This window comes from Rhipicephalus sanguineus, chromosome 1 (genome assembly GCF_013339695.2).
Source record: "Rhipicephalus sanguineus isolate Rsan-2018 chromosome 1, BIME_Rsan_1.4, whole genome shotgun sequence".
NCBI lineage: Eukaryota > Metazoa > Arthropoda > Arachnida > Ixodida > Ixodidae > Rhipicephalus > Rhipicephalus sanguineus.
The window spans coordinates 264,220,931-264,293,019 of NC_051176.1; the positions used below are offsets into that span (position 1 = coordinate 264,220,931).

The 72,089-nt window shown below is 43.5% G+C and overlaps 1 protein-coding gene across 1 annotated transcript; it reads left to right on the forward strand.

Moving 5' to 3' along the window:
- The first annotated feature begins 7,872 nt into the window (after positions 1–7,872).
- On the forward strand, positions 7,873–52,944 carry LOC119378875 (probable phospholipid-transporting ATPase IIA). The gene is made up of 26 exons (XM_049411646.1): positions 7,873–8,042; positions 8,225–8,275; positions 8,752–8,810; positions 14,378–14,533; positions 15,355–15,477; positions 17,533–17,674; positions 23,368–23,535; positions 24,915–25,061; positions 25,187–25,267; positions 25,509–25,658; positions 27,614–27,703; positions 28,077–28,147; positions 28,236–28,401; positions 29,456–29,761; positions 29,864–30,025; positions 32,136–32,228; positions 32,333–32,416; positions 37,296–37,466; positions 39,720–39,908; positions 44,326–44,470; positions 46,232–46,385; positions 46,545–46,676; positions 49,479–49,587; positions 49,712–49,769; positions 50,059–50,262; positions 52,438–52,944. The coding sequence occupies exons 3-26, from the start codon at positions 8,761–8,763 to the stop codon at positions 52,569–52,571; spliced, it is 3,285 nt and encodes a 1,094-aa protein (XP_049267603.1). The 5' UTR covers positions 7,873–8,042; positions 8,225–8,275; positions 8,752–8,760; the 3' UTR covers positions 52,572–52,944.
- The last annotated feature ends 19,145 nt before the right edge of the window (positions 52,945–72,089 follow it).

A 72,089-nucleotide genomic window follows, 5' to 3' on the forward strand; every position in this document is an offset into this window, starting at 1 on the left:
GTGTACGGTCCTGGTCCCACTGCAGAGAAATATTTCTGTCAAGTCACGTCTGACACTTCGGTACTTAAATTGTCCCCTAAACAGAACAGAAAATGGAATGACACGGAAATAGCATAACTGAGTTGCCTTGCGCAGTCATAACTTGTGGCGAAAAGATATACAAAGACACCAGTGTACTTGCGAAGTAGCTTATGCCTGTCAAATTTGCGCTTTGGCAAGTTCAGTGTCGGAAGTGCGTCAGGCCTCAATCTCTTCCGCGAAAACCCTTAAAAAAACAGAGCGAGCGAGAAAAATACATTCATCAAGATCAGCAGTGGCGATAAATTCGCTCGCGCATTTTCATCGCTTACGTGGCGAGCAGGGCCGGATTAAATGTGCGGAGGGCCCGGTTCAAAAAAATAAGGGGGGCCCCTCGCCCCGCCCCCTTTCTTTCCCACTTTGTCATCTGGTCATGCTTGAGACTTGACGCTTTTTAGATTTAGCTGCAAAGAACACAAGCCATATTTATTCTAAGCCTCTCCGGAGTGTGTAATATCACCTGGGCGTTTTCTTTCTTGCGGAGCACGTGGAGAGATTGTCATCGTAATAATTAACTGTATCAGGAGACGAAGACACATCGACAGCATTAATATTTGTCTGGTTCCTTGGATCATACTGAAAGAAGACTAAAGTCTGCGAGAAGTTAAGACGAAAAGAAGGAATGCATACGACACTTAGAAGTGCAGTCCAAGCGCCGTGTGTGTTTCTTCCATTCGTCTTAACCTATAGCGTTGTTTACCCTTATTTCAAGAGAGGACATCTTCCCTCGAAAATCAGGGAGCGCCTTTGTGAAAAATAGCTTCCTCTATCTGCTTCAGCTTCACTGATTCGGTAGCGCACGCTTTGGTTGCCTGCGTGCGAGCTCTGCCGAAGTTGACAGGTGGGCCTTTTTCAGAAACTGTTCGCACGTACTTACAGTAAATACGCTACCAATCGTCTAGCTACTTTTGATTTCATACAATAACACACATTTAAGCTCTTATAAGGCAGCATTTCGATATAGTGCTTTTATGCATATTGTATATGCCTACTGATCACAACAAGTAATACAGATGGTTTAAAATTAAAATATCTTCAATACGGGAAGGGGGTGGGCCAAATCTTTCGGAAAAGGTGGCGCCTATAAAAAATGAGATCCGTGTAGAACTTTCACAAAAACGTTTTTATTAAGACTCGAAAAACGACCACACATATTTTCATTTATGCACAAATCGGTCGCTTTTAAACATGTAATAGGGTTACATTTTTGCAGGCAATATTCACTTTCATAGGGCTATAGGAGAAGGAAACACATTCATTGCACACATCTTTTCTGCGTTTAAACTGCGGAATATCTTGATATTTTTACGAAATATTTCTTCTTAAACACAGTGTACAAAATTGGTGAACTCTTTCGCAGAAATGCAACCTTGAAATGGGGCGTGTATACCTATTAACATGTTCTCTGTTTTCATTATTCTTTTAAGTAGAGAAAGAAGGTATGTACGTTTCTACAAGCGTTTTCGTGTCTTTTGCTGAGACAGTTTGTTGATCAGCTCTTCAACATTTACCCTCCTAAGAACCTCCGTCTCTACGCTCAGCAGTGACAAATCACTGAGGCGGCTGTCGGTCATCGTTGATCGAAGCCTGTTTTTGATCAATTTCAGTTTGCTGAATGATCGTTCACCAGTGCAATTTGTGACCATTAAGCAAAAAAAAAATCTAAGAGCCACATCAACATCAGGGAAAGAACCTTCAAGCTTTTCACGAATTAGAAGTTCAAAAGTATTAAAAGAAGTTCAAAAGTGATGGTCAGTTGAAGACCCCCACCACAACGCTCAAGCAATTGCGGTGAGGGTCTGCTGGCGGCCAGATAGTGGATATATGTTGTAGATATTTCCTGCGCACAACCTTTACCAAGTCATGGTCTCTTAAGTTTCCCTATATAACCACCAAGCAGGAATTAAGACAGAACGGCAATGCCAGGAGCGAAGAATCGAACCATTACTCCTTCGGAGTCCTGGCATAATCAAGAAGTTCGGTACCATACAAATATTTCATGGTACGTTGTTTACACTATAATGAAAGCATACTATAGCATACCTATGCGTCAGCTTCATACCGGTTATTTTCATTCAGCGCATTAAACGATATTTCAAACAGGAACCACTCTCTATGCGCCTTCGCATTGCGTGTTGGACCGTAGCTGCTAAAATCCTCGTCAGGCTGATCTGTGTATCCATCCGCTGGATCAGCTCCTTCCCTCTACACGATGCATGGTCTTGGGCGAGTAAAAGGTTTTTACCACAGACTGCAGAACTGTGAGCTGACTTCAAGATTATGCACGTTATGCAACGAACAACCTCTTAGAAGCATGTATATTGATTATTGAAATAGACAATCTGTTTCTATCAGGGGAATCCAGCAGGAGGGTTAAACTTTTTCGAACAAAACAACGAAGTCGGCCTTTTTTTCTGGCCCTTGGGGGGCCCCCTAAAACCGGAGGGCCCGGTTCATTTGAACCCTTTGAACCCTGGATAATCCGCCCCTGGTGGCGAGTGAGGGCTCACAAAACGATACTCTTTACTATGCACCAGATCATGCATACACACTTGCCGCGTTTCGGTGCACGTGCTTGCCCTGCGGAACACTGAGAACTGTTCTCGCGGCCGTGTAAACACAATGGAACATGCGCGAACTACAAAAGGGATCGGGGACTCTCGTTTAAACAGACTCATAGCCAAGCGCGAACAAACTTTGCATTCACAGCGCAGACGGTACATGAATGACAGAGTAAATTCCATGAATTAATTTTCTTCTTTCTCGATTGATTCTCGCTTAAGTTTCCTGCGGAAGTGTAGGAAAATCAAAGCACAGGGAAGCTTCCCCGAGCGTTCGCTTACTGCGACCGTCTTCACGCTTGTAGTGCACAGCAGCAACAAGCATATAAATGCACACATTAGCGAAGTTATCGCTGACTACTCACCATTCTTTCTCGTCTGCGAATGCGAATGCACCGTCGTCGAAGTGCTTACTGCACACCATCGCGTACTTGGAAGGCGTCTTGCCGTTACGAAGCCTAACGAGCCACAGTCGGCGACGTTCCGCGTCGGTGGGATAGAAATGGAAGCTTATCCCTGGCTCTGTGCAGTATGTGCGGCATTGTGGCACCGAACAGAACCTCACCATCGATAACGAAGAGTTTTCTGCGGGTACGGAACACAAAATCACGATGTGAAAACAGAAGCCCCGTGTACTTCTACACACACCACACGAAACCAGTATCCACACTAGCGGGGTGACGGTGCTGCCACCTATAGGCCGATCTCGCCGCGAATACTCCTTTAAAGCAGTACTGACACGATTTTGAGACATCGTAAAAGGGACGGTTTTCGTTTCCTTGGTATGCAGTGTTAACGCTCTCCACACACCCGAGTCAGACATAAGATATTTTACTTTGATTTTAAAGTTTTCGTCGCTGAGTATTAGCGAGCCAGCCCCACCGCAATGGACATTATCCCGACGAGTCAACACAGTTAACACAGTTCCCCCGTGTTTACGAACTCTGCGTCCTGCATGCAGCCTAAATCGCAGAAATCCCTGTCGGGGTCACTGGACGATAATTCACTCATCGTTTACGTGCACCACGAGCAGATGACGAATCTCGGCGCCAACTTATCTTCACCGTGGAGCGAGGGCTATGGAGGCGGGGCTTCCACACATTCGTTAGAGTGTACTAGAAGGGTGTTGCTCCTCAAGTAGTACGGCAGCTTGCGGCTGATTTCGGTTTTGCTCCGCTCGAATCGTCAACGCGTTTAGCAGGGGCGTAGCCAAGGGGGGGGGGGGGGGGTTGGGGGGGGTTCAACCCCCCCCTAAATTTTTCAGTTTTGCTTGCGTATATATACACGCACACATACAAACGCACGCACGAACATACATAAAGTATGGTTGAACCCCCCCCCCCCCGAAAAAAATTTCTGGCTACGCCCCTGGCGTTTAGAAGAAAATTATATACACGAAAAATGTGAATGGGAGATACATTTAGACTGTTCAATGTGCATTTTATTGTCATATTATGGGCATTTTTTTCTTGGAGAACTAAACAGCGCTTTTGCGGCCGCACACTGACCCCCTACTACAGTGTAGTAGAAGACACATTCTTGTGAAGTGAACAATAACTGTGTTTAATTACGACTTCCCGCAGCTGTTTGAGTCTTATCATAAATAAAGCCGCACTTATTTCAGCAAGGCAAATGAGGAAATTATGAGTAAACTTAAGTACTATTTTTTAGCGCTGTAGCAGGCATGCGCTTCGGTTCTCTACCTTCCACAGTGCTGTCAAGAAAAGTTGTCGTCGCGAGTTCTGTCTCCCCGTGACGTCACACTGTGATGACACGTCACTGAGAAGCCGCCCCCTCGATATCGAAACCGAAAGTGGTTTTTTAAGGTAGCGGCATTAAAAATATATTCGATGCATTCCCGGGCACCACGATACCCTTTTTAAGGTTCTCGACACCAGTGTTTTTAACTAGAGCGACAATCCGAAAATATTTAAAATTCGTGTCAGTACTCCTTTAAAAATTGCAACAATGCATTCGTCACCTTTAGTAGCAATGGAAGGTAGTGTCGGCATTACAAAGTTCTTTGTTGTTTGTTGCGACAAGATGTCTATCATAAAGGTCACTTGTAGCACATCCTCGAGTGATCGTCTCTGCAATATGTCGCGCAGTTACAAAAAGTATGCTTAAGGGTGTTCTGACGAACTCGGTCGTCAGAGACACCGTTGTCGGCAAGGTTTCATGAAAATCTAATACCCCCCCCCCTTTTTTTTTGCTCACACTAAGAGTCTGCTAACAGGTTCAAATACACTTTGTTTTTTCATGTACACTGTAAACCACTTTGCACCCTTAAGGGGGTTTCAAGGAAGCAAAACACCTTTTGCCTAACCAAAATTTGCAAAACTTAGGGTGTAAGGGTGCTTTCCTTCCCCAAAACAGCCTTTAGGGGGTAATGCTCTAACTAAACACCCTTTAGGAGTTAAGGGTGTTATGTGTTATCGAAACACCCATGGCCCATCCACAGCGTGCCAGATGATAACTGGGACTCGCTGATTAAAATGTCGTTGGAGCCTCGGCGAGTTTAGATCAAAAGATATGCCTCTTTTAGGGCTATCTACAAGCGTACCATAAATTTACGCGTATTCTCTTAATGTTTAATGTTCATTTATACGGAACAGAAATATCTCCACCGGGACTGAACGGCGGCGTAAGGTACTGGCTATATATACCAGATGGTCAGTGTAAGGCTGTGCATCACGAGCGATCCGTCCATGTGGTATTTTACAATACGCTTTGTTGTGTGTGCGGTGTGGCGCGTGCGCGCACCTTCTATGCTGATGTCATCTATAATTGCATATTCCCTGACTGGTAGATTTTTTTTTTTCACATTTTTCAGTGATAAGGGTGTTTAGGCCATTGGAAACACCCTATGGTATGGGTGTTTTGATACGTGAAAACACCCTTTTCCTAGGGTGTAAGGGTGTTAGTTATAGACACGGCAAAACCCCCTTAAGGGTGTAAAGTGGTTTACTGTGTACAATACCTCTAGAATACCCTTTCCGGTAGCGACAGTAAATTACTTTTCTTGAATATGTAATTTTTTACCTGTACCTTTTTTTCTAGTATTTGACTTAAATTCTCTTAGCAATATGTTAATTGTTTCAAGTTAGTTGTTGGTGTTTATCCTGCTTATACTAATTACTGTCCCCACTACTGCAGTCGTATACTTAGGACTGCCGTATGAATGAATGAATGAATGAATGAATGAATGAATGAATGAATGAATGAATGAATGAATGAATTTCCATACGAAGGGCGAACAACTTCGCGAGGGCTACTGTCAGCCATGATCAACAAACAAGGATTGCCAGGCGCCAGAAAGGTCCAGATATGATTCGAGCGAAGAATATGTTGCAGCAGCTGGTGCAACCTATGTCATGTTGAATAGCTGGCGGCTTCTAACTGATATTGCATTTTGCATATTGCATATTGCGGTGGAACACGTCGTCCTTTATACATCAGCCATCAAACCTTCCAGCGTTATCGCTGGCGCTCGCGTAAGCTCTCGAATAAACTTGACTATTCGCGTTCGACGCGTAATCTTAGCGGAATGATCTCAAACAATTGTGAAGCTTCTCAAACATTACGGTGCTGTCTGCGTCAAACGTTGCTGATAGTCTTTGTGGATGAAACCCGAATAAGTCAAAACAAAGCAATAAACACGCCTGGCAATAATATCGCTACTAATATTACGATGGTACTACCGATTGCACTATCGATAATTTGTCGTTAGTAGCACTATCGATAGTTTGTTTACACCATCGATAGTTTCAAAAAATACTATCGATACTATCGATAGTCAATTTACCGATAGTTCTGCATCACTCAGGGGCGTAGCCAGAAATTTTTTTCGGGGGGGTTCAACCATACATTATGTATGTTCGTGCGTGCATTTGTATGTGTGCGTGCATATATGCCCAAGCAAAATTGAAAAATTTCGGGGGGGGGGGGTTTGAACCCCCCCCAACCCCCCCTTGGCTACGCCCCTGGCATCACTAGTATATACACGTGTAATACTGAAACATTTCGGCGGGGGGGGGGGGGGGGGGGGGAGGGCAGAGGGGATGCTGAAACAATTTCGTTTAATTACCATGCCTTCCATGCTTTCTTTGACTTAATTGTCTGCTGGCTTCATTTGGTTGTCACTAGCAATACATGGAATCACTCGGTTCCCCTGATTATTCTCGCTCTTTGTACAGCAGAGGCCCTGATTTCAAGATGGCAGCCAGGGGCGTAGGCAGAAATGTTTTTCGGGGGTGGCACCACCTTGATCTAAAGTGGGGGCTTGGCAGGCAGATGTGGTCGAGTGTCATTTTGTGCTCTGTGTGCCATGGCAAAAAAAAAAAAAAAAAAAAAATCGGGGGGGGGGGGGGCACGGGCCCGGTGTACCCCCCCCCCTGGCTACGCCAGTGATGGCAGCATTGATAGCTTGAGGTAGCATTCGAGGCTTTATTGCTAAATTACCTACTACATATCCCCTGTAGCTAAAATATGCTTCACATCCATGACCATCAGTGGGGCCTGCTTGAAAACAGCACACGCGCACGCGCAGCATCATGCGGGTGCAAAGAACTACTATTATTACTTATAATAATAATAATAATAATAATAATAATAATAATAATAATAATAATAATAATAATAATAATAATAATAATAATAATAATAATAATAATAATAATAATAATAATAGGTTGATACGGGTCTGCGTTTCCATCAACAAACTTACCCAGTTCCTCCAGCGCAGCGCGATGAATCCAAAGGAGCACTGATTTTGGGGCTAGTTGGTTTTCATAACCGATCACTTAAGCGCGCGCAAACAAGGACAAAGGGAGGTGACAACACAAGCGCTTTGTGTCGTCACCTCCCTTTGTCCTTGTTTGCGCGCGCTTAAGGGATTGGAATCCAAAGAACCCAGGCTGAGGCTTTAAGAGGAACATTTAAAAGCTCATAAATGGTTAAAATTAAACTGTATACCTCAAATACAGCGTTTGTTACAGCGCCAATGTTGCTTTAAATCAATAAATCGCCTAAACTTCAATTTCAAAACGCGCGCCAGTTGTAGTTTCGTTTCTTCAAGGCATGCTTCAAGGAACTAGATATTTCCTCAATATACGAAAAATATACCTAAACATGTTAAAAAAATACACAATACTAAATATAAGTAAGCTCTTGTTGTGGCAACTAGTCAGCGGGGGCATTTTGTTTCATTTTTAAACTTTTACCGTTGATCAACAAAAATGGCGACCTTGATTGAGGCTTTGACTTCGGTTTACATATGGAGCCAATAGGAACATATTTCGCTGTAGCTTGTGCGGCGGTTGTCGCTGATGACGCCGTTTTGTATTTGTTCTGCGCGTGATCGCCATAAATATCTGCATCAGTTTTGATGCATATGTGGTAAAGGTAAGTGCGATCGCGTGCTGAAATCGCTGCAATTTTGTTGTGTTCGTTGCTTGTTGTCCTGATGCAGTTGTGCTCCTGATAGTACTGTACTTGTGTCGTGATGCTTGTGTCGTTGGATTAGTCAGGTACAACTCGACGCAAAACTTTTGCAGCCACGCTAAACAGTTATTTCCGTGTTTCAGGATGTCTGCATTCTAAGGCGTTAAACGTAGTTTTATTGGAACCATGCTCAGGTAAGAGCCAAATGGCAAGTTATGTTGTGTTGGTGGGTGGTTTGTCTGCAAACGAAAACTTGGCGTTAATCGTGTCACTGCATGGGCTTGGCTGCTTCTTGTAATGGTGCGATCGTTGTCCAATACTCTGCAGTACTAACTGCGGGCGGGTGTCATTATGTCGCGCAATAAGCTGTAGTTTGTGGTTTAGGAAGGGTGTGGCATGCATGACGACACAGGCGTGAAATACCATTTAACATGATTGTACGTGCCTTTTAAAGGGCAGAATACATTCCCCGCACGCATGTTGCTTAGCCTGGACATGTTAACATACTGCCGCTACGTAGTGGGACACTTGACGACACAAAGCTTTTGTTTCTAATGATTAACCTATGTGGAAGCTGAGGTTGTAACAATTTCATTTTGCCAATTGCTTCACTTACTGGTGAAGTTTTGTGCTAGCTGACTGTTATTCTTCCATTCTGCTTTTGTTGCAGAAACTTGCAATGCAACGGAGAAAAATTCAATATTTCGCACTTCTAAGAAAAAATGAGCGGTAACGTCTATGTGCTGTACGATTTCCGCAATCTGTATGACGTCTTGTTGCTTGCACCCTATTTCGCCTCTCCACAAATTGCTTTTTGACCGTGCAGCCCTGCAAATCTGTCCTTGTCTGGCCATGTAATTTCCACGTGTGTTTTGTTTATTGTTCTTCGCGTTTCTTTTCTTAAAAGGGGGAAGTTTCCATGTGTGTGTGATGCTTTGCTAGGTGTATTTACACCCACTGCTCCTTCCTGTTCTGAAAGGCTGTGCAACTGCACGGCAGGGGACATCCCTTGGAAATATGTTGATATATGCTAACGATCAGTCAAGCTAGCACTTCGTCTTTGAGAATCTTTAATGATTGTGGGAGAAGCACTTCCTGTGCTGCTAGGAAGCAAGTTGTGCTCATGAGTACCACAGTGCACTAAAAGCAAATACATTGTGGCCTGCCTTGATGACTTAGGGGCTATGGTGTTATGCTCTGGAGAATAAGGTCATGCTGAACAAATCCTGGCTGTGAAGGTTACATTTCAAGGATGGCAAAATGAAAAAATACCCATGCAAAATTGTTCCAGAAGCTGGATCAATTAATGATTGAAAAAAGATTAACTCTGACTTAACGTAAACAATATTAACGAAATTGTGCTGACGCTTCTCCACCTGTGCAGGTGACATCTTCAGTATAAGCTGGCACAAATGAGGGTCCGTACCGGATGTGTACAAGGACGTATGTGAATAGTGGACTGGTCAACCACCCCTCACTTGTGCCAGCATATACTGAAGATGCCATCTGCGTAAGGGGTGAAACGTCTTTACAATTTTGTTAATCATTTTTATGTTAGGTCAGAGTTAACCGTTCTTCAATTAAAAATACCCAGGTGCTGTGCATTCGGTGCACATAAAGAGAGACCCAAGGGGTGAGAGCTTATCTGGAATGGGCACGCCTCATAATGTGATAACACTTGTGGCGCATGAAGCCTCCAGAAAAATTATGTACTATCGACTTCAAATGAAACGCGAACAGCGGAGCGCATGGATCAAGCATTAGAAAAGGTACAGTGAGCGCAGTACTGTCATCACCATTGACAGGTGTGCACATCCGGTTTGGCAGCACTGCGCGATCCCTCTACTGTCCGATATTTTCGCGTCTGATCTATTTCTGATGTTCGAAACCAAGTAAAAATAAAAGAAATAAATTAATATAGAAGTGAAACAACCGCAAGGGATCGGCACGCCAACACCGGCCACCATTATCACTATATTACCATATCAGAACAAAACACTAGTGAAAATATTTTATATATAGGGGGATCACGCAGTGCTGCCAAACCGGATGTGCGCGCCTGTCAGTGGTGATGACTGGATGGCGCGCACTATAGCTTTGCTAGTGCTTGATCCACGCGCTCCGCTGTTCACGTTTCATTTGACGTAGATAGTACTTCATTGTACGTATATTTATTAGGTGGAATTTTTTTATGATTTGAACTGCAATTTCATTCTTCTGTATCTGTTACCAGCCTATTTATTTCATCCATGTTGCATAGCTTTAAAAAAAGGGGGAACTGTTCTTTCCAACTTCTATAATGACATCAGCAAATTTATAAATAGTGAGCCCAGTCATACAGGCAACTCTCAATAAATGTTTTGTTTACACTATCATTATACAGTGTGTCCCAAATATCAAGCAGCACGATTAAAAAAAAAGGAACGTTGTTACACAAAGCACACCTAGTGCATATTGTTTTCTATATACTGTAGTAGCCGCTACTAATTTTTTCGTTAATGAGGTTTAGTTAATTCGTCCTAATTATGTTTCTAACTCGACAAATACTCAACTAATCATTAAAACGTCAATGAGGCATATGTAGGCATGTTGAAATGATATCTAACTGCGCTATCTTCAGCAACATACTAATTAGGGCTCAGTTTTTTTGGCAAAGAAAGCACGTGAAATATGAAAAATAACACATGACTACGCTCCCACCCACAAAAGGTGGGAGCATAGTTTTAACTTGCTATCTCACAGTGATCCTGTTTAAGGGTGCCGCTTGCTGATACGTGCTGCAGTCTAGTCACGTGTCATTTTTCAGATTTCATGAGCTTTCTTTATTAGCCAAAAAAAAGCGAGCATGCAATTAGTACGTTGTTGAAAATAGTGCAGTTAGATGTCATTTGAGCATGCCTACATATGCCTCATTGACATTTTAATGATTAGGTGAGTATTTGTCGAGTAAGAAACATAATTGGGTCTAATTAACTAAACCTCATCAACAAAAAATTAGTAGTGGCTGCTATAGTATACTGCAAACAATATGTACTAGATGAGCTTCGCGTAACGATGTTCCTCTTTTTTTAAATCGTGCTGTGTGATATTCGGGGCACCCTGTATGATGTTACCAAACAAGGAAACACTTCCAATAATTTAGTATGAAAACTTGCTGCTGCTTGCTTCTGTACAATTCACAGTTAATAGACGACGATTACTGTTGTGTGACGAAGTGTGTTCTAAACGATGCAAACAATTTTTGGAGTGTATCCTGTGACTGTTGCTAACTTGGTAACACACTTTAACTTGAGTTAACACCAGTCAAGAGAATGCGTTGTCTCTCATAAATCGTCTTGCACTCATATTATCTTGCTCAATATGCTGGTGCATGTACGGTACTGCATGTATCATAATTTAAACACATTTCTATTACGGTAATATTCTTTAATATTAGTACTGTGCATGCATTGTTAGCTGAAATTTTTTGTCTTTGCTGTAATGCTTGTGCCTGACTGCTTAGACAGTTTTCTGAATAGGTAGTCTGACATGTTATTGTGTAAATGAAAAAAGAAAGAAAAAAGAGGTTGTGGGGGATGTTTTTTAATGCTATCTCAACTCGTTTCTTGTTGCATCTCATATAATCTTGTCTTTTCAAGCCAGTGGTATAGACTTTGTTAAACTGTTTGGAAGCAATAAACAAATGCTGTCGTAATTTGATTGCCAAAGCACATTTGCTCTGATTGCATTACCCACAATTGAAGTTTTTTCATTCGATTTTGCATTAGGAATGCTGATCGTAACTATTCCAGTGAAAATGTTCCTGTCATATTTGTGTTGTGGCTAGTGAAATTAACAGCTTGAGCAGTTTTAAGATATCTGCAGCATCGGTAAAAGCAATCCAAAGCCAATTGCCTAAATAATTCATCTTCCCTATGTTAAAGTTTTGAACGCATTTTATGAAACACCCTGCATTAGAAATGTACCACAACACTATCTGCATGTGTGTTGTTAAAACTTGCAGTCATATATAACACGTTATTGTGATCCAATCCCATAATCTAAATAATGGATTTGCAGAAAACTTCAAAAATGCATTAACGGCATATGAGAGGCTGCTTCCTGCTACATATTTCAATACCCTTCTTCCAAGAGTAGTTAGTACGAGTGAGAAATTATTGAGGCTACTAGGCATTAGAACTGATATAAACAGTGCTTTTCCAGGATTTCTAAGTGTACTTTAATCTTGCCGAGATGCTAATGGATTGCTTGCAAGTCAATTTCTGAACTTAAAAAATATTTGAAATTTACCGTGAATTGATGTTGCATATTGGTCTTAAAGTCTGCCTCAGGTGAGAGGCTGACACTGCCGCCATTGCAACTTTACAACTTTCTAGATAGGATCATGTGACAATGCCTCTGCATAATCAAAATGTAAGAAAGTGGGACACAAATCTGTTACAAAACTACATTATTGCTGCATTTTTCTTGCCTGACATTATTTACAGATTATGTACTTGGAGGATTGTATGACTATAAATGAAATTCACTATTATTGTTGGACATATGCGACCAAGCATGTTTCACAAATACTGACAGGTCAATATAGTGCCTTAATTTTTGCTATTCTAACTGATCAGTAACCCTATACTGCCTAATGAACAAACTCTTCGACGAGGAATATATTGTACAAATCAAGAGCTGATGTTTTCGGTGTTCACCAGGCAACATGAAGGGAACACTCGTACTTTAAGCCTTATCACATATGTTGCAGCTAGTGGTAGTTGTAATATGCACAGGTCAGTAAGAATGATTGAAACTAGGTCAAAATGGTTCTTCTCTTGTGTTTTTATATGACAGATTTTTTCAGTGTAGCCGCTTTATTATCGAGAGCCCAGTTAGAATCGCCAGCATAAAACAACGGTGCAGCTGTAGATTGTTGCTTTGGCTTACAAATGTAACATAAGTGGTGTTTGTGGTGCCTGTCAAAATATATGATAAGTTGAAGGCACTAAGTACAATGAGTTCACTATTTTAATGTACTGTATTTGGCGGCAACCTCTCCTGGCAAGAAAGATCAGAGTTTTCAGGAACCTATGAGCCTTCATTTCAATGTAAAGCATGCTGAAAAGTCTATCACAAGTTACTCGCAGAAAATTTAAAAGTACAGCTAATATAGCAAGCTGCAATGGGCTCGTAACAGATAGACACTGCATTGGTCACTTTTGAAACCTCTCATGAAGCATTCGCTGCAGACGCTCTACCAATGCCTTAACAAAATGACATTGCCTCTTGTGCGGAAATGATTCATAACTATTTCATGTAGCAGTACTGACTACATGCCTTTCACAAAAGATGCCATTTTATACGGAGTATGCTGTTTTGACAGCAGCAGTTGGAGCTGTCCGTGCATGACACGACAAATGAATTGCAGGGAAAATATTTTACTGCTTGTGACAGGTAATCAGGCAGTGAGCCACATAACTGTTTGTGCGAAATTTTACAAGCACCTGAAAATATTTGTTCTTTCAGGATCAAATCAGCTGCATCTGGAACAAAAACAGCTCTAAACCTTCTGCCGTGTGCTCCAATATACGTTTGATGCAGGGGCATTGCTTCAGAGAAATGGCGCTACCAATATTACCTTGATGCTAATAAGCTGTGCGGAACAGAGTGAACCTTCCGGATGCTTTCCATATTTTTCAAACTTATATCTGTGCCAGTGTGCTTATTTAAAACAAATGAAGATACAATCGAGAGCTTTTTCTTTGATACACATGCACACGCACTCACATAGAAATTGGGATATTTGCTGAATTAAGCTTTTTAAAAAGTTTCTCTATCGAGATACATGACATGCATACACAGGCGGCTAATTTATCTGTGCTTACCTAAATGCAAATGTATTTTTGATCATAGCTGAGTGTTACAGCTCCAAGTTGCAAGTCTTAATCTCATCATTTGTGCAAATTTTTTTCAGAACTTTTGTTATTTTAGTATTCTTTTTGCTAACTTTATGGACGTGTCATCTCAAATTTTGACACAAATATAGGACTGAAGTGTTAAATGATAAAGTTGAGAACTAAATCTGAGAGAATTCACATTTAATTGATGCATTTTGTGCTGAAAGGTGAGCTTTATTAATACACTCTATTGTCACCATTACCATGCTGATGTAGCTCGCAAAAGTCAATTTAACATTATAAAAAATATTTAGGTTGTATGTATAGCCATAGCAGGGTCTCTCACTTACATCATGTCACTGTGTGTTGAGTTGCATACTGCTGTGTGGTAATTGAAATTTGATCTCAATTTAGATCACATGAAGGATCTGGTTCACGCTTAAGTCTAAGTAGTGACGACGGGTTTGATGTTGGAGAAGGCGACAGTCTTTTGGAGAAACGTTCCACCAGTCGACATTGCAAGAAGACTACCATGAATTGCTGCAGTTGCCTGACTTCAGCATTCCAGAGGTAAAAAAACAAACAATCGAAAACCATAAATTATACTTACCAATCAGAACATTGCTTTATTATATTCTACAAAAGCAAGTAATAATTGTGTATTTGGCTCCTGGGAACTTTGTGTACCCGACTGCCTAAACTTAATAAATTATGCTTGTGTTACGCATGGAAATTCAATGGGTATAAGGGCTGCTGCACAGTGCTGACTATGTTCATACCTGCAGTGTGTAGTGTTCATGTAGCACCAAGGACTGTTTTTGTAATTTTCTTTGCTGCAGGAGGTCGAGAGCATAGTCGTACTCTTTAAGTGTTAAGTATATTTGAGTGATGTGTACGCTTCCACCAATGAGAGAGGAGAGTACAAAGTCTGTATAAAGGTGCATGCGAGTACTTTTATGGCATGCGGCAAAGGTTCAGTGTGGAAGTATGCCTATAGTGCGTAAGGCAATAAGACAGCTATTTTCTTTAAATCTTGTTAAAATTGCTTAGTAAAGCAAATTGATTAGAATGCAGTTTTTGTTGTTAAATGTGCATATGGCCATGTTCATTTGCATCAAATTTCAATGAGACCAAGAAATAGTTTGATAAATCAAACTACTTCTTGGTCCCCTCTTGAGACGCCATTGAACTATGCAAAGTGGCATGCAGTTTGCCCATCTGAATGGGACATTTTGTCCGTGCAATGCTTTTAATTCTATTTCTTGCACATAAGGCTGCTACTATAGAGTATGTAAGGCATAATTATTGCTGAAGGGCTGGAGTGTCTTATAGTCGTGTTTAAATTAAAAATATTTTTACTAATAGCCATTACTTTGCTTGAAAATGTGCAGCTGTTGTAGAAGGCTCAGCATGGGTTGCTGTGGTGCTCATGAGTACCAGCCAAGAACTGTATTTCTTGGAAGGCCACCATCAGAAAAGTTCCCACCTAACAAAATATGCAACCAAAGTACAACATCTTCACATTTTTCCTTTGGTAAGTATTTTGCTACAATATTTTTTTTTTAAAGCTGAAAGTGGAGGTGGTGAGGAAGAAGTTAATATTTATGCAGTCTACAACAAAAGCAGTAATGCCAATGCTTGGCCAATGCACTTCTGTACTCTTTTTCGATACAGAAAGACTGCCTGCCCCCCACTCCTCCTTTTTCAATTTATTACAATCCACTTCCCTCCCCCCAACTATTGAGCATGATATTTCTGAAATAAGGTAGCACATTTGGCGAGTTGGAATATACTCATGATGGCCAGTGCAAACAGAATACACAGGGTACAAGAACAGGTAACGCGGCACAGGCGTCTTTTCTTGTACTGTGTTGCTTCCACTGGCCATCATGACATTACTAATCGTGCAAGAGCACCCTAGCATGTCAGTTGGGCTTTTGTTGACTGGAAAGTGTTGAAACTGTTCACTTTCATGAAGTGGTGCAGTCAAATGCCCCAAGAATGAAAAGCCCAGGACCCCTCATAAAACCTTCACTACACAGATCACTTAAAATCATATGTGTTGAACCATTCACTAGAGAGGAGGCTAAGGATGTTAAGCAAAATGTGGTCGAAGGGCTATGAAATGATTTGAAAGAACACAAAATGCTGCAGATCCCACGTACCGCGAGAATTGATGTAATGCAAAGCATGTGGCATGAAGGTGACTGTGGCGTAATTTTTTTACATTGAGCAAAACATTACGAAATGATACTCAAGATATGTCGCACATGTGTTATATAACCAGTTGTTTATAGGTGTGTAACGATGCCAACAGCAACATGGGTATTACCAACACCAGACACGGTAAGCTGATATGCAGTGCTTATACTTGTCCATTATGACTGAAAACGCACGCACGTTTCACGAACCCATTGCATGTGTGGAAGGGGTTCTTGACGGTTCTCGGGTAGATGGCGGTGAGTGCATTGTCTTTGTTGTTGTGATTGATGTGCGCAATGCAGACCTCGCCGATTCCGCTTCTTGTCTGTATGTGTTCGGTGTCTGGTGGCCGGCGAAGTGGGATCCAGCCTACGTTGAAGTTGTGCATTGCTGTGTTCTTATATGGTGGCCCATGCCGCCACACCTGCAATGAAGCCGCTTGCTGTGGATGATGTATTGGAATCCCATGATTGCAGTGGGCTCATCGCTGCAGGTTTCAGAAAGTTCTAACATGCCAATTTCTGTGAGCAGAGCGTCTTTCTCGAGGTCGTGCACGTATGCGTGCACAGACTGTACGTTGAGAGTGGCGAGCGTGAGGTGATTGTTGTGGTTGTGGCACCAAATGAAGGTGGTAGCCCTGTCCGAGACAATGCCCAGAGGCCTTTTTGAGCGGTGACATGTCAGAACCTAAAGTCACCTTTTGCGTATATGAGGTATAGGCTGTCGAGGCTGGTAGCCCTGGAAAGTGCTACATAGACCAACGTCTGTGGATGGCGTTTATTGCATCCGTAGACTACCTGGGTGTATGTGGCCCTTTGTGACTTATATATAGTTACAGCATTTGCTTGCGCAAGGGGAACCTGTGTCCTCTTACACGAGGTTTTTTCTGCCTTATATCGTTGTTGTGATGGTTCGCAGTCCCACAGGCACTCATTTCAATTCTATTGATGGATGGGCGGCAGTGACACGCTTTGTCCTAGCTGGGACGATAATGCTTGCCGTGGATGTTGAAAATTCAAGATACAGCCACACAAGGCTGCTGTGTTCGTCACACTTGATGTACCAGAAGGTGCCCATGTTTCCATTAACGTGACTTTCGCTTGCATCGATGTTTGCCGTGATCATGTACGGCTTGCCGATGCTCAGGCGAATTGAGGCCAGCAAGCCACTCATGTTGCTTGCGTTCGTCTTGGCCACCTTGGTCAGGGCATCCCTCTGTACCTGCTCGTTCTTATAGCCAGTTATGTTATCGCATGCGGGATGACATAACACGTTGTCCGCAGCGTTGAGGCAACATGCGTTATAGCGGTCGATGTCCACATTGCTGTAGTATAGCCGTATGATACGAGCTGTTCGTTTATTTTAACATTGCCTTCCTTCTCTCCTCTTTTTCAGGTCTTATTTAATCAATTCAAGTTCTTTTTGAATCTTTATTTCTTGGTTGTGTGTTTGTCCCAATTCATACCCGACATAAGAATTGGATATCTCTACACCTACTGGGGCCCCCTTGTGAGTTTGTGTTTCTTTGTATTTGAATTGTGTACTATTGTTTATCGTAAGGTAATTACTTTGACCAACTACAATGATGGGTGTATGTGCCATAAGGCACTAGTACTATTTTTATGGGGAACTGCACAAAAAAACAAGGACTAATAAAAAGACAACGAATGGGATTGACTAGCAACTGAAATTTTTATTTCAGAGCATACATATAAAACAAAAAGAAATGCGCATGTCTGTGCTGTACTCCTTAATATATGTACCAACTAGCCCAAGCTTGTGCTTTGTTGTACCAGTACTTGGCTTTATGGGGGCAGCATAGTACAGTACTCTTGGCTGGTATAACGTAGATTCCTGTTGCTTGATTCTAGTATTCCTTTCATATCATCTACCATTCATGTCTGGCCAGCCTCATTGTTGTGCACATAGTGCCCCTCAGATGACTGACGAGTGTGAAGTAATATCTTTGATATGCAATCATTGCATTATACCAACCCAAGGTAGTAATCTGTAACCTCATGTTTCTTTCTGTACTATCACTTTTTCTTGATACCAGCACAGTAGCTGAAACTGGGCCATTAAACTTGTTAGTAGCAGCCATGGCAAGAACCGTTCAACATAAATGGGTTCAATAAATTGCTGCAGCATAGTTAACAAGATAAATTTGCACTGGTATTTTCAGTCTCAGAAATTGTAGTCAGAGGTGCGTTCAAAAGGAGGGGGTTGGCCTGGATGGGGAGGGGAAGTTTATCAGGGAAATATGTATAGTGATCTATCTCTTATGTAGCTACAGGGATGTGCAGATCCACAAAGATTGCTGGAAAATGCGAAGGTAATTTTCAACAGTGACACTGCATTGTGAATTTATTAGCACGAATAGTGACTAAAATGGACCATTTCAGCTTAGTACTAAGGCCATGGCATCGCACTACTTACATCATAGCCAAGAGTTTGACACTAGCCACGGCGATGTCATATCAATGAGAGTGAAATGGAAAAATGATTGTTGGGGTACATGTTAACCCCAGGTTATCAGAATTAACCTGGAGTCCTGGTAATATGGATAGAAAATAGATGTCCTACGCGATATGACTTATCAGGCAGTGTGTAAATTATATTGACATCAATGAGTGGCTTACAATGAATTTACGAGGCAGGGCATTTTGAATTAGGCAGCCTGTTATTTCTAGGATAGTGTGCATATAGTACAAATTTTGATGTGTCATGGATTCTTATACATGTTGTAACTTTAAAGAGATGCCAAAGTGAAGCAGTAAATCAATCGATACTGATAAATTATTGTGCTTTCTGAGTATATTTGTCTAGTCACCAATACGCACCCCTAGAAGTGCCTGAGACAGTAATTCATGAATATGAAACATCTATGAACTGGGTTTTGCCATCTATGCAGAAGTGAGCTAAACTAAAATTTTATGGTAGGTTTTGTTTTCATAGTAATGAGACTGATTCAAAAACTGCTGAAATTCAAGAACTTATGAACTGTGATTCAGACAAGTTAAATGTTGATTATAAAGGTTCTGCCTTCAAGGGACAGTGACGAAAAGGCCATATTGCCTGAGAAATATTAATTGTAATTAAAATTATTAATTAGTTCAGGTCTTAATTTTTGTACGAGTCCTCAGGTCATTAGAAAGTTCAATATTGTCGATAAATAGTGTTTCACCTTAAGGGGAGATGCTACTCGAAGACACTTTTTCTTTAATATTCATCCTAGAGCAATGAAACTTGAGCTGCTTATAGAACTTTTTATGCTGATTTCAAATACATAATTAGTTTTCTTGCAAGTTGCATACTTTTAGTTCGGCAACATGACAAAGTGAAAAACTTAAGCCTTTTGCCCCCCCTCTTTTCAGACCTAAACTTCAATAATTTTTTACAATTGATAGTTCATAATGTTTCAAATAAAGTGTGCAATGCAAATAACTAATTAGGAAGTCCATACAAAATATGTACTAGACGTGAAAAATTTTAACGTGGGAAGTTCATATTTCTCCTACCCTAGTAAAAGTTTACATAACTTTTTTTTATTATATAATAAGAATATTGAAACTTAAACAAGATAATTGCATTTAACGTACTTTGCAAAAAATTTGGGACAAATTTCATGCAGATCTGAGCACCAGAAGTACCCGAAAAAGGAGGGGCACATTGACAAAAATGGCAAAATTTGCGTTTTGAGAAAAACGAGTTTTAAAGTCAAAATTGCATGTTTATTTATCAAAGATGTCATTGAATGCGACTAAATTTGTACACAAGAAAGAGCAATCCTCCTTGTAGTGGCCACTGGCATTAAAATGCGCCAGCACCATAGGTTTGGCCCTCACAGCTCTTTCGAGCTGACTCCTCGACAAGAGATTTTTTTCTTCAGCTCACGCCGACGAGCCCTTGCTTCTCCTGTTAGTTTTTGAGACATTTTTTTCTGGCGTGTGCTGTCCCGTGATGTGCCAAGAGCAACCAGATCATGAGGCGGGAGCACGCCAAGCTCTTCCAGAACACGTTCAAAACTGGAGTGCCCTTGATTAAACCAACATGTTCAGTGCTGTCATATCAGCAATCAACGAAGACTCGTCGTCCTGTGATTTTTCTTCGTCTTCGAAGAGTCCGATCTTTTTCTGGGAGGCACTCACATATTCGAATGCCGCGGCAAACTCGTCGGACGCATCGGCGTCACTGCCACTACGCCTTGCGGCAGCAGACGCTCTTTTCGTGGTTTGAGTGTTCGGCTTTGATTTGCGCTGGCGTCCTCGAAATTTGTGCACTGCGTGAAACTTCACAGGCCGGTGACCGCGCTTCCTACGGCTTTCTTCATCCATAACGGATAAGCACTCGAGAAAAGCGTTGTTCAGCTGCGCTGCTCAACGAGACACGGATCCTGCAAGTAGGCTTCACAGCACACACAGGCGCGCAGCGGCCAATGGCGGCTCCCGATCCGTACCACGTGATTTAAAGCCAGTCGCGGCGCTCGAAAAAGGCAGCAAAAGCGTGCGTCTCTTTATTATTTCTTGCGCTGCAGCAGCGCGGGAAACCGTCGTTATTTGAACAGTGAGGCTCGGCTCTTCGCCTCACGCGGTCAACAATGGCGAGCGGTGGTGCATTATCGGCGGCAAGGTGCTCGAAGATGACACACTTTCGGCCTTTTGACAGCCATCTTGTGCTCTTTAGACGCAATTTTAAAGCGTTTCCAGTTGAGTCTCGGCATTGATTTTTTTTTTCAGAACAGTAGAGGTACTAATCTTAACAAAACAGGTGAAAACAAAAAATCGATAATTTTTTAGAAAACTCGCGTTTTTCGACCCGCATCTCCCCTTAAAGGGACACTAAAGGCAAATAACAATTTATGTCAGAGTGAAAGCCCAATGTATGACAACTTCTAAAATGGCAATATTATCAACAGCAGTGCCCTACTTACCGAGAAATTAAGCTAAATGTATCACATGATGAGCGCCACGAGTGGGACATTTTCGAAGTGATCCCGATGACGTAGGGAAGTCGGCCTACAATAAATCACTAGTAATCAAACTAGCAGCAGTAAAAAAAGAACATTCCGAGCATCAAAAGACGTAATAAAATGCTGTTTGTCCGTTTCCGCTTGATTCATGGAAAACAAAACCTCCGTGGCGTTGCCATGGGGAACGGCGCGCGTGGTTAAAAGGTTCCGTTTTCGCCGAACTGTGCCTCGCCCGTCTCAGTGGTAGTTTCGGGATCGCGTACTGCCGTGCGTGTTTTGCGCGCTCGTGAAAGTCGCTCTGACAGAAAGTTCGACAAAATGCCGCATGCGTGTGATATTGCCGGATGCCCGAATGGTGCACAACGCCAGTGCTGCAGCAAAGAAACCGGTGTGTCTTTTCACTGGGTGCCGCGGAATGAACCCTTACGCTCGAAGTGGCTTAGTGTCATGCCATTGCGTCAGTGTGCTAAACAGTCAAAACCTCTGCGTGTGTGCTCGCTGCACTTTCGTACTGAGGATTACGAGACCAACCGCAACTTGGTGACGGCTTTGAATGTGCCCATCCGAGCAAGTCTTTGCCGCAGCGCCGTTGTTGCTACTGTGGGTCCCGCTACTTCCGCTCGGCTGCCACTAGTGTCGGCGGCCGCGCAGTAAAAGCGGGCAACGTTGGGCACGGCAGCAGTGACGTAGGAGAGTCGTATTTTCAGGCGGGAGATTTGAAGCGCGCTAACGCAATGCGGACCACAAAAAACGTGATTTTATTTCAAAATAAGCACTTCCTTGGCACAAAAGCAGCACTACGAGGTTTCTGGACCGCTATTTCAACAATCAACGTCGACTTAATATTTGCCTTTAGTGTCCCTTTAAAGCTTGCTAGCATGTTACTTAGAAATTAAATTTGTTGCACATTGGAAATACAACACTCCAATTGTTGTTGCTTTGATTCACCTTTCTCTCTTCTGATTGAGTTCTAAATGAAAATAGTTTTAATAGTTCATACTGGCTATAAGGGGTTGCATTTTTATGTTATGTTGCTATTTGGTATATTGGACGACACTGGTCAGAGCCTTATTTTCCTATATATGTCCTTTAATGGCCACTTAACAATTGTTCTGATTTGTTATAAATGTCTCGAACTCCTTTCAGAAAAGATATTTTTTGCCTTTTTATGTTTTGTGTTAATAATGCCAGGAAACTTTAAGTGTTGCCTTAACCAACAGCAACTGGCGTATATAATTTTAAGCTTTAAAACGTTAGCTGTGGTAGCTTTGGGGCTAAGGTATTACGCTGCTAAGCTCAGGAACACGCATTTATTTCCCGGCAATAGCCAGGAAATTAAGAAGTTTAAGAAGATTAAGAAGTTTGTAGGTATAACATGGCAGCAGAAAGCACAGGACCGGGTTGATTGGCGGAACATGGGAGAGGCCTTTGCCCTGCAGTGGGCGTAGACAGGCTGATGATGATGATGATGAATAGCGGCCACGTTTTGATGAGGGCAAAATACATAAACACCAGTGTATTCGATTTATGTGCTCGTTAAAGAACCCGATATGGTTGGAGTTAATCCAAAACACTATGGGCTTCTTGATAGTCGTGTTGTGGTTTTGCAGATAAAACTCCAGAATTTAACTAATTTAAGGTTTACAACGTCTTTGAACAGTTTTGGATGTGTGGAGTCTGTTAATTTACTAATGAAATCATGACTAATTGAACCATACTTACTGTGCTCTCTCTGCTGTGTGCACAACACCTAATTACAGATTTACTCAAAAGGATCACTTGCCATTCCCTACAGTTATGCAAGATTCCTGTAATTCCAGGGCTGCTGTGGTCATTTGTGCCAAAGAATAGCTGGTTAGGCAGACAAACTGGATTTCTTTATTGGCCACAGCCAATCATGATAAGCTCATAAACGAAAAAACTGATTTACATCAAATGTCGCATTGTGTACACGCAGGCAAACATGATCAGCACTTGATGACTGTGAGCATTTGCTGTCGCAATACTGCATGTCAAAAGGCAGCTGGTAGGTTCTTGATAGACCTGGTTTAACAGGCGAATGTTGATTTTCGCTTGTTCTTTCTTAACTGAGACATGCTTGAAGGTTATTTTAGAGCGGCTCTGGGATACTTATTTAAATGGGCAAAGTTCTCTGTGCATAGCCTGTGTTGTGCAGTTTATGCTGTGCAATTACAAGGTATGCTGTATCATGTTACATTTTTTTTCTGTATAGGGATTTGTGCTAACTGTCACACTGATACGAGAGTTTATTGATGACTGCCGAAGATATGCACGGGACAGGGAAGTCAACTCTCAAAAGTTTCAGAAATTAACAGCCAATGGAGTCACTTGCATCCCTAGCTCAGACATTCGTGTCTCTGACCTCATCATAATAGAAAAGGTAAATTTATTCTTTCCATTGCATTACTTCCTGCAGAGAAAAGCATTGAAGAATTATTTCTTTCAATTTTTTTTATATGTGTGTACTACTGGTTGATCCTTCAAGTCATTTGATTTTACTGCAACGCAAGTGGCGTGTTGCAAAGTCATTTGTGTGTGTGTGTGTGTGTGTGTGTGTGTGTGTGTGTGTGTGTGTGTGTGTGTGTGTGTGTGTGTGTGTGTGTGTGTGTGTGTGTCTACACATGCCACATACACACTGACTTATTAGCTGTTACGTCCAAATGTACCAGTAAGACTTAATATTGTAAAATCTATTACTGTAGTTGTATGCAAAGAAGTATGCCAAACCTGGGTTGCTGCCATTTGGCACTAATTGTTGCATTGTTTACAAAGTAAAAGACCAAAGTTGCTGGCTTTGCTGAAGTGAGCAGAGCAAGTTGTCTAAAAACTGACCCAATCAGTGAACAAAATCTGACCACCTCCCCCCCCCCCCTTCCCGTCCTTCTTTAAAAAGAAAAAACAGTTTGTGACCATGTTCAGTGCGCTTTGATTTTGTTATAGTTAAGTTGCAGTTGAAAAGAAAACTGAAAATGTATTATGATTAGTGAACCAATTTGTGAATTCGTTCTGCACAGTAAGCTTCGTGTTTTGCCCTGTAGTAACATGTTGCACAGTACTGTCGACTTTTCCATGTGGTGCATGTGCAGTCATGGGCAATTGAAATACGAACAAGTCAGGGTTATTGAAAACGTATTCTTTCTTTCTTTTTGCTGCCAGTCCATGTAATGTCCGCATGATTTTGGCATAGAACATTTAATTTGAGGCCTAAACAATCTTTGGTGACTGCCTAATTAGCGGTCCGAGTAGTATGCTTTCGAGTTCTCACTCACGGAACCTAATCTGCTTTTTAATTTCCTGTTCACGTTTCATTTGACCATGACTGTATATGTTTTGACAGGAAAGTAGGCTCCCTGGCATGAGGATACAGCAATCAATGTTTTTGAATAAATATCAATGAAAGTGAATGCTATATGACAGGGGCGTCACAAGAGTGTTTAGTATCTGAACCTGAATGCATCCACCACTTCACTTCCACATTCCTACATTTCCTTTTATTGTTGTCCATACTATGCATAGAACAGTAGAAATGTATAGGTGCATTCGAATAGCAAAATTTCCATTTGCAATATGGCTATCCAAGAAAATATGTACTGTTTTGACATGCACCAACTAACTATCCCAAGAGCATATACCACCCTGATTATGCTACTCCAGTCTTTCATGCATCGGGCGAGGGGCAGGAATTAAGTGAACCGAATTTTTCACCATATATTCGCATCTTGATTTGTTGGAGCTGATTTGATTTTTTGCTGATAACAGAACCAAAGAGTGCCTGCAGACATGGTGTTGTTACGAACAACAGAAAAAAGTGGCTCCTGTTTCATACGAACCGACCAACTTGACGGAGAAACAGATTGGAAGCTGAGAGTTGCTGTTGACACGACACAACGCCTGCCAAGCATGGAGGTAGATAGCTGTGCAGATACTCCCATTTTTTCATTTGCTCTGGGCTCTCTGAAGATGCGAAAACATTTTATTGCTATGCTCAACAGATCACCTGTGTTTTGTTTACCATCTTATAAATGTTACAGGAATTGCTGGAGATTGATGCGTGTGTTTATGCCGAAGAACCAAAGAAGGATATTCACTCATTCATAGGAAAGTTCACAAGGGTATGTAACCACTGCTTTTATATAAAAAAACTATTAAAAGAAGGCAGGTTCTTGAGATAGCATAGCACAGCAAATTCTGCTTTTATGATCATTTTCTAGCTTCACAGTTGAGCAGACATAACAAATATGTAGTGTTTTTTTTTTTTCTTTTGCTTTGAATGACCACTTTGTAGTGCTTCTTGCTTTTTAGTATGCCATTAATATTTAAAGAGTATATGTTTTGTTTTCTTGTTTTGTTTAGCATGACGGTGATGGTGCTGAAGATCCCCTGAATATCGAGAACACGTTATGGGCCAACACAGTTGTTGCATCTGGGACTGCCATTGGCATTGTAATTTACACTGGCCGTGAAACAAGGAGTGTGATGAACAACTCTGAAGCACGAAGCAAGGTTATACCTTTACAAAATATGCTTTTTCTGGTTTCTCCAGCACTTACGAAATGAAACACGGCATCGGAACATTAGGTCCAACATCTGGTTTGCACAATTGCTTGAGATAACCACATCATGTCCCTGCAAATCTGACCACTAAAGGTGATGTGGGCTGTGATCTATGCGCATTACTTTGGCCTAAACTGACTCATTTCATTCCAGGAGCACTGTAAATCTTGCTGGCATATTGTAATAATTTTCTAGTTAATGTGTTCCATACCCGAGCCTTTATTGATTGGCCTTTCATTTGTGGCATCACTTTTTGATTTCTTGATTAGTCAGTGATGTCTGCAATTGATTAAAATACTGTTTACTTGAAGCACGTTATTCAAAAATTGCTCTGTGCTTTGGGTGCTCTGTACTGGCACAATAATAACTGCTTAGGTAGGATTTTTCACAAATATAAGGAAAATATTTTCTATAGGTAACATGAATCAGTACATCTGCAACTGAAACTCAAGGCATATTGGGATTGCCACTGTTTTTGGGGTGGAAAGGAGGGTGCACTTAACGTACCTTTCATTGGTGGAGTATACTGGAACTGTATTCTCAGTCTTTATTTTCCAGATTTTTTTTTTTTTTAGAGTGTATGGGAGTAGCTAAGTGAGAATAGGTGAATGGGACAAAACATATAGGCACAGCTTCCATGCAGACATGAGATAATAGGGACAGAGGCCATAATATCAGAAGCTAAGTGCACTGGCACTGCATCTGTTTTCTTGTTGGAAAAATTTGCAGAATTTTTTAATGCTGCAGAAAAATAGGCATATTGAACTTTATATTGCCGTCAATTCATTTATGTTTGGTCTTCAGTTACTAAAGTGATAGTTGTTAAAAGCATATCCATAGATACATGTGTTTCTTCACAATCTGCATCTCTTGACACCTAGGCTTACTCTAGACATTGCCATTTCTCCCCCAAATCACTACCTATTCGAACTTTGTTCATTTACTTGCCGTGAGGTCAGAGGTTCAATTCCCGACGGGCAGCGACGTGTCAGTAGGGTGGAACGTAAAATATCTTGTTTACCGTTCTTTGAGTGCATATAAATGATCTCCATAAGGGCCAAATTAGCCCAGAGCTCTCCACCACAGTATTTCTCATAACCCCTATACTTGTTTGGACATTGAACCCCATAGTATGTGCAGAGTAGTTTTTTGGCACATATTTAACTCTTCCTATTAAGCCACATTATCCTCCCTAATACTAGTGCAGGGGTTCCATGTTTTATTTCTAGCAGTGGTACTTAATGTTGGATAGCTAGTTAGGTTCAGGTGGCATTTAAGAAGAAAAAACCCATGCAAGATGTACAGCATGCACAGCGACCAGTTTTTCGAGACACCTCAAGCAAAAATCCAAGATCATAGACTGCGCATGCTGTTCTAAATTCTTTGCATTAAACTTTTGTTTGGTGATGCAGGTCTAATTTTTATATTTGAATAATTGGTGATCGACAGGTTTGTGCTGGCTATGTCAAGAACACAGACCGTCTCTTGTAAAGAATCTGTGAATAGTCCTTTGCGCCTAACTGCCAGTGAAAGAATAGTTCCCAGCACAGGTTTCAAGAAGACCATCAGTTCTTCTGGAACAACTGATCTTGTAGATGGTGAAGCTTTAGAAGAGCAAATTTATTTGGGTAATGACAGCAAGGAAAAAAAGTGCATTGTTCTATCCATGTTTGTCCATGATGTAAGCGAATGGTAAGCAGAGTTACTAAAATGCGAGGAAACTTCAGCAGCTTCTTGTTCCTTTTATTAGCTGCATTTAGACCTTAAATTTCGTGATTGATGTGTATGAAAAAAATTGATGCTGTTGGCAAGGAAGTAGATGCCACACATGATGAGCAGTGATCATTGGATTATCCAGTGTGCACTCACGTTTTGCATATATTGGGCAATATCTTAAATTGCAGGTTGGCCTTCTCGACTTGGAAATCAACCAGCTCACGAAAGTTTGCGTGGCCGCCGTCGTAGGTTTGGCCTTGGTCATGATCCTTGTAAAAGTAAGTAAAAGGGCTTTAGACATCGCAAAAGCTAATTTCAAGTTTTACAGGGCATGTTAAGCAACATAAAGGCAAATATCGGTTTAGGTTGCAGTGTTAGATTAATGCTTGAAAAAGTGCAAAATGTCAAAACGACAGCAACTCATTAGCAATCGAGAAAAAATTTGTTAAAACCCTGTTACTCTGTTGAAAACTGTTATTTTTTATTTTTTTTGCATGAGAACGGTTTTAGCACCTACCATAAATAGAGGAGGAAGTTCTTTAAGTAAAATATTGGGTGTAAAATAGATTATCGAGGTGGGGAACAAGCCACAAGCAAATCGTCAAACTACAAATTATTAACTTTTTCTTTCTATTATCCTCCTTTCTTCAGGGATTTGATGGTCCTTGGTATCGCTACTTTTTGCGTTTTGTCCTGCTTTTCTCCTATATTGTTCCAATAAGGTAAGTGTGTGCCGTTCTTGGTTGACTCAGATAGAGCCATGTGAAGAAGCTGTATTTTAATTATTCTTGGTAACTTCTTGTCATGCAGCCTTCGTGTAACCCTGGATATGGGGAAGATGGTGTACTCTTGGATGATACAACAGGACAAGGACATACCTGGGACAGTTGTGCGTTCTACCACAATTCCAGAGGAAATGGGCCGTATAGTCTACCTTTTCACAGACAAAACGGGCACACTGACTCAGAATGAAATGGTTAGTACTATAGAATGCGGAATGCAAAGTGTGGAAGTTGATTTGTTGTAGGTGATATTGGAGACTATCACAGAAAAAATGAAACAAAGCGTAGAAAAGTGCGTTCAAGCAACACAGGTAACAGCTGTAATTTGTCGATAACATATCCAATCATCTTCAGGTAAGCCGGCAAGTGCTGCCATCCATCAGCAGCTGAAGGAAGTACTAATATGCGGCCGCCCGGCGATTTGAAGGCTTTGGCAACATTGCCACTGCAGGGGTGCCCATCGATTCGCCAGCTTTGGTAGCGAATGGGTTTAATCCATTAAATCCATGCATTCTTGTGGAACATGAGTACGTGCTGGACCAAGAGGCCCTCTTTCTGATAACAAACAGCCATAAGTAGTATGCTTCACTGCACGGTGGTTAGTTCTTTTGGCTATAAATGTTCCTCTCTGCATTACGCAGCTGGGTTGCAGTGAAACGAGTAAATCTAGCATAATGGAGCACAAATAAAATCCCTGCTGCACGAGACATTGATATGTTAAGACATACACCTTGCTCATTTTCCTCCATGGCTTGCACTGTCCTTCAGTAGCCGTGCTGCCCTTCGTAGCTTCATGACTTGATGGCTGCACTGCCCTTCAGTGCGCTTCAGGTTCAGTGCATTGTTCGATCGCATCTTCCAAAAACAGTGCCATTTTGTCAGCATGAATATTTCTAATGGTGCAAGGGATCACAGGCCACTTAGGATAATGATACTTGCAGAGATGCAGTGCAGTACATCATTCAATATATTGAATGTTAAGGTTGACTGCAGTTCAGTATGTGTACATGTAGCATGATGGCATATTTTTCCATAAAATTTTCAAGGAGGTGTTACTGCTGTTCGATATAGTAAGTAATTAGATATATCCTGGTTCTGTATGTCTGGGTTCAACTGTAGCGACTTGTCCTGAACGTGCATGTTCGCTAGGGCATGGGAAATACTTTCAAGCCAATGCGATTGGAATAGTTACTGTTACGTGCATTTGCCCGGCATTCTCTTACTGTTTGAAATCCTTTCTCTCTTCAGGTGCTGAAAAAGCTTCACCTTGGCTCAGTGTCCTACAGCTCAGAATCTTTTGGTGAAGTGAAAAGCAACCTGAAGGCTGCATACACCCCTGGAGCACCCACGGTGACACCCGCTGCAGCCGGGGCTACCCAGGGCGTCCGTGTACGGCGCAACATGGCCACCCGAGTGCAGGAAGCTGTGCGGGCAGTGGCTCTATGCCATAATGTGACACCTGTCTATGAAGGTGTTACTACTGATTCAGATGAGCAGGCAATGGCGGAGCTTTACCAGAAGCAGCCCACCTACCAGGCATCTAGTCCTGATGAGGTGTGAATAGGCGGCTTTTTTTTTTCCTTCCAACATTGGTATCACTTCAGTCCATTTTGCAATGATATTTAAGGGTATGTTTTAATATTTTGACATTTTCAGGTGGCACTGGTGGCGTGGACCGAGAGCGTGGGCCTCGAGCTTGTCTACAGGGATCTCAACTCGATGAAGCTGCGCACTCCACACGGAAATATCCTACACTACACTATACTGCAGACCTTTCCCTTCACTTCAGAGAGAAAGCGCATGGGTATTGTTGTCAAGGTCTGTAGCACTTCATGCACGTCTTAATTTTCTCTGTTCTTATTCTTTTATTCGTTCATGTTTTTCTTGGTTTTGTATGTGTCCTCAATACTACTTTGATGTTGTTGGGATAGCCAGCTCTAATGTAGCCTACCTTCCCATGTTTGTTTTTTCGTATAGAAATAAAAAATAATACTAATTTGGGATGCAGATGAAGTCTGATTGTGTTGATGCTTAATTGTGCGCATTATTTTTTCTTTCTTAATGTTTGTGGTATACGTAGCCCCGCCACGGTGGTCTAGTGGTTATGGCGCTCGACTGCTGACCCGAAGGTCGCGGGATCGAATCCCAGCCGCGATGGCTGCATTTTCGATAGAGGCGAAAATGTTTGAGGACCGTGTACTTAGATTTAGGTGCACGTTAAAGAACCCCAGGTGGTCGAAATTCCCGGAGCCCTCCACTACGGCGTCCCTCATAATCATATCGTGGTTTTGGGACGGTAACCCCAGATATTATTATTATTGTGGTATGCGTAAGGGGCCTGTATTGAAGACCACAAGGCATGTGCAGTTGATGCATATTATCATGAGTCTGTAGTCTGTAGCGTGTAGCTAACAGTTCTGTAGCATCTTTACTTGAAGCATGAAAGGAACAGCACTTGAGTTTTGTAAGATTGCAGCACTGATTGCACTTAAAAACGGGCAGTAAACTTGTAAACATAACAGTAGCCTTGATAAACAAGTTTATACTTGTTTTTATTAGAGCTGTGCGAATAGCAAAATTTTGGTTGCGAAGCAAATTCGAATAATAAAGATTGAGTGCGAATCGAATCGAATAATTTTCGAATATCTCTCATTTTTCGAATACTTCGAAGTGAAATTACAGAAAAAAGTTGCAGAGAATCCCCAAGTATGTTCTTATCAGATAGCAACATGAAAGTGTTTCTTTTTGCTAGGTTAATGAAGCGCTGGCACAGGGTAGTGTTTCATAGTTGTCTTATCAAGAATGAGGCAATGTAGAGGCCAAATTGTATTCATGTACATGATTTGGTGCAACCAAAGTGTTGCTGACAACACTTTGCACATGATAAGCAAAGATGCCATTTCCTCAGCCTCTCCTTCTCTTTCAAGTTCTGTGGAAGCCCAACTGATGTGGCGGACAAGGGTGTGCTCCCTTCAAGTCCGGAGTTCCAAATCTGCCTCGTAGACGTCGATACATAAGAACATCTGAAATTTTGGATGCTAAAAAGCTTCGGCGTCCGATTTTTCGGACTTCCTGCCCAAATTTCAGGTCCAAAACAGCAATAATTGAGCCCCCACCTCTGCCACATCTTTCATCTCCAAGTTGGAACCAGCGTTTTCTTGAGTTAATACATTTGCGACCGTAACGGAGCTTGAAAGGCAGCTTTGCCGCAATACGGGGTTGTGATGAGGTGAAACATATTGAAAATCTAGGGACCACTTCCAGTCGGACTTGACTGCGTCTTGGCTAAGTTCGACCGTAACGGAGTTTGAAAGGCAGCTTTGCCGCAATACGGCAGTGTTATGAGGTGAAGCATATTGAAAAATCTGTTGGGGTCATTATCAATCGGACGTTGACTGCGTCTTGGCTAAGTTCGACCATAGCGGAGCTTAAAAGGCAGCTTTGCCGCAATACGGGGGTGTGATGAGGTGAAACATATTGAAAATCTAGGGACCACTTCCAATCGGACTTGACTGCGTCTTGGCTAAGTTCGACCGTAACGGAGTTTTAAAGGCAGCTTTGCCGCAATACGACAGTGTAATGAGGTGAAGCATATTGAAAATCTCTAGGGGTCATTTTCAATTCGACGTTGACTGTACTTGTTTTTAGGAAGTTCAAATAGTTCGAATAGTAAAATTCCAGTGCGAATCGAATCGAATAGCAAACGCTATTAAAAAGATATTCGAAATTTCGAATATTCGCACACCCCTAGTTTTTATATGACTTGCTTATATCTGAAAGGATAGTCCTATTCAAACATAAATGTCCTAGTGTGGCTTCTGATTTATCAGATACCTTTTCTGGGGTGGAGGCACTGGGGAAACTTTTTGAAGTAGTCTAAGTGCAGTGCGACTTGTGTTATTCATGAGGTATGCACTATTATTTCCAGGATGAAGGCACTGGCGAGATATTCTTCTTCATGAAGGGTGCTGATACCGTTATGAGTGGTATTGTCCAGTACAATGATTGGCTTGATGAAGAGGTAAGTGGAGAAGTTTATAGGCTTTTTAACTGCAAGAAATATTTTTTCTGCATTTTACAATTCAGAAAAGTAACTGCAGTCTTTAAATATAAGTTTATTTTCAGTGCGGCAACATGGCACGTGAGGGATTGCGCACCCTTGTCGTAGCGAAAAAGAACCTCACCGAGGAGCAATATCAAGAATTTGAGGTAGGTTTCAACCATTGTGGCAGATTGTATGTGCTACTGTACTTTGGATTTGTGGTTTTGTAGTGTCAACTGTTTTTGTATACGTGTGTGATATACACCCCTAAACCCGTTGGCTTTCATGCAGTATATATGATGTACTACTATGTATTGGACTTATTCCTATATTCATTGCATATCTCATTAATATCGTCATGCACTACAGTTGTTCAATGATAAATGTAGAGAGACATTGCTATGGTAAAGGACAGCAAGTTCCTTAGCGAAGCATGTCTTTGCTTGTGCTTTGCATCCAGCATATTTGCACACGGCAGGCGACAGCAATGTAAGCGACCTGCAATATTTCTGCAGGGCTGTCACAGCTGTGTAAGTTAAAGGTGTATATCGGTCTATGGTATAACGCTGTTGCAACAACTGTCCATTATAATGTTAAAACAAGCTAAATTACCTGTATAAAACAAAGGATTGAGTCAACATGGCACGACCACCTTTCGGTTTTATACATGTACTGTGTATGCCACTATAATGAAGAATTTTGCAGCAAACTTGCCTTTTAACAAATTATTCTGTGTGTCCCTGATAGCACATTTTAGTCTTCTAAAACAACTTTATGCCAAAGTACTGGTCTAGGCTCATCACTGCAATTTTAAATAGGCAGTCTACAAGTCACTTTAGTGCCTGAATAACACAGCCAGACTAAGGAAATCTGAAGGTAGATGTATGCAAGCTTCTGTAAGTGACACTCATCTTGCTGGCATTGCGCCAGTCGGATGCGACCGCCGAAGCCACTCACAGAAGAGTGAGATGTGCACATGGGGTGTGCGTAATTGTGCTGAAGTGTGCATCAGTTTGCAGCTTGCTTGCTCTGCCATCACTCAAGCAATGCTTGTAGAAAAAATAAATTGTTTATATTTTAAAGTGAACGTCTCAGCATGGTCAGGATAAAGTTTGATTTGTTTTGGCACACTTACTTTGCCTTATTTAATGCTTTGAGGGATGAAACTCGTATAATTGAGTGACCTGTAGTATATACTATAATGAATATTCCATGTCCAATGCAGTTACAAATGTCTGCATGATTCGACAGCTTGATGATGGCATGTATAGCTGCTTTAAATGTCCAAACAAAAGCGCTGTCCTGTCCAATTTCACTGTCACATCTTCGGTGCGCTTCATAGTAATTTTTAAGCATGAACCAGGGATGCAACAGCTGCGCCAATTGCGCCAATTTGATACAACTCCTTATTTTTGTGCCAAGCTGAGCCAAAACCGTGAAATTTGTTAAAATTGCGCCACGCTGCGCCAAAATACCCGACAAGCTTAAAATTTGCTCAGTTTTGCAAATTTGAGCGAGAAATGGAGGCCGCATTGGTCATCTGCAGTGTGGGCATCGTCATCCAATACAGACCCGCACACCCTAACCCTAACCCCCCGCGAAAGAAAAGAAAAAACTCAGCTTCACCTGAAGGACGAAGCAATGAATGCGATAGCAACAAATTGTAATGCTATACAAAGTGAGGCTGACAGCAAGCTCTTTTGTATCCGATCTCGTGTAACTCTACAAAACGTTGGTGTAAGGGAATACGGCGTTTCAGGGGAAATATGCTCTTTCTGTGCAGTGTCTTCGCATTGAGGGCGCAGCACATAGCAGGATATACGAGCCGCCCGCCAATGGCTGCCGAGATAGCGCGCTCCAGCGCCCTTAGAATCAAAGTTCAAAAGTTGCTGCTCGAGCGACAGCCCCCCCCCCCCTCGCGTCTTTTCACGCTCATTCAAGACGGGCGGGGCATTTCCTCTATTCTTCGATGGCAGGCTTCCCGAGCGGAGTGGTGTTATCGCATGCACCCTCCGAGCGACGGACGGAGATGGGCTGGCACATTTGATATCTGTTTCAGCCGCATTCGTCGCACGCACTCGCGCGCTTTTACCCACGGTAGAAAATACTATGCACAGGGATATGTTATCATTTTGGACTTTATACGGAGATGACGGCAATAACTCGTTGAGAGTGTCCATATAGTTGCTATCGCAATGGAAAAGGACAGTAGTTCTCAAATTTCCTGATGTTTGTATTATTGCGTGCAGAACGCTTTTTAAGCCACTTTTGCTGCATTACACTGGTGTCCTGCGGAAAAGCATACTGAGGTTTAGAAGGGGCTATTAGTACTAGCTGTCAGGGACACAGCACATATTGTTCCTTAATTATTCATTCGTGCACGCGCCGTATAATCACGAGTACTAGTATGATCGCTGACGTCTAAAAAATTATTGGCAATCATTTGGAGCTGCTGTGTACGGCGTTTCTGCTGCCTTGAGAAACAATAGACAAAGGCATATGCCAGTTTTCTTTTTTCGCTACCCCCACTTTTCTCCCAAATTTCCAGGTTGCCAGGTTCGCAGGTCCACATTAGCATTTCCAGTGCCTGTCGAATTATTTGACAGGTCCTGCAAATGCTAATGTGGACTTAGTCATTGTTCGCACTGTGGGGTGGCTCAGCACACTGCTTTTATTGAAATAGCAGTGTTCACGTGCACTCTGCACGAATTAGCTGATGTTGAATGGTTTTTACGTATTTTTGTTTTCTTTTCTAAAAGTAAGCCTTCTTTGTTATACTGCTCCAAATTTGGGATTTCGGGTTGAAAAATTCGGGTTTTTTTTTTTTTTGCAACCTGCTCCAAATTTGGATATTTGTGCTCCAAAAGCAACATTTTCCTTCTCCAAAAATTGCTCCAAATCCTATTTCGGCTGTTGCACCCCTGATGATCGTCTGCCAACTAGCCCAACTCATCATCTCGATGCAAGACAAGCAGTCAGGGGAAGGTGGAGGCTTGAAGTGAAGAGAAATCATGGAATAGGGAATGTCGCTGAAGCCAACATTTCAACAAGTGGACTTGTCTTTGTCAAAGCAGCAACTCTTTCTCATGCTTTAAAATGTGTAGGGCAGTGCTGTTATATTTAGACTACCACAGCCTTTGGCCTTGGCCTGCTGGAAGGCAGCTTAGTGATGATATTTCACCATCTTGCTATACCCTGCCAGCCTCACTAATGTCTGCAAGCATGCACTGCTACATTCATTGTTATTTAGTAGCTGAGCAGCTACATTGATACAAGGATGCTCTAGATTTGTTCTTTTTGGCCATGTGCAATTCTCATGCCTTGAGTTCCAGTTCCTTCCTTTATTCTTCCATAGCAGCTTATATAAAATGTTACTTTTGATTTCGGTAGCACATTTGAAGCTGGCATTTCATCTTGAGCCATGCCTTTTACACTCACTTCTATGTTAGTGTTTACATTACATCGATCAGTTATGCCTTGGTAGTACAGTAAAAGCTTGTTAATTCGACCTCCGTTAATTTGGAAAATCTGATAATTCAGACGTGTTCTCTGGTCCTGGCAAGCATATGTATTGTTTAATGGCATCAAACTCATTAATTCGGTCAGATTTGGCCGCAACCCACTTAATGCGGGCGTTCCTCGGAGTGCGCCAAGCACGAAGCGCCGAAAATGTGAGACATAAAGGAGCAAAAACGGCGTTCGCAAATGGCCGAAACAGCTGCGGGCCTTTAGGAAGGAAGTCATGTTGACATCGGGCAATGCACGTAGTATCACAACTCAAGCATGGTGGAAGCTGTTGAAGATGAAGAGCTTCAGCTGCGGTCCGTACGCTGGCATAAAACTCGCTTGCTACATTGTAATGGATAAACGATCAGTTGCCGTCCATTTTTCCGGCAGGAAAAGTTATCGTCACGTGCGCATGGTGGTGTTGGTTGTGGCGATACGTAATAAGGAAGGGAGGCAGACCACGTTTCGGCTTAAGACACAGGGTTTGAGCCATGGTCACATTGTGAACGAAATCGTGAATGATGAAAATTGTGGCATTTACACTGCGCATGCAAAATAAGTAGTATTGGATTTATGTATTCATCAAGAAAATGAATGTGCATTGATGTAATAGACACTTGTTTATTGTTTTCTTGGTACTTTCGATAATTTGGCATTTGATTAATTCAGACATTTTTTCCGGTCCTGTGAAATCCGAATTAACAAGTTTTTACTGTATAAAAATGTTCAGTATATCTTGCATTTTCACAAGATTGATGTTATTACGTGTTACCTCTTCAGTGATTCTTTCCTTCTTTTGTTCTCCTCACTTTCAGTTTATTCAGAATCTATATGAAAAGAGTCAGTCCGTCTCATTAGAGCCTTCTGTGTCACTTAGCTTATTAAGGCTAAGGTGTCCATGTTGGAGGTCCACTAGAAGAGCCAGTGACCTTGACGCGAAAGACACCTTGATGAAAATATTCTCCCACAGATGCATGCAGAAACATCTCCGAGTAAAAAAAACTAATGTGTGCGTAGCTGACGCCACCTTTCGGCTTTACTTTGCAGAGTAACAGGTGTTGCACATAAAGGTGGGTGTGCATGCACTGCAGATTGATGTCAAACTAGGCGCAGTTGCTGCAGCGTCAGCTGTTGCCAGCAATGCTAGTCGGTGGCGAGGAGGTGAGTGATGGAGCATGCACACCCTTGTGGCTCGCGGGTACGGTCGACAAGTATGCCACTGCAGAAGAAGAATGTGTCACTGCTCATGCTGCTGTGTCTAAGAGCACATTGCCAAAGACAAGCGGATCCCGAACTGAGGAAGCAAGAAGCGAAATAATGACGGGTGTGATGAGCAGAAGGCATAGATACATGCACAACACAAAAAGGGGCTCGCACAAGGCGTTCAGAGGGTCCACCTTAATGCCAAACATATGTACTGCTCATAGCGGCTCATATTGTCTTACATGAGTGCAACAAGGCTTTTGCCATCTTGTGTTATAAGAGTGTCACACCTGCTGAACTTTTTTGTTTCCATAATTATGCATACTTGTCTTGCAGAGTCGTTACAACCAAGCCAAAGTAGCTATTCAAGACAGGAGTGCTCGAACGACGGCCGTCATCGAAACGCTTGAGCGTGACCTTGAGCTTCTCTGCCTCACTGGTGTGGAAGACAAACTTCAGGATAAAGTCAGGCCAACCCTTGAGCTTTTGCGCAATGCTGGCATAAAGGTAATACCAGCACGCCGAGCAGTCGCATAGACTGGAAATCATTTAGGGGGATGTTTTTAGAAGTAGAATGATTGGCTGCTGGAACATACCATGCTGTCTTGGACGGACAGCATAGTATGTCACTCGGAAGCAGCACTTATTCAGTTGTTTTGCCAGGGATGAGCATTAACTGTAGAAATAAATGAAGACCACACCTCCAGCAGCTTTAAACCCTTGACCTTCCAATACCAATTAGGGTACGGCTTTTATTATGCAGATATGCAGCATGACACACCCTATAATGTGAGTAACGTACACTTTTGCTGAAGATATTACCTTAGATGAAAGTGTATGACTCTTTCCTCATTATTGTAATAATAATAATATAATATCTGGGGTTTAACGTCCCAAAACCACAACATGATTATGAGAGACGCCGTAGTGGAGGGCTCCGGAAATTTCGACCACCTGGGGTTCTTTAACGTGCACCTAAATCTAAGTACACGGGCCTTCCTCATTCTTTTCACTTGGGGCTTAGATTTATCAGTATGTGTAAGTATGTAAGTCTGTATTGAATGGTAACTGTCTGTCGGCAGTTAAAAGAAACTGCATTTACAAGAAATGTTTTTAACAAAAATTTGTTGGGAGGATGTGCAAATAGTCATGGTATTATGCTCTGACACAGTACTCACGGATTGAAACATGAAAACTTAGGGCTAAGTAATGCACGTGCTTTCATTTCCAGCATCTACAGCTCGTGTCATATCGGTGTAATTTTGACTCGAACACTTACATCAGAGCCAACATTACCTTTAGTAGCCAGATTTGCAATGACATAAAACAGTTATCGCGAGCAATTGCTCATGGCAGTCAATATACTAAATAAACGATGTGGCGTTGAAATCCGTGAATGCTGTACCTTTATTTAGACCAGGGGTTTTTTAACTTTTTGGCTTTGGGGAAACTCCACCAGCCTTCCCAGGGTGTTGCAGAACTCCTTTCCTCACTCTTTACGTCGTACTCATACACAGACATGAATCAACCTAATGGTATGCACGGCATGTGTTATGCTGAAGTGAGAGTGAATACACAGACATGAATCGACCTAATGGTATGCACGGCATGTGTTATGCTGAAGTGAGAATGAATACATAGACATGAATCAACCTAATGGTATGCACGGCATGTGTTATGCTGAAGTGAGAATGAATACACAGACATGATCAACCTAATGGTATGCACGGCATGTGTTATGCTGAAGTGAGAATGAATACACAGACATGAATCAACCTAATGGTATGCACGGCATGTGTTATGCTGAAGTGAGAATGAAAAAATGCACGAATTAGTGGATCTATTAAAGCAGTTATTGTGTGCCTCTGTGTCGCTGAATAAAGGGGGAGCCTCAGGATGCCTGCTGTGCATTTGAGCTTGCGTTGTGCCATACTTACGGTACAAAAGTGCACCGAGTAAACTTGTAGGATAGAGACTTGTGTGTTTTAAAAGCAAAAATAATTGTGCATGTCTTCATAAGTAACTTGTTGGCTTTCTTGTTGGGTCATGAATACACATTTAAATAACATTGCACCATAAATTTGGGCACGAGTTAAACTTGGTAGCCACATAGCTGCAGGGGCAGATTCAGAGTATCACCTAGGAGTAGCTCAGTTTTGCAATCTGCCGGAAGATCAGAGTGTAAAAAGGTAAAACCGTTGCTTAAATTGCAATAAGACCTTGTTAATAATTATATCCCACGATATAATCATGAGGCACGCCGTAGTGGAGGGCTCCGGAAATTTCCACCATCTGGTGTTCTTTAACGTGCACTGACATCGCACAGTACACGGGCCTGTAGCATTTCGCCTCCATCGAAATGCGACAGCCATGGCTTGGATCAAACCCGCAACTTTTGGGTCAACAGCCCAGCACCGTGACCACTGTACTACCGTGGCAGACGAAAAGTCCTTGTTTAGATTCAAATATATACATGTTGATGTGACATAATTAAGGGAATGTCTGCTTAATACTGCGTTTTGCTTGTAAAAGCTATAAGCTTGGAAGCCTATTGTGGGGGCACTTAAAGCACAATGTGTGTTCGTAATTGTTCTTGAGACTCAATGCATGCAGTTTTGTTGTGTAACTCTTGTACTAGTATTTTTCACTTGTGCAAACAAGTACATGGCATGCTGTGGCACATCATATCATTGTCATGTTTATGTGACAATTTGCAGCCGTGATATTTTATCTGTTACTGTTGCTTTTTTCTTTCTTCAGGTGTGGATGCTGACAGGAGACAAGCTGGAAACTGCCACAAGCATTGCCAAATCATCTCGTTTGGTGTCCAGGTCCCAGGAGTTGCACATCTTCGAGTCCGTTGCAAATCGAACAGAAGCCCGATGTGAACTGAACAAGTTCAGACGTCGGAATGATTATGCCCTCATTATTCGGGGCGATGCTCTTGAGGTAATATGAACACATTTGAAAAAATGTTTGCCTTCTTTAGGAACTATTTCGTGCGGTTTTATGTGGATTCCTTCTTATAAAAAAATTTCATGGTAAATATCTGGTTAGGTTTTTCTATAGAGCTTTTGTTTCCTTGAATTATTTTTAGTACAGCGGGTTACTTTATACATGTTGTACTTCATTTTCTTGGTAATTGAAGGAAGGTTGTTCTTGGGTTATAATTCTCAGTGCACTTATTTTCCATGGCCATATCTTCCCAGTATACATTACCATCTCTATACACAGCATTTTTCTATGCACACTGGTCATTCTGATGCATATTAACTGGGAAATGATTATTTGAATAATGGAGTAGGCATTTGAAGTGCTAACAGCATTGGAGCCAAATGTCTTAGCATAGTCCCTCAATAGCTTTTCTGGTCACGAAACTGCCGCCTCACTTTAATATAGAGCTCTAGCGGTGGCTGCTAGGGGTGCCACAGTAAAAGAAAGGCCAAGCGGAGTGGCCGCCGTAGGCGACGCTTCTATTTTTTCTTCTGGTACATCGCGGCTGAATCCACCGCTTTTTTCAGGCAAAATTTATCTTCTATTTTGTCGTAGCAATTGTACGAACTAAACTTGAAACTTCTGAGAATGTTTTTTTACCGAAGACAGGGCGCATACAAAAAGTAAACAATCTCAAGTTTTTGCTGGTGGCTCAATGTGCCAACTTAGACCTTTTGTTACTGTGAAACTTGTCTTTAGTTGGCCCAACAGGCCTCAAATAAAAAAAAAATACTGATGTTACTGTGATGCGCTGTATACAGAGAATGAGACATCAGCGGCGTTACCATTAAATGCATGACAACCTGAGCTCAAAGCCATGCACTGTTATTTCCCGAACTTCAGATTGCACGCGTGTTGGTCTAGTGGTGGTAACGGACTAATTTTACATAACAGAAGATATTCCAGGATGTGAGCTCGCATTTGCCAGTAATCAGTTCGGAACAGATACATCGGCAGATCATAGCCGTAAGTGAAAGGCTTGCTTGATGGGAACTGTTGTCGTTTTCAGGCCTCAAAAGCTTTGCTAGTTTTCGTGGGTGTCAGTCCAATTGTGCAACACAGTTTTTAACGCAATTTTTGTTGTCAATATACCCGATAAAAACCACATAGATTAATACGTTCCACTGACTCCGCATTGCGATTCTTAATCTCTATCTTGTGGGAATCGAGCGCGCCCTCCCCTTTGGCGCCTCGTTCCCCAGCTAGCGCGTGTGCTGACCCCGCGCGGCTCGAGCGCCGGGAACCGCCGTTAATCGGCGACATGGCTACCGTGGCTATGCCGCCAGGCCTTTTTGCTTGGTGCGAGCCATGCGTTGGTCTTCCCCGCACGAACCACGTGTCCGAGCATGTCTGAAAAAGGCTCGCGGCTTACTGCGCTAGCCTACGTCACTGCGTTGCGCCTGTCCTCATTGGCCGCCAGTGACAGCCCCCTTCCCCCATCAGCTTGTTTCTGTCTGGCGCGGGCTTGCCCGCGGGAGATGCTCGCAAGCCTGCAACGGGGTAGTCACGCGCTGCCATTGCAGGTGGCTTCTCATTCGCGCGCTTCGGTGGTTCCCCCTTTGTGTGGTAACCGTAGCGCCGCAGGCAAGTGTACTCGATCGGTCTTGCGGAGTTACCCTGACGGCCTGCAGTCCCGTGATTGTCGCACTGTGCTGCATCTTGGGTTAATAAACCCGTGTTCGTTGACATCCTGCCTCGAGTGCCTTTTCTGCACCGTGTCGGAGAGTCAACGAACCCGGCCGTAGCGTCTTTGTTCGCTGCAGCAGTGGAGAACGCCGCGTCCCTTGCCTGTCGCCTCGTAGGGTAAGCTTTGTGCAAAACCTATCTCCACAATCTCTCACGAGCAGGGTGACGTTTGCATTCAGTGCCGTACTTCCTTGGCAAACCAGGACGCTTAATAGGATTGTAATCGCGATCCTTCTTTGAAGGAAATGAGAGCGTGCAAATGCTTATCAGAAACGACAGATCATTTTCGCTTTCACTCCGCACTGGGGTAGTGTAGAGCTCAAAAGACATCTTAAAGGAGTATTGACACAGAAATCTTGCATCTTTTTTTTTTCTTTTTTTTTTTACAACAACTAGCTAATGGCCCGTTTATCAGGGCTGGAAACCACACTTGCACACAATGGCTCTCGAGTTCGTTTCAGTGGTTTCACTGGCGTTCAAACTGTCCGTGGTCGCGACTTCCAATTTGTAAAGTAGGCTGTCAGGCCATGGAACACACGAGAAATGGCGTTAGTCTTCAGGCATGGCTTGTCTCTCAGCAACGATACGGCGTCACCGTTTATCGTGAAATCGTCCACATGGATGATGTCCGATGAAGCAAAGTGCCTCACACACACATGCACATGCTTCGAATCGATGCTGAAGTGGTCCGTTTCTTGCCACGTTATGGCTCACTTCTATTTCTCGAATTGCCCGCAAACACTTGGCATGCAAAATAGCGATACCTTTTCAATAGTGATGTGGCGACACACTGCGCACAAACCGGTGCAACCTCCGCCTCGTCACTATCTAGCCCGGCGTGACACGGCTGCATGCTACAGCACGCCTCCGATAAGGGACAGCGCCACCGCAGCTTCACCGGAGGCTTACGTCACCGACGGTAGCTATAAAACCAAGCTGTCGAGCTCGGAAGTGCCCCTTCCTTCCTTCGCTACCCGACTGAGCGCAGCGTCGGCATGTTCGCCCCGCTGCTGCTACTACGCTAATAAGCAGTCGTTATGTTTTATGTTGGGATGCGTTCTTCTGTCGACACGGCATCCCACAGTGCCCTTGTAGCCAAAACGGCACCTCGGTACACAGCACCCGAACGGCATTGTCCCACGAACGTGCCGCTTCAACTGTACAATACCTGAACTTGGCCCTTATCTAAAAAGCAATCACAGCTAAAGAATACACGTGCAAACTTTCAACTCGCGCCAGCCGTGTCTGCAGTCTCTACAGAATCAACCAGGAGAAGGGTGGCCTCTAAGCGACAGTAGCACCGTGGCGCGACAGCTTTCCGCGCTATATCAAGCTCCCCCATAGCGTGACGGCGAAGTTTCGTGACCAGAAAAAGTATTGAAGGACTATCATTATATGGAAACAACGTTATATTCAAATTAAAAGGTGCATTGTGTTTTATGAACATGAAGTTATAAGGTGTTCATTACCTCATTATATCAGGGATTTCAATATATTGAAGTTTGTTATTTGAAGTTCAACTGTACAAAGTGTATATACCGGGTGTCCCAGCTATCTTTAGCAAAGTGTTAAAAAATACATTAGAGGCAGGCAAGTGAAATCAATTGCATATTGCTGACAGCCACCTGCCGCACTACAGACAATTTTTTGTTTTGTAATTTGTTAATTAGGATTATTTAACTAAATTGCTAAATATTGACTTTCGGCGAGAAATGGGACTTGAAGTTCAAGAATGTCTTCAGAAACCCCCATTGCATTATTTGCGATCAAGAAAGTCTCACGTGTACCATGTTTTCCAAGCTGCAAATAAAGACCGCGAAATACAAGAAATACCACGTGACTAGTGCATTCGTGCTCCGGGATCGTGCTGCTCTCAGCCGTGGTTTGAGCGAAAAAAAAAATAACTGCGGCCGTGACTTGCCTGCTCCGTTGCAGCAGTAGGCTGAGAAGTTGGCGGTGGTTTCTTGGCCCGCACTCGCTACGACTGACACCGTCACGCGTGCCAACTGCCTGATGCGGGCCAAGAAATCACCGCCAACTTATCGGCCTACCGCTGCAACAGAGCCGACGAGTTACGGACGCGGCTGATTTCGTTTGCTCAAACCATGGCTGAGAGCAGCACGATCTCGGTGCATGAATGCACTAGTCACGTGGGTTTTTTTTGTATTTCGTGGGCTTTCTTTGCAGCTTGGAAAACATGGTACACCTGAGACTTGATCGCAAATAATGCAATGGGTGTTTGTGAAGACGCTCTTGAACTTTGCAAGTCCCATTTCTTACCTAAAGTCACTATTTAGCAATTTAGTTAAATAATCGTAATTAACAATACAAATGAACTACAGTACAAAAAAATTGTCTGTTGTGCGCAAGGTGGCTGTCAGCAATATGCAACTGATTTCACTCGCCTGCCTTAATAGTGCATTTTTTAACCCTTGACGCGAGTTAGCTAAGACACCCGGTATAATATGTGCACCTGTGCCATTTCTTGGTTTGCCATAGCTGTGTGCTGTCAGTTATTAAACTGCCACCTCTTCAGTTTTGATTTTATAGCAATGCATCAAACAAAGGACAAATGAAGAGGCTGTTGTTTGTCACTTTTGTTTGTTCTGTCTGTTTTCTGCATTGATATGCAATCAAAATGTGTAAAGAACTGACCCGAACTGCCGCGTTGCTGAATCTTCTTCAGGTGTGCCTGAAGTTCTACCCACGAGAATTTATGGAATTAGCTTGCCAGTGCCCTGCTGTGGTGTGCTGTCGCTGCTCTCCTACGCAGAAAGCTGAAGTCGTCCATCTTATCAAACAGTATACCGAGAAAACTACATGCGCTGTTGGTAAGGATAAAGCCTCTTTTTTTTTTCTTCTTCTTTGTTGAATTTGTGGCATTCATACCCTAACTTCTTGCCAGAACCAGTAGGCAACTTACCTTTTCATGTAGCACAACTTAACTTGAGGTTGGTCTAAAAGGAAGGTAAATTGATGAATGCATCAAATAGCAGCCATCACAAAAGACGATGCTAATATACTGTGGAGCTCTACACGGGATACAAAAACGTTTGTGAGGACCTCTGCGTCCTTCCACCAGACTATCCTCATGCTGTGAAGCTTTTTAATTTACATCATGCATCCTACGATACAAGTGTAATACAAATTATTACAAGAAGGACAAACTGATTTTATTCATTGGTTGATGGAACATTTTCGTTGTTGCCTCAACGCGATAGCAGGGCTATATGAGAAGGCCGCTGTTGAAAGCTGTGGAATATACCCTACTACTAGTCGACTTTTTGTTTATGCGGCATAAGTACTTAGTTCATTCAGTTTTTTATGGCACAAAAGCAGCTCAGGCTATGCTGAGGCCAGGCACAGCATAAGTACTACTGGGCTGTCTTTGCATTTGTTTCTGTGTAAATATAGCCACTGTGGCAGAAAGTTAAACCCATCACATGGTGTTCAAAAGGAAAATGACATATCCAACAGCTGTTTTAATTTGTAAGCCATTGTAGGCTGGCCATGCCTTTGTATTTGGTATATAAGTCACCTGTATTCCCTTTGTAGCACTTAACAGTTAAAGGGACATTAAAGGCAAATAACAATATATGTCAGAGTGAAAGCTCAATGTATGACAACGTCTAAAACGGCAATATTATCAACAGCAGTGCCCTACTTACCGAGAAATTAAGCTAAATGTATCACACAATGAGTGCCACGAGCGGCACATTTTGGAAATGATCCCGATGACGTATGAGAGTCCGCCTACAATTAATCACACGTAATCGAACCAGCTGCAATAAAGAAAGAACCTTCCGTGCATCAAGAGACGTAATAAAATGCTGCTTGTTCGTTTCTGTTTGATTCATGGAAAAAAGAACCTCTTTGGCGTTGCCATGGGGAATGGCGCGCGTGGTTCAAAGGTTCCGTTTTCGCCAAACTGCGCTTCGCCCAGCACCCTGTTTCGCTCACACGGTCGTGTCTCAGTGGTAGTTTTGGTATCGCGTACTGCCGCGTGTGTTTTGCGCGCTCGTGAAAATCGCTCTGACAGAAAGTTCGACAAAATGCCGCATGCATGTGATGTGGCCGGATGCCCGAATGGTGCACGCTGCCAGTGCACGCCGCCGCGCAGTAAAGGCGGGCAACGTTGGGCACGGCAACAGTGACATGAGAAAGACCGCTTTCAGGCGGGTGATTTGAAGTGCACTAATGCGATGTGGACCACTAAAACGTGATTTTATTTCAAAATAAGCACTTCCTTGGCACAAAAGTAGCACTATGAGGTTTCTGGACCGCTATTTCAACAATCAACGTCGACTTAATATTTGCCTTTAGTGTCCCTTTAAGCAATATTTGTGGTAAGCCCTGCACTAGTCTGTAGAGCTCTCTCTCTCTTCCTTTTTTCCTTGCACACATGTTGCTGTCTTTATGTAATGTTCTGGAATAATGACTTGTACCTCATTCTTTTTTTTAACTTGAATTGTAATGTCTGAATATGAAGTTTTTCCAGAGCTACTGCTGCAATGAATCTGAATTCTGAATGCTGTTACTCTGCTGAAACACTTGTATGATTGGAATCTTGAAAGTTTCTGTCTTCTCTCCAGGCGACGGAGGCAATGATGTGAGCATGATTCAGGAGGCTGACGCAGGCATAGGCATTGTGGGTCGAGAGGGCAACCAAGCTTCCCTGGCGGCCGACTTTTCTGTCACCCAGTTTCACCACATTGCTCAACTACTGCTTGTCCACGGGCGCTACAGGTGTGTGTGCTCTCGCTTTTTTGTTAACCTCTACAGAGCTTGAGGAAGACAGAAATTTTAAGCAGCGCCCTCAAGTTATTGTTTCCTTTTCTACCAACATGAAAAGCTTAGTCCTATGCAGTGTAAATGTTGATTTGCATTTGCCCGCCACTTTCCCAGCTACAAGAGGTCAGCTGCACTGAGCCAATTTGTTATTCATCGAGGATTGATCATCTCAACAATGCAAGCAGTTTTCTCATCTGTGTTCTACTTTGCTTCTGTTGCACTGTACCAAGGGCTGTTAATGGTTGGGTGAGTGCCTCTTTATTTGGCTGTTTCCTTTTAACTGCTTGCTCTTATGACAGTATGCTTGAAGGTTGAAGAGTGTGCTTATACTGTCTAATACTGGTACTTTTTTGCCATAAATTTATTATTTGTCATTTGGCTTACAAGCAGAATGGCAATTTTCTGATGGTGATGTGTTTTCTCATAAGGTGTCAGTAAATTCAGTCAGTAAATGTCAGTAAATTTTGCCATTTTACTGGCACATCAAAACTTTTCTAGGACTTAAAAAAGACTAGTTTCAGCTAGTAGACAGCTAGTACTGTTTCAGTAACTAGCAGGTTGTTTCAATTAGTAGATAGCTAGTAGACTTCTGTAGGTGCACAGCAGCCTCCATGCTGTATATCTTCATGAAATGCAGAGGAGCATTTGCTGTTTTAGTAGCTTTTGGGCTTTACATACCATATTATCACTTTGAGAAAATTTTTCCAAGGATCACATTTTAGAGCACTCTGTGAAGAATGCACACCAAGGCAAGTCTGGTGATTTATTCAAATAAATGTCTTTATTTGTAGAATACAGTGCACTAAAAACTAATCTTTGCACAAGAGTAAAGTTGGGTCAACTGCACAAGTGAGATTATTTGGGATGTTTTTGTAGGAAAGGAGTTGCAGAAACATAAGTTCAGTGCATAGTTTTAGGCACATCCATGACACATTTAGGATGGAAGGTTTTCATGTAGTAAAGTGTTTGGTGTGCCTACCCTAGCTCTGTGTTTCTCAGCTATGAATTTTTGGGGACCGTTGTGGACCAGCGGAATAGATGAGGGACCCCTTGCAGTGAGAGAAAGAAAGCTTTAGGGCGGTCACAACACAGCATGCAGTGTGATGTACGTGGCTTTTATTTAAGGGGTATTCAGACGGGAGACAAATCCTCGGGTGATAAAGGCGGAGCCTAGTGACATCAGCTCACGAGGAGAAGTCTCCACAAATGTCTTCCACTCACACGGACGAGGCGAACGGAGGGGGAGAGCAGTGTTACTAGACTACTCTGGTGGCTTGTACCACCCATTTGATGAGCTGCAGACGACGATGCAGCTGCAGACTGGACACCCACTGCCGCTCTCTGCAGGAGCAAGTGCAACAATGTGGCCAAACAAGAGCCTGAAATTCCGCCATATCCCCCACCGCCGGGTTATCGTTTGTTCTGTCGGAAAAAAGATCCCCATCTCTTCCGAGGAGCCACGGGGGGGTCGCGCCCACTCACTAATCCGTGACGTCCGCAATCCCCCTGTGTTCCCCGCCGATTTCTCCCTCGTGTGAATACCCCTTTTAATGGGTCTCCACGGTACCCCATTTGAGAACCACTGCCCCAGCGGATACCGCACCATCCACGCCATTTCTTCCGTCCCACATGCCCCCGGGGGCTCTAATTCAAAAAGCGCACTCTCATCACTGAAGTTTGAGCTCACGTGATCTTATAATTAACATGTTAGCATTAATTATACATTATGTTAATACCTTTGTGATTCAGTTTTTGATTATCAGACACACACCTTCTCATTAGAACATAAAAGTCACAAACAAAAATTTGACTGTCAGTGGTCCTTTAAGGGAAATGGAGATTGCTACATAACCCTCTATCAGAGTATCGTCTCTTCATCCCATTTTTCAGCACTGCCTCCCTCGAAATGTCTAACTAACTGGGTCCAATCAGTAACTATACTATATTGGAGCGCTCTCATTCTCCTTTACAGCAATAGGTCTTGCACTTGCTCACTGGTGAGTGATGGCAGCCATTGCAGGAATCTCAATGTGCCCACGAAAAGTTTATAATAAAATCATTTTTGTTTTAGTTGTAGCTTTTGGTTGTAATGCAAAGCAGAGATGCTACATTAGAAAATAACACAGCGCCTGGAAGACACAGTTGCATCACCAGCTGCTGCGATTAGCTGGCACGCTGTGATTGGCAGATGCCACGCTCTTCCAACCAGTATTTCTTGTTGGGTGAGTTGGTACAGTCGCCCAAATCTTTAACTATTGTGCGCGAGCGGCAATCTGTGTATCTTCGCCAGATCACTGAATGAAGTTCCAGAAAGGGTGAGGGCAAGTGCATGCCCGAAAAGTACATGCCCACAGAACAATTTTTAGCTACTCCATTCAATCATATGGTGCTGACACAAAAAGTTACTGCTGGGCACGATAGTTAAAGATTTGGCTGGCTGTACATACTTGTAAATTAACAAGAAACTAGCAAAAAAAGGTGTAAACACAGTGAAGAAGTGGACAGGAAGAGTGTTCAACAAACACTTATCCTGTTCACCACTTTTTGCCTTACGTGTGCATATTTTTCGCTGGTTTGCTGTTAACTTATAAGTTCGTTGATAAATGTGGGGATTGAATTCAGACACAAAGAGGAGACATTAGCTCAAGAGAAATGGCAGCACCATAAGTTTAATGCAAACTGAGTGGTGAAAGGGCAACATATCAACTCCATGTATTAAAAGAAACTGCTCATTAGACATTCTGACATTAATTGTCCAGTAGCATTTTTGCAAGAGGTGCTCTGTAAGTCCACTAAATCTGTAGACCTATCCAGCATGGAGTGCCCACTGGCTGACGTTTCGGCCCCCACGCAGGAGCCTTGTTCACAATCTAGAATAAGATTGTAAACAAGGCTCCCACTGGGGGCCGAAATATCAGTTTTTAAAAGAAAAAGAAATTTCACCTTGGTCGGTGTCTTTTCCCATTTTCACCAGTGATTATTCCCCACCAGACGAGATTTCGTCAGACCCTCGGCTTTATTGTAATGAGTGCTACTCTATTTTTTCAGGTATGCCACAGTGTACACTATGTTTCCTGTTTTTTCGCTTGTTTTGGACCAAGATGTGCAACCCAAAATAGCCCTCACTTACCCTGAGCTCTACAAGGAACTTGCAAAGGTGCCTTTGTGTTCTCCTTGCAGACTTAGTTTTTTTTTTGCGCTGTTTATATTTTATTTCATTTAGCCAAGTTTGATTACAGAAGAATCTGTTTTTTTAGAAGCTATGCCACTTTCTTTTGCAGGGACGATCCCTGTCTTTCAAGACATTCTTCATATGGGTGTTGATTAGCATTTACCAAGGTAACCTCTGCTCTGCTTACTCCAGCTGCATAGTTCTTATTACATTTTCTTCATTGTTGATTATGACTTATATTTGTAGAAAGAACGAAAAAACCACCACACAGAGAAATGAAGGGAACGGGATGGCGCGGTTCCTGTTCCCTAGCGTATTGTCCTGTTCCCTTCGTTTCTCTGTGTTGGGGTTTTTTCCCGCTTTCTACAAATATGAATTTGCACCAACTCGCCCAACTGTCTCTGCTAGTTGATTGTGACTTAGTTGACCAGGCATGACTGTCTTTTTTTTTTCCAGGTGGCATTATTATGTATGGAGCACTGCTGCTGTTTGAAGATGAGTTTATCCACATTGTTTCCATCAGTTTTACATCCTTGATTTTGACGGAGCTGCTGATGGTTGCCTTGACAATACGCACTTGGCACTGGTTAATGATTGCTGCTGAAATGCTTAGCCTCGGCATATATGTTGCCTCGCTTTTTGCTCTCAACGAGTTTTTTGGTAAGTTCAAGCAGATGCTGTTTTTCTGTTTGTGTAGTGAACTTGATGCGTGCAAATGTTTTGGCATAAGCAGCAGCAGTTTGTTCGAAAGTATAACTTGCCACAAAGGTGCCCTTCAGTCACGAATTATGATTAGGAACCTTCTGTTTTTGGTTAAATCCAGATAAATGTTACCTGGTATTGCACCCCAACAAAAGAGTTTATGAAAATCTGGCTACCCCTCGAAGCTATGCTCTTTCGTAAAAGCGAAAATTAAGTGTAGGCGTTGTAGAACCTATAAATTCTGCCTAGCTTGTGGGACTATGTTGTCAAGTCTTATGATATTAAGTGTTCATGCGTGAACGTGACGCGTGCTTCTTTTTCCTTGAACGTTCAAGCCAGAAAATGGCATTTACAATACAGTTCAAGTTCAGTAGTCTAATGAAGTCGCCAAAATCCACACACACTTTGTTATTGCATCAAAATTTGCTACGTTAAAATGCTACGTCCTAGAAATGTTTTTCAGAATTTTGCCATAAAAAGTGAACGAATAAATGGGAAAGCTCCACTGAAGTAAAGCCGACATAGTACGATATATTCTAGTCAATAATATTTGTTAGTGAATAAAGAAATAGCGACTTGTGGTGCATGATTATTTGTGTGGAACTTTCTTTTTATATGAGTTGATTGATTCACTCAATGCACAACATTATTGACTGCAAGTATGTCAAGAAAGAAAGGATGACGTTTTCGTCATTACCAACAGAATGGAGAGTGTCAAACATTTTGCCGAAGATGGCAGGGCCTTCACTAAAGGGGTTGTGTATATGGATACAGTGAACAGATGTGGGAGCTACTACTCTGACTATGCACGTGGTTCAATTTTATGTGCAGCACAATGTAAGATATTTTTTTTTACTTTCCACAACTGGGCAAAACTCGCAATGGCAAGTCACAAATACTGTGACTAAAATGAAGGAGATAGTACACTATTATTCAGTAGAGCATTACCTCAGTGGAGGCTCTGCTTTGTGTTTTGCATTCCTTCATTACAGTTGAACCTTGTTAAAATAGCATTGGGACCATAAATTAGTTCATTTTATCCGATATTCGTTGTAACAGTAGAGGCTCTCACAAGTGAGCAGTCTGGCTCACGCAAAAAATCCTAGATACAAAGACGCATTATTCTAGGCTTCAAACCCACTATAAACGTTTTCCGAATCTGAAGTTTTTCTGTTCTTTTCATACGACTGCAAACAGTCAAATGTGTTTTTTTTTTCAGTGGATGATTAAATTTCCGCAAGTTCTTTTCGAATAACCATCGAATGGCTTTATTAAATGAATTTATTGCCTCACGAATCGACCCCCGCAAAAATTTTTATAATCCGTCAAGTACGAGAGGAGTTAGAGATTTGTCGCACGCTGTAATTGCTTCCTCTCATCTCTCATCCCAGTGAACACGCTGGAAGCTAAGCAGGAAGGGATGGCACGGGGAAAGGAGTTACGTCACGCGTGTGTCATGACCTTGAGCACTTTTTTTTCCTTCGGACACGCTGCTAACTTTCAGTGTGATTACGTGCACGAGCTTGTGGCGGCCTCTCGCGGCGGCAGCGGTAACTATGCAGCTCACGATGCTCAAATCAGCCAATGGCCGTGAATTGGGGTATATGGCACGGTCATTTGGGTAAATGACATCATTTGTAGAACTAAGAGGGAGTGATTTCTAGCTGACTTTGAGAATTAATTGTAAATTCCAGGCCGCGTGCTGCGCTATAGTGTTTGGCTCGCGTGTTCTCAGGAGCCTCGAGTACCGATCGGTAGCGTTTTCTGACCATGCTGAAAAAGTGTTGCAGGCTCCTTTAAGGAAAACATGCCTTTGAATTGTCTTTCAATATTAATTTTGTTTTTCATGCTACCTTTTCGAGTTTTGAGCCTTGCGCGGACCAAATATTTCTTCGTTACAGCCAATAACCGTGGTGGCTCTCGCATTTTCGGTTTTGTTATATAAAGAATAAATGTCACTGAAATAAAGCAAGAGCAACCAAATTTCGTATTTAGTTCACTATAACTGATAATTTGCTATATCAGTGTTCGTTATAATGAGCTTCAACTGTACTATGAAGTATGGCTGGTACTGTCTTCCTTCTTTTTTATCTACACTGGTGCAGTTATTATATGAAGTTTCTTTCTTTTTAGATACCCAATTTATTCAAACGCCTGCATTCTTGTGGAAAGTTACGGTGATCACGTTGGTGAGCTGTTTGCCACTCTACATTCTCAAGTACCTTCATCGGAAAGTTGCTCCGTCGATCTACTCGAAACTCACGTGACACAATTACGGCAGATTGCGTGTATGTGAAGTGCTTTACGTCCGAAATTTTTTCGGGCATTGCAGTTCTGTGTGCTTTTTTTCTGCTAGCTTGTCTGGCCTAATTTAACAGCTGTGTTGGCTATGACGATGTGTTTACCCAGTGAAGTATATCTTGGTATAATTACCGAATTCAACCTTATAATGTTGGATTAAGTTATTGATGTCACTATAATGATGTTGTTTCTCTGCATTTTTTATTCTTGCTGTCATATTTGGACAGTATTGAAATAATCTAGTGCAAGCGAATATTGATTATTCCTTGCAATATGGTTAAGGTGCACTCGATTGTGTTGGTTAATAAAGATTGAAGTGCAAGTCTTTATGTCCTTGTAGTTTTTTTGTGCTTCATTTTCGTGTAGTGCCGTGTGTAATGTTTGTGCCGGAGACAACTACTATTAAAGGGATAGTGCCACCAAATTTGTGGCTTGCGCGTTCTTTGCTGTAAGCGTTTCCAGGAAGCATGATGCACGCACCGAGATTCATGTATTCTCGCTAAATAATTTAATATCGCCTTTTGATGTGGACAACTTTGGGTTTCAGTTTCTGGGGGCCGAGGTTGGGCAGTCACGTAGAAGTGTAGGAGGCTTGGTCACGTGACCACACAAGGCTGTGACGCACTTAGCCAGGAAGCGATCGAAGCTCGGCGAGTGATGTAGCAACCGATGCTCTGGCGGTACTATAGTGAACTAGAATATATTCTAGTTCACTACAGCCGGTACGTACGTTGCGGAGGTCTGGAGGTCACTCATGTCACTACAGCAGATCTGGTGTGACGTCACTACAACTTTCGTTGCCCATCCTACAGAGCTACGTCAGTGTTGGTGCGCTAGCGATGGGCCTCGGTTGGGAGAATGGGCATTTAGATACACTTTCGAAGTGAATTAAAATATATTGTAAACGTTTGCTGTGTCCGACCCTTCGTGTGGAGTGTCCTTGCATACAGAGGGAGCCCACAACAGGCTTGTTATAGCCTCGAAATTTGATGGCACCACCCCTTTAAGGGGCGTTGTGCTTGGCAAGAGAAAACAAACAATGCTGGTACATTAATCATGCAGTGATAGTCGTGAAGGCAAAACATTGCACGTACATGCGCCACGAAAACAGCTTAAAATTTAAACTGTAGCTTACTCACCGTTACTTCCGGAGAAGCCACTAATCATCAGAAATTTTAAATTACAAGTTGCCTCGTGACAGGTTTTGCTGCAGTACACTTCAGCAAATGAATGAGGAGACACCCATGAAAAGCAGAGTAAAAACCACCACCGCAAATGCACTGCATGGAAATTTAATGGGCATTAAAGGAAAATACTAGGCATCCCTCATAATCATATCGTGGTTTTGGGACGTTAAACCCCGACAGTTATTATAAAGGAAAATGCGGATTGTATTATAAGGAAATGTGGATTGTTGAAATAGCATCCGAGAAACCTCGTAGTGCTTGTTTTGTGCTAAGGAAAAGCTTAGTCTGAAAGAAAATCTCGTTTTAGTGGTCTGCATGCTATTAGTGCAATTCAACCCACCCGCCTTCGAGAACGGGCTTGTGACTTGGCATTTACCATGCCCGCTCTTAACTGTCCGACAGCCGGTGCTGCAGCGCAGCAAAGCACCACAGCCTAGCGAAAATGGAACTCTTAGGCCAGCCGCAATGATTCCATAGGTAATGTCAGAAAGTTCTTTTTCCCATGAATGAAACTGAAATGCGCAAGTTGCGTTTTTCGGTCACGGGATCGAATCCCGGCCGCGGCGGCTGCATTTTCGATGGAGGCGAATATGTTTGAGGCCCGTGTACTTAGATTTAGGTGCACGTTAAAGAACCCCAGGTGGTCAAAATTTCCGGAGCCCTTCACTACGGCGTCTCTCATAATCGTATCATGGTTTTGGGACGTTAAACCCCAGATATTATTATTATTAAGTTGCGTTTTATTCTGTCTTGTAATGCACCGTAGTGTTTTTTTTTTTTATTATGGATAGTTTGAGTACTAGTGATTAATTGTACTGAGAGCATCCGGCATCATCAGGCTATAGTGCAAGAGTGTCCCACTGGTGGCGCAAACCTCCTCCTACACTTGCCTTGATTTCTCGATTACTAATGTGCAGTTGTGCATAATATTGACGTTTTAGATGTTCTCAAGCACTGACCTCTCATTCTGACATAAATTGTTGTTTTCCTTTGGTGTCCCTTTATGTAAAAGGAGAAGAGAAAGAAAAAAAAGCAGCGCTTGTGACGTAAATGTGATGGGAGCAGCTGACTCTGCCATGGGAAGATGTTAAGAAGGGTTCTGAACCATTTATAAAAGGGATAAGAAAAAAAGAACATGTGCCTGTCCCGATTGATTTATAATTTAATTGGTCATTAAAGGGCTCTTAAGTGTGGCGCCCTTGGCATCATTGGTTATACCTTGGAGATTGTAAAGCACCATCTAGGGAGCTTTCTACTGCAGTAATTTTTTTTTTGTCGCATTGGCTCATTGTTAAAGGAGGTCGAAGAAATTGAAATACCTTGTCGCGATGTTGGCAGGAGGTGAGGTTTACTGCCAACATGGACACACTTGCAATACTCGCCCTGTTTCTGCATTCAATGCTGGAGCTGAGAGACCACATCATGATCAAGCCCTGTCTCCCTGGCTTTTATCCCCGCTTATGCCCAGTTCTTGCCTATCTTGGCAAAAGAAATTCAAGCACAATACGACGGTGGTGCTGTTGCTGCACCATTGAGTCCAAGAATGTGTGGAGTAATCAAGTTTTTCGAGGGTCATTCCACGAGAGATCGACACGGGTCCGAAAATTGATATTTTAGATTTGATTGAGTATTTAATATTTTATGCACCTCTTTCCAGGTAGCCTGAAAGTAAACTTCATTTTGTGGTTAACGGCATAACTTACGAGAAAAAAAATATCGAACTTATCCTACACGGAGGGACCAATTTTGTCACCTGTCATTCTTTTCCTGTAATTTATGCCTAGTGAACAATAAATTCATAAGGTTTCAAGTTTGTAGAGCGAAGGAAAATAGTTTTTAAGAATGTCTAGTGATGTGACCTTTTATAAAAGGTTATCCCCCATTTTCTTCTCTGAAGCCAATGCAAGCAGCGCTTCGAAACTTGACGAGTTGCGGGAATATAGTGTGTTCAATAAGTGCATAAAATATTGTTGCCGTAGGGCAAATATATATTTTTATATATTGCCTCAAACTTCTCATATCGGCGAAAGTGAACCTTACTGAAATGCGAATATTAAAAAAAACCATCTTCGATTTTTCTTAAAATCCTAAAGAGACAACCGAAGGCCACCGAAAAGTAATATAGAAAATCATGTTGCATTATTTTGTTTTTAGCGAAAATATTCGCGGTACAAATCAGAACGGGTGGTACAAGCCACCAGAGTAGTCGGGCAATATGGCGGCGCCCACGAAAAAAAGGTATATAGTGAACTAGAACTATATTCTAGTTCACTATAGCCTCGTCCGTGTGAGTGGAGGACATTTGTGGAGACTTCTCCTCGCGAGTTGACGTCACTAGGCTCCGTCTGAATACCCCTTTAAGCTCGGAGCACGGCCGCTGGATGAAAAAGCGTGCGCTTTTTCATCCAGCGGCCGTGCTCGGAGTAAGGCTGATCAGGGTTGCCGTTGATGGCTACTGTCAGCCAAATTGGCTACTTTACGACCCCGTCTGACGACGAAAATTTCAGGTTGGCTCCATGGCTACTTTCTGGCTACTTTTGAACTTCTATTATGGCGCATTCAGTGGGCAATTTTTCTTATTATTTGCAGAAAATAGAGAATACACTGTTTCCAAGCTTTCCTGTCGCGTCAGCCGATGCGCGCGAGCGTCCTCTCCTCACCATCAGGCTGGCGCGCATCGATGCGCACCAACGTGCGGCGCGCCCCGATATACGGATTGGCGAAGTTGCGTGCACGTTGGCAAACGTGTGGCTAGCACGCCGCTTATGCTGCCCGCCATCTATGCTGGTGCTACGCGCAAGGTTTTAATACTTGTCAACTTGTTAAAAAACAGTGATCCGCAACAAAATGAAGCTGGGTTGTTCATCTTCAACCATATTTCACTACTTGAGGCTGGATTGATATTATGTAAACCAGGGGTCTCATTGTCTCAAGCTCACTTCAGCTAGCGGACCGCAGTCGCGAAATTTAGTCTCGCAAGTGCCGGGACAGTGAAGAAGGTCGGGGGGTTTGCACAAATGTCACCTGACGTGTTGCCATTTGAAATAATGGTTTTCTCATATCTCATATATGGGTAATTTCTGAAGGGGATTTGGCGCCAGGATTTGAGAAACATATCGGTACCGATCTCCAGAATGACTAAAACCTTGTTCCACGGTTATGTTTCAATACATGGTGACCGCACAGGGTGCCTCACGAAAAAAATGCTCGAGACCAGTCCCGAATCTGCAGCTTACCCGAACATAGCGTTACTAATCGCAGTAGGCGAGAACATAATGCGAGTACCATTTAGCAAGTCCCAAAGCTTTATTCCTTGTGAAGCCGCGGGCCACGTGTTTGAGACCCCTGATGTAAACCAAACTAAATCTAATTCGGTCTGCGGCTTCAAGGAAAAACTGCTTCAATTTTTAATGTTCCTACTGACTTCTTGACTAGAATGTTCCAAGATTTACTCTGTATGTGTCAAAAACTCTATTCTACAAGAACTATACGCAGGTGCATTGAATTTATTATAGTTTAATTAACTTCTTTGCATCTTATCTGCAGGGGCGTAGCCAGAAATTTTTTTCGGGGGGGGGGGGGGTTCAACCATACTTTATGTATGTTCGTGCGTGCGTTTGTATGTGCGCGTGTATATATACGCAAGCAAAACTGAAAAATTTCGGGGGGGGGGGTGGATCCTCCCCCCCCCCCCCCCGGCTACGCCCATGCTTATCTGTGTCTTGAAGGCCAAACAAGAGGGAAAATATTGTTGCTATGGCCTCGCTTATTCAAAATGGTATTATGTATTTTTCAATAATAAAAGCTACAGATAATACCGCTTCTGTTCTATCTGGCTATACATTTGGCGCTAAAATTAAATGGCACAGCTACTTTGGCTGATTTTAGGTTTAGATATATGGCTCCTCTTGAAGTCCACCCAACGGCAATCATGAGGCCGGTGTGTAGACAGAAGAGAAAACTCTGCGGGTATGCGCCACAGAAAGTGGGCATGTGCCAAGCAGCTGCTAGCATAGCCATTCATTGTGTAGTCAGGGCTCCGTGTTTTCGGAGTTTATTTTTCTTGAAATTCGGAATGTGTTTTTCGTAGTTTATTTCTTGGCGGAGATTCGGCGTTTATCGGAGTTTATTTCTCGTAAATCCCCAATTCTCTGAAATTCGCAGTTTAATTTTTCATTATTCTCTATACTCCAAAATAAAATGATATCTGAACACGACAACATCAGAAAACACGAAACGCATTTTAGTTGGGTTTAAACGCGCAAACACGTGTACACACAAGCACAAATATTTGAACACAACAACACCTACGTTTGTGCGTACTACAACTTTAAAGCTTGTTGTAATAGACGCAAGCACACTTTAGCAGCTTCGAGAAAAACCTAGGCGCCTAAGCACCACCACCAGCAGAAAGAAGCTCAAGAAGAGTGTGGTGCCTGTCCGTTCTGGTTTTTGTTATGTACGAACTAGCCCAGCAACAAGTTCTGCTGAGTTATTTTACAAAGTAGCTGTCACTGATGGGATCCGGCTCCTTTCGAGTGCTGATTCTCAGCGTTCAATAGGAGCGGAACACAATTACGTCGGCTAAGGCCGTTACAACCTTCTGGATACCGGTTTGTACCAATAGGTCAGCTGCACAAACCACTCGCAAGTCTATCATGAGGGTCCTACGTCCAGGAAGCTCGTCGTGTAGAAGGTTGCAAACATAGGTGTGGCGCACTAGGGGGGCGGGGGCGCCAATGCTGCCCCATAACTGTACTTGTCGGACGTTTCACTTCATTTTTAATGCTCGGGGTTATGGCTGCCGATGTTCTTTTTTAACAAAAATGGCGACCGAGGACCACTGATGCTGCATTCAAAGAACTGTTTTCTTCCCACCTGTACCCCGGAAAGCCTGGGACCAATGGCAAGCCTTCGTGAAAAGCACGTCATCGCTTCGTTTTCATGTTTGCATCCATTGCGGAGCTTGTTTTTCACTCAACCAACGGGGCGAGGGGGTGCGCTACTGTCAGGCTTGGCCCACACCAATGGAGAACCCTGCGCACGCCTGTGGTTACAAACACCACCACTGCCGGACGTCCGCGGAGTTCCGGAGAATTAGGGGGGGGGGGGGGGGGGGCAAAGTTTTGTACTAGCCCCCCCCCCCCCCCCCCACCGAGTTGGACGAACCTTAAAGGGACACTAAAGGCAAAGAATAAATTATGTCAGAGTGAAAGCTCAATGTATGACAACGTCTAAAACGGCAATATTATCAACAGCAGTGCCCTACTTACCGAGAAATTAAGCTAAATGTATCACACGATGAGCGCCACTAGCGGGACATTTTGGAAATGATCCCGATGTATAGAGGAGGTCGTGTCCCGATGACGGGGGAGAGTTCGACTACAATTAATCACTCGTAATCGAACTAGCTGCAATAAAAAAAAAAAAAAGAACCTTCCTCGCATCAAGAGACGTAATAAAATGCTGCTTGTTCGTTTCTGTTTGATTCATCGAAAAAAAAGAACCTCTTTGGCGTTGCCATGGGGAACGGCGCGCGTGGTTCAAAGGTGTGTTTTCGCCGAACTGCGCTTCGCCCGGCACCCTGTTTCGCGCAAGCGGTCGCGTCTCAGTGGCAGTTTCGGTATCGCGTACTGCCGCGTGTGTTTTGCGCGCTCGTGAGAGTCGCTCTGACAGAAAGTTCGACAAAATGCCGCATGCATGTGATGTTGCCGGATGCCCGAATGGCGCACGCCGCCAGTGCACGCCGCCGCGCAGTAAAGGCGGGCAACGTTGGGCACGGCAACAGTGACATGAGAAACACCGCTTTCAGGCGGGTGATTTGAAGTGCGCTAACGCGGTGCGGACCACTAAAATGTGATTTTATTTCAAAATAAGCACTTTCTTGGCACAAAAGTAGCACTACGAGGTTTCTGGACCGTTATTTCAACAATCAACGTCGACTTAATATTTGCCTTTAGTGTCCCTTTAATGACAACCTGTTTCACAGCGGATGAAAAAAAAAAAACAAAACATGGAGCGGTGACGTGCTTATCACAATGGCCCGCTTTTGGTCCCTAGTTAACCGGTAGTAAAGATGAGAAGTAAGCAGTTCTTGGAATGCAACATTAGGGGCCTTAGGCCGCCATTATCGTTCAAAACCTGTGTGGCCATAACTGATTAGGGGGCGGCGGCCGCCCCCCTGCCACCCTCGTGCGCACGCCTGTGGCGATTACTTCCTTCTAGTTTAAGGAAATATGCCGCTGTGATTACGCGTTAGAACTTATCGTACGCTCGTTGAAATGTCCTGGTATTGAAAAGAGCACTGCTTTCACGCTGTTAACGGTACAAAGGAATATGTTTGTTCCTAACGTCCAGTTTGTGTTGACTCCGCATGCTGCTCTCTTACATAACGCCACGTTTTCGAATCGGCCGCATGATAGCCTCGAACCGCATAACATTAAGCATGTTTGGTTACCCTTTGTACAAGTAAAGTCAGAACGCAATGACTATCACAATTGAAAAAGGATGTTGATTTCTTGGCAGATTTCGGCTGATTTTCGGGTGATGTGCGCAGTCATATATATGTGCCACATTGTTCTCAAAGAAAACGTCAGCGCTCGTACCGTTTTTATGCGTCTCTTGTAGTCATTTGTTCGTACTGCGCAGTTTCTTTGCGAACGGGGGTGTACTTTTCACCAAAAAAGTAAGCCTATAGCCTATGAAAATCTTGTGTTTTTCGATTTTTCAAAGTTTCATCCCATTTGTATGAAATTGAATTTGTGTCTATTTTCGGCCCTAATTGACAAGCCTAAAGCCTTCGTAAATCTTGTAGTTCGCGATTTCTCAAATCTTCATCGAATTTGGATGAAATCGATTTTCCCTCCGTTTTAGGACACAAAGGTTAGCCTTGGGAAATCTTGTTTATTTTTTACAGTTTCGTCGAAATCAGATGAAATCAATCTGGAACCACTTTCGGCCTAAATAGTAAGCGTATAACCTTTGGAAGTCTTGTATTTTTCGATTTTTCAGTTTCGTCGATATCAGATATGAAATCGATCTGGGACCATTTTCAGCCTAAATAGTAAGCCATAGCCTTTGGAAGTCTTGTATTTTTCGATTTTAAAGCTTCGTCGTAATCAGATGAAATCCTTCTGGGACCACTTTCGGCCTAAATAGTGAGTCTTGTATTTTTCGATTTTTCAAAGTTTCGTCGAAATCAGATGAAATCGATCTGGGACTACTCTCGGCCTATGAAATAGCAAGCTATAGCCTTTGGAATCTGGTATTTTTCGATTTTTCAAAGCATTGTCGTAATCAGATGAAATCGATCTGGGAACAATTTCGGCTAAATAGTAAGTCTTGTATTTTTCAATTTTTCAAAGTTTCGTCGTAGTCAGATGAAATCAATCTGGGACCATTTTCGGCCTAAATGGTAAGCCTGTAGCCTTTGGAAGTCTTGTATTTTTCTATTTTCGAAGCTTCGTTGTAAATAGATGAAATCGACCTGTGACCACCTTTGGCCTAATTATTAAGCTTACAGCCTTTGTAAATCTTGTACTTTCCGATTTTTCAAAGGTTCGTCAGATTTTGATGAACTGGGGCTTGGGCTTATTTAGTTTTTCTAGCTAAAGTGGATGCTTGGGCGTGTTGGTACGACATAGCGGAAATAAAACATCGTAATGTAATGCATGGATATTTCGAAAAGTCGAAAAATAAAAGACTTATAAAGGATATAGCGTTAAGTCTTTGTCATTACACCAAAACCATTACACCAAAATATTTTTGAAGTGGCACCTGCAGGGAGGCTTGGACGTACAACCGTAGCATTAATTTTAAGATTATGTACGGCAATAATGTACAGACCGACTTGTAAGCACTGTTGACTGTGCCGTTCGAGTAGCCGAGTCGCTAGGCGTTAAGCTCGAAACCGAAAAGGCGATGGTTCGAATCCTGGGGAGTCTATCGCTACGAAAAGAAAAAAAGGTAAGGCTAAAACCCCAATAACTTTTAAGGGGTGCGATTGCGGCGGGAGGGTTCCTGGAATAAGGGACCCTCCCACGTAGAGTGACCCTGACCTTTCTTTCATTCGTTCAATTCCTTTTTAAGTTTCGTTCATGGAATTTTCATGGAACCAATATCTTGCGCGTTTATTGGTACCCTCGCCGCAGCGGTGGCGAAACGCTTGGGCATTCGCTTCCACTACAGGAGGTACCGGGTTCGATCCCCAGTGCCGGCCGGCCACCCACTGATTTCCCATGGGTACAAGCGGGCTTCGGGGTAGTGCCGCAGTGGTTTAAGACGCTTGGAGGACTCCCAGCTTGCTGCATTGGACCAGTGGCCACGTCTCGTGCAGTGAACCGGGGGCCTTCCTGTTATCTCTAAAATCGAACTTCAAAAGAAGCGAAAAAATCCCGACCATTTTTTATAGGCCTCGCCGACATCTTTATCGTGTTTAATGGTTGGTCTGTACATTATTGCAACCATTGTTTGCAACTCCAGCGATGGGCGTGTTAGTGCGAGCCTCGATACACCCACGATGACATCATTGTATATACGCAGCATTGCCGGCAGTGCGATTCGAACCACCAGTCTTTTGGGCACAAAATGTGTTTTAGCCATGGTAACCGCATCCCTGTATAACTTTCGTTTTTCTCAGCGAGGCCGCTAGCAGGATTCGAACCAGCGCCTTTTCGGTTGTGAGCCGAACGCTTTACCATCTCGGTTACAACCGCGGCATAGGAAATAGGGTTTATAAGTTGCTCTGCACATTATTGTAGTGCATAAGTGAAAATTAAACGCCGTGCTTGCATGTTAATTTCTACGTAAATTCACAGCTTCACAAACAAAATCTGGTGTCACTTGTGACCAGTACGGTCACAAGCCTCTGGAAATCTTGCATTTCTGCAAGTTGTGTCGCATTCTGATGGTATAGATTTTGTGTGAATTTTTGACCGAGAGCGTAAGCCAAATGCTTTTGGCAGTCTTGAGTTTCTGGATTTTTGAAAGTTTCGTCGCATTTCGAAGAAATCAATTTGAAGGTAGAACAATCTCGGAGTTGTCTAGTCGGTTCTTAGCAGAGAAATTCTGCAGCGCGAGCAAAGAAGGACTATGAACACAGGACGAGCTCTCTCTTTCTGTTGAACACTTCATCACAAAATGCGCTATATACTTGTTGCAGGAGCCACGCCCTCACTGGCTGGCTTGACAGTACCACATTATGCGCATTAGTAATGCGCGTGTCCCATCCTGTGCCCTTGAAATGCGGCCGCCTTCGCCCAGCCCAGGGAGACGATCATCGTCTGGCTTCCAACAAAACCACACGCTGCCTGGAGTTGTTGCTCGCCTGCTTCTCGCTTCCTGCCGGCCCTGCCTTGCGCATCTTCGGTCGTCGGGCTGACGAGTGAGCGTGCTATGAATTGTCGTCCGTCGTTCTGCGAAGCCCACTTCTTCCTTGGTTTAACTACGGACGGGATGCAGCAAGCCCAATACCCACAGTGTGTGCCGTGACAGTGATGGCGTATACTGAAGCGACTACCATAGGCGTGCGTGCGCAGGGTTCCCCATTAGGGGATCCGCCCCCCCCCCCCCCCCCCGTAGGACGAGCCCGAAGGGCAACATCTTCACAGCGGATGAAAAAACAAAACAAAAAGAAAGCATGGAGCGATGACGTGCTTCTCACAATGGCCCGCCTTTGGTCCCTAGTTAACCGACAGTAAAGATGAGAAGTGTACAGTTCTTCGAACGCAACATTAGGGGCCTTCGGCCGCCATTATCGTTCAAAACCTGCGTGGCCATAACTGGGTAAACGTATCAGGCAGACTTCCCGCCCCCTCCTTGGTGATCAGGGGGGGGGCCTCTCCTGCCCCCCTTGTGCGCACGCCTATGGTCGATGGTGATTGAAATAGGGCGGTCTTTCATCGAAGAGCTTATCGTCGCAATGTCTATCGAGCTGACCTCATGTAGGTATTTCCCATATAGTTGATTACTACTTGGCATCGTGCCTATCAACCTGGTGCAGTGGAATCCCAGCATGACATAGTGCACGGCTAAACTGGTGCGTGAGGCAAAGTTTATATCGGCCAAACCAGCCGGTGTGAACATACCCATTCGATAAATAACGGAACAGGGTCATATTAGCCGTTAAAACTGGAGTTTATTGGATAAATCTGAATTTCCAAAAATTATACCGGCGAGTGTTTATCGGATTTTTTTCGGAGCATAGCAAGGTGGTGGGAAATGGAAGTGAAAGGATAAGGAGTAATGTGAAGGTGAGGAGGATGCAAGTGAGGAGGGGAGACGGCAAAGTATGGCATAGCCATGTATAGTATAGGCAGAGTCCTTCAATGCTTTGAAGGACTCTGGTATTTGAGGCGAGATCGAGCAGAGTTGGCACCTAGCGGCGAACGGACGAAACCCCGGGGTGTGGATGGCTCCTTGCGTCGTCTGCTAGCCACACCGTGTTCGCATGTGTGCGTACGTCATGCGCGTCCTCAGATTACAGCTTATTCCGTTGTGTTAGCACAGTATCAAACGCTTGTACGTATATTCCTACACGATATACATAAGCATTTCGACTTACGAGACTTGTATGCACTCTAATAAGTGAGTACACGCCCGTGTCGGTATGGCGCTATAGGTCTAACCATCGTACCGTCCATTCGCCAAAATCACTTGAATGTGGGTACTGCTTTCTCGTTCAAGCGCGTCACAGTTCATTCGGCGTCGTCCTTAACGAAAAAGAAGGTACTAAATGTCGAGGTGTGAATGCTGAATTTTTGCGACACCATCTCGTGATGTGTTGGCGATTTGGAAATCCTTGTGATACCACAAAGCATGAACTAGCGTCTGCAGAGGATGGTAAGCGGTAAAAAACACCTGAAGCCACGCAATTCTACAGCAATACGCGTATTCATGCAAACAGAAAAGCAGAGTGCACAAAGTTCTACTCATCTAATTACGCAGAAATACAGGTTCTCTTTCTTTTTAGCCGCTAGAGCAAGAAGTAAATACTGCAATGGCTCAGTCGCGCAACACAGTTTATATTGTGGTATAGGCAAAACACAATTTAAACACGTGCAAACAAAGCAAGGGGAACATTACACAATCTCCCGCTAAAGGGGACCATGAGGCGATGCGAAGCCGGAGCACTTGCACGATCGCGTTCCGTTGGCGTTCGCTGGGCATGCTACCGCATGCTACCGCGACGCGTGTTCCTCTTCGCGTCGTGGAACGCGAAGAGGAACACGCGTCGTGTCTTCCCTCTAGCCTGGCCGTTAATTCTCACAGGGCGTGCGGGGAACGTCGACAGGCGCGCGAGAGAGAGGTAGCGTAGGAGAGGAGAGAAAGGGGGAGGGGACGCGCATGCGCTGGCCCTCATCGCGGCGCTGCGCAGGAGAGAATTTCGGCATGTCGAGCCCGCATTTCAGAGGAGCCAACCGAGGCAAGCGCTGGACTGAACGCGCGCAGCGCTCTACAATTTGAAGGAGAGGAGACTAGAGGAGGAGAGTAGCGTATGCGCCGTGCTCCCGACTGGGCTACAGAAATAAGCGTCTCTTCCTCCACATAACCACAAACAACAGCAGAAGCGAGAACGCAGGAGAAGCGCAAGCAGGTGCTAGTAGAGAAGTGGAGAGAGTAACGCGCAGCTGTTGCAGAGAGGGAAGGAGGAGAGTCGCGCATGAGTAGTGTGAGTGCGGACTACAACGCGGCGTGCGGATTACCACGCCGCGTTACGTACCCCCGAGCAAGAGATACTTCGCATCTAAAACATCGAGCACAGGGCGAAACACGAATGTGAGTGAAGGCCAGTACCCCATTCATTGGCAGATTGCAGTTCTCTCACAATTAATAGGTACGTTAGGACGGTTGCGTGCATTGATGTGGCAATGGAGGGCACATACATCACCATTAGGCTGCAGTCAACGCGCTTTACTCGCCAACAATCGACTCAAACCGCATACGGCGAAGCACCACTGACCGCCTATCCACACAAACGCGGCGACAGTGCTGCCACCTATAGCCCGATCTCGCGGCGATATATTAAGCAAGGGGATGGGAACGGGAAGTGAGGGTGAGGAGGAGAGAAATGAGGACAAGGGGCAATATAGAAAGATACAAAGAAAGCTGAAAGAAAGACGGAGAAAATGAAAGATGAAAGAATTCAAGGTGGTGGCGCTTGCTTGCCAGTTCCGCTGCTTACTCAGGTTTCACTTGCGTGGAACTGGCTTTTATATTTTTTTTTATTTTTTTTGCGTTTGTACTTGCTTGCGCATGCTGTCGGACGGGTATGTTGATCACAAGGAAATCACTTACCCTTTAGCGTTGGTAACGCCGTCCCGGTTACCGTAAGGTTTGTAATGTGTCAGCATTCACTCCTGAAGACGTGGAATCGGTCTCCGCACGTTGCCGCTGTCGCTGTTTCGATTGTTGATGTGAAAATGTACATAAAGGAGCGCTACTGGAACACGCGACTGCTCAGTAGCAGGTGTATGCATGTGTTCAAAATTTTGGAATAAGCGCGATAAATGTCATCGCGGTGGCCATAGTAGGCAGAAAGTTACAGATAACGCAGCGCGAGTCATTCAAGGAGCCAGACTTCGCTAAACGGCTATAATTTCGCGTTCACCCCTGACTCGCCCTGACTAAGCATTGAACTGGTTATGTGTCCATAATGCTTTATCTGTGTTTTTGATAAACTACGCTTCATAATTTCCAATTAAATGACTAAATTAATTGCTTGCTAGCTTTGCGAATATGCTACGATGCGAACATCTTTTATATTGCGGCAATAATGAAAGGCTGCTTATTATTCGGCTGTACATAACAGCCGAAAATTATACATAACACCACATCTGCACTTGATGAAACACAAAAGTATGGACAAACTGTGCCATTTAGTACACTGTTGTGGCCTGCGCAATGTATTAGAGCATGCGCACGCACACACACGCTCGCACGCGCTCGCACACACATGTCAGGGAAATAATGAAGGAAAGAATACAATTTTAAGATTTAAAGTAACTGTATTAAAACAAAAGGTTACATGTTCTTCTGGCTGCCCCGCGGTCCGTCTTAGTTCGTGCCTCGAAGCTAACTGCCTTGCCAGGAGGCCCCGGCCTGGCGCCTCGGTCGAGATGGGCTTTTTGTCCCAACGGGGACCACACCACTGCAGGCAGCGCGCAACACAGAATTCGTGGTATTCACTCGCAGAAAGCCGTGAGTTCGAACGTCCTCGAATTTCAGCCGCGCGTTGCACAGGAAACGTGAACACTGCCCCACGCAGGGCTCGAAGACGAAAGGAGGTACACACTAGTGATGCAGAACTATCGATGGTACTATCGATACTATTGATAGCTGAGTCACTATTGAACTATCGATAGCTGAGTCACTATCGAACTATCGATGGTAAAAGATACTATCGATAGCGCTATCGATAGTAAGTACTATCGATAGTTTAAAATCAATAGCGCGAACTCATTGCAGAATAAACTTGGTTCCCCGCGCGCGTGGTACATAGTAGAGCCGGAGGAGCAGGCTGAAGAGCAAGAAAGTTGACATGCTTGTGTTCTTCACCAGAGTGCTTCGCTGACACATGACCATAAAGTCAAACTATTCAGCTGTAGCGGAAAGAAGCTGTTACATGGGGTGGAACTGCGCGGCTTCAGTTTTATATTGCATTTTATGATTTCAAAGTAAAAAAAATGATCAACAACAAAGTTTGGTAATTGTAAGATGTAACTGGTTGCTTTTAAATATGAATTTTTTGATGGACATATGCCGCCATTTTACAGCGAAAGCTGTTATGAGATCATTTCACCGGCCGTTTTTGGCGCCGTAGTTGTCCGCCGCCGCCGCCGCCGCCGGTGTCCGTAACCAGTATCGCTCGAAATAAGAAAAAAAAAATCAAATAAGAAGAAAATTCCAGGATGGAACGAGGTTCGAGCCTGGGCCCTCTGCGTGGGAGCCCAGTATTCAACCTCTGAGCCATGCCGGTGCTTGAAGATGCTTTGCAAAAAGGTCGTATACAGGCTTCATATCGGGAAGGAACCACATTAGCATATGCAATATAGCGTGGTAGAAGAGTAAAATAAGCACCAAGCGTCGTACAGCGCGAATTCTGTAACCAGGCGTCACACAATGCGAATTGCGCAACGAGTAGGTTGTTGAATGTTTCCAACCCATTACAAAGGGCTGTGCCATAATTCTTCGTCGTCATCAGGCACAGCATCAACGAAGTGCGCATAATACCTTACATGCGTTTAGCAGGTACCAATGCTCTCCGTAGAATGACGAAAAATGGCACAGTGCCTGCTGCCCTACTTCTCAAAAATTACAATGATTTATAGCGTAGTGGGTTCCTCGCAATTGCACTTGTATTGGTTGCCAAGGAAGCCCATAAGCGCATGATCCATTTCCTCGAGGTCTCAGTAAAATTACAATTATTTATAGCGTAGTGGGTTCCTCGCAAGTGCACTTCTATTGGTTGCCAAGGAAGCCCATAAGCGCATGATCCATTTCCTCGGGGTCTCAGTAAAGTTCTTCCTCCCCCCCCCCCCCCCCCCACCCTGCCGTCTCTCTCCCACGTCAACGTATGTTATACAGCATGACGGGAGAGGGAAATAGCGACCGGGCGTCACCCAATGCAAATTACATAACTGGTGGGCCGTTTAAAGCTTCCAACCCATTACAAAAGGCTGAGCCATAATTCTTCATCGTCATCAGTCGTCGCGTCAACAAAGTGCACATAATGCCTTACAGACGTGTAGCTGATGCCTCGCTTCTCCGCAGAATGACGAATAATGGTTTAGTAGGTGCTTCCCAAATTCACAAAAATTGTGATTTATGGCGTAGTGGGTACCTTTCTAGTGTACTTGTATTGTAGCCCCAAGAGAGCTTACAACGGGCTCTAGAAACGCCGCTCTTCCAGCTTTCGCTGTGACTGTGCTGCGGTTTCAGCGCAGGCCTGGCATTTTTTCACTGCGCAAATAATTTCTTTCGCCAAAATTTTGCTCAAATTAAGCGAAGCTGATAGTACGCTATCGCGAATATTTTGCCAATTTGGCCAGCCAGCAACAGCATCGTTATTCGCACCATTATGGATAGTTTGTCGCGTGGTTATGACGGTGAAGAATGCTGAAGCAAGACTGGGAAATACGAAGCTCTTTATTTGGTCGAACTTGTGCCCAGAAAATCAAAATTCAGAATACGAGCGATACACGCTGCGCACTGATAGAGTCGAGAACAGTCGCCGGCCGTCGAGTAATCTGATAACCGGTGGAACGCTTCGTCTTTTATACATCAGTCATCAAACCTTCCAGCGTTATCGCTGGTGCTCGCGTAAGCTTTCGAATAAACTTGAATATTCGCTACCGGCGCGTAATCTTCAAATGTCAAACAATCGCGAAGCTTCTCAAACATTGCGGCGCGGTCTGCGTCAAATGCTGCTAACAGTCTGTGGGTGAAACCTGAATACATCAAAACAAAGCAATAAACACGCGTGGCACTAACATCGCTAGTAATATTACCGATGGTACTACTGATTCGACTATCGATAGTTTATCGATAGTAGTGCAATCGATGGTTTGTTTACACAATCAATAGTTTCACAGAAACTATCGATACTATCGATAGTCAATTTACCGATAGTTCTGCATCACTAGTACACACACACGAAGCGGCAGTGCTCCGACACTGCACACAAATCATACAATCGCGCCCTGTATAGTATTACTGCGGGTTGTCCACTTCCTGCAGCTGGAAAGAATGTACAGACGGGTCCACTGCTAGAGGGAACACTTGCGCGCAGGGCATGTTCGGATTTCGCTCTCTTGCAAAAGCATAGTGGCTTATATTTGCATAAGACTACTGGTGGTTGACAGTTGCGACTCCTTTTGACAGAACAGTGCCATGCACGAACGAAGTTTCCCCATCCACTTGACGTTAGGGGGCCAGCAACATGAAGGGTGCTCATTCGAGTGTTCCCTTTAACAGTGGACCGTACTGTACAGCAAGGTTAATGGGTAGGGTTTCCTGAGCAAGCCGTACCTACTGGCTGACACATAACTTTTCTGGATGTCTACGCCGTTTAAATATTGCCGCCGTGGTTTCGCTCGGCGATAGGCAGCGGTAAGTAAGTAAGTAAGTAAGTAAGTAGGTGTTCCTAATCCCTTTTGGCACAGGGCAGGCGCTCGCAGCGCCACAGGACAAAATGTTGTGCGCTCCAACACGCACTCACACACACACACACACGCACACACAAGGCAGGCGCTCGCAGCGCCACCAGACAAAACTTCGCGCTCCACACGCACTTCACGTGCACACACACACGCCTTCAGCCCTACTGTTGAAAAATTTGGGCCTGGTATTGCACCGCCAGTTTCGCCACCAGGGGAAACGTGCCCCCGGCCAAGTCAAGCCAAGTCTATCCAGTGGCGTCGGTGTCGTTGGTGCACGACCTCCTCGGTCGTGCGTTGGTGTCGTCGTTACCGACGTGCTGTCGGCCCGTCACCAAACCGTCGCTGCGCTGGACTCTGTCGGGGTGTTTGTCCACTTGCCGGCACAGTGTGTCCCAGAGTTTTAGGCGTCGCTTGGCGCTCTCGGTGTGCTCGACTCGGGTGTCGACGGAATCGTCTGAGAGACCCAGACATTCCGCCAGGCTTAGCGTGGAGTGCGCCCTTGCTCCGAGTCGCGGGCAGTCCATCATGATATGTTGGATGGTTTCCTCCGTGGCCCCGCATAGGCGGCACGACGGGTCCGCGTCAAACAGTTCCCAACGCCGCTGCTGCGTGGTCAGTGACCCCGTCCTCGCTTGGAACAGAAGGGCGCTTTCCCGGTCGCCCCTGTAAAATGGCTCACAGTCTGGAGCCAGCTTGTATTTGAGGTATAACTGCAGGCTCCGTTTCTTTGCCGCCGACGTGCGCCACCTCTCTGTGCTGGCTTCGGTGATAGTTTTTTGTGTTATTTGACGCCATTCTCGTTCAGATTTTGCTTCTTCTAATTTCGTGTTATGACCGAATTTGTTTTCCAGGGAAGCCAGTCGTTTCATCCACTGTGTTTTTATGCCCCTGTATCGAAGGTGCAGGTATATGCGCTGGCTGTAATTTGTTTCTGGCAGGAACTTTAGCCTGCCCGCATATTGTATTTTTGACCTTGCTTCGCGTACTTCGAAAGTTGACCAGGCCAACTCCCCTGTTACTGCTGCGTTTGCTGTTGCAAAGCTGCCTCCCAGTAGCCAGCGCCCCAGTTCATTTTGGTGGCGGTCCATACATCTCACTGTTTGGGTAGAGTACGCCAGTGCGTCGCCTGCGTAGGTTATTGCAGGCACAGCAAGGGTCTTCCAAAGCGTGCGGCCTACCCTGTAGGAGTTGTAGGAATGCCGTGACAAGTGCCACACCCTACCTTTTAGGCGGTTGGATTGTTTTAGTAGTATTTCTTGGTGTTTGTCAAGGTAATTCTTTTGGTCTGATATTGTTATGCCCAGGTATCTGTATGTTGCTGTTTTCTTGATGGTGTTGCCTTGAATGGAGAATGTTATGTCTTTGTCATCAATATTTATGCCCATCCATTGTGTTTTGTCAGCGTTGAATCTGAGGCAATCTTCGTGGGCTACGCGAGAACAGATGTCGAGGAGGTGCTGCAGGTCCGCTGGGGATTCGGCCAATAATACTATGTCGTCAGCGAATGCCAAGCATGAAATTTTTGTGTATATTTCTTGGCGCTCAGTTGTAATGGTGGAAAGACGTAGCCCTGGTCCTTCTCTATTTATTTGTTCTAGTAGGCTGTTAATGTAAATATTGAATAGTGTTGGCGATAGTGGGCACCCTTGCTTGAGTCCAATATTTTGTTTCACCTGTCCAGATTTATATTTGCCCAGTTCATACACTGCCGTACACTCTGCATATAGTGCTTTTAGTAATTTGATGAAGTCTTCCTCGATATTAATTTTTTCTAGCTTCTCCCACAGTCGTGAATGCGGCACTGAGTCATATGCTTGTTGTAAATCCAGGTACGCCAGGTATAGTTGAGATTTGTCCCTGTTTTTCATTTCTATTGCCTGGGTTAGGGTAAAAATATGGTCACTTGTCCGTCGGTTTGGGCGAAATCCATTTTGCGATTCTGACAAGATTGAGGTTTTTTCACAGTGGTTCTGGAGCCTGCGGTTGAGGACTGTATTGAAGAGTTTTAGAATGTTACTCAGTATTGTTATGGGGCGATAAGCCCCAATGTCACTTGTTTCCTTTCCCTTTCCCTTGTGGATCAGCTTTACTCGGCTTTCTTTCCAAGTTCTTGGTATTTCTCTGCTTGCCAGAATATCAT

Coding starts and splice junctions, on each gene's coding strand:
- LOC119378875 (XM_049411646.1), top strand. CDS start 8,761: ATGCAACGGAGAAAAATTCAATATTTCGCACTTCTAAGAAAAAATGAG. Junction 25,268..25,508: donor TCATAGGAAAGTTCACAAGG/GTATGTAACCAC, acceptor TGTTTTGTTTAG/CATGACGGTGATGGTGCTGA. Junction 37,467..39,719: donor TGCGCAATGCTGGCATAAAG/GTAATACCAGCA, acceptor TTCTTTCTTCAG/GTGTGGATGCTGACAGGAGA.